The sequence below is a fragment of the Paramormyrops kingsleyae genome, chromosome 8 (assembly GCF_048594095.1).
Source record: "Paramormyrops kingsleyae isolate MSU_618 chromosome 8, PKINGS_0.4, whole genome shotgun sequence".
NCBI lineage: Eukaryota > Metazoa > Chordata > Actinopteri > Osteoglossiformes > Mormyridae > Paramormyrops > Paramormyrops kingsleyae.
In genome coordinates, this window is record NC_132804.1 from 25,149,529 (window position 1) to 25,215,088 (window position 65,560).

The following is a 65,560-nucleotide window of genomic DNA, read 5'->3' on the forward strand; positions in this document are numbered from 1 at the left end:
CGTCACCGCTGGGTTATTGTTTATTAAGAATTAAATAGAACAGTAAAAATAACATAGCATAATACGATGATTAATCCACTTGTAGTTAAAGGTAGAATTTAAATATTGCATTTCTGTTTGGAGTCAATTTGCTGGAAAAATAACTAGCCTGTATCACAACTAGCTGTAATATCTAATTAATCATCACTGGACCTCTGCCACTAAAACGTATTCGACGTGTGCAAGTAGTTTTTCATCACTAACATATGAGTATAAATCATATACAGGCAGAGTAACATTTATGGTTTTGTGTAATGGAAAGTTTGTTACACCCATATAGAATGCAGCTTTGACAGTTAAGTATTTGCATTAAACAAATGACTTATTTTGAATGAGCAGGACGGGGTGTTACATCGTGACATCTGGTAGCCATTTCCATACTGCTTCAGAGGAGTGTTGACATACAGACATCCTACAAACTCAAACTTGAACAATGAAAAACGCCAGCATCCCCGAAATTCCAATTCCACTTTGCTGGTATTCAAGATCAAATGAAACGCCATTACTGCCACCTGATGAAAGAATTTTGCATTGCGCACACACAAGATAAATCGAGTTCATATCTTAATCTCCGTCAAGTAAAACTCCTGGAAACCATCCTTAATAACACCAGTTTTATTTGATGCTTATTTCCTACGTTTTGGTACTATAAAACAGTACAAAGTATATATATTCATATATATATATATAAAGTAGAAATAAACTCTAATATCCTAACACTATACAACAACGAACCAAAGGTTTGGGGAGGGACAAAAATAAATCCAGTCAAGGGTGGATTAACTCATTGCTGTTTTCCAACAGAAACTCAACAGAACATGGAGCATATTTGTAGTTTGAGATCTAAAAAAAATAACCTTACCATTTTGCTGTACAGCATGACAACCATGTGTGAAATCATTTGCAAACAACTGCATGGGGAACATTTATAATGTGCTGTAGAATCATCTGTAATCATATCTATGAGAAGCCAGTTTCCACATGGCACACTCCTGTGTGGAACATATTTATGTCTGATGCAGTCAATATCAGATTCTGATTTAAAAAAAAAAATCAAGAAAATGAGGGGGAAAATATGTATTTCAGCCATTTTCATAATAATAGTGCTCCTGTTAAGTTGTAAATTTCAGCAAAAACTGAGGCTTAATGATGTGTAAAAAAATACAAAAATAACAATTTACCTCAAGCAATACAGCTGTAGTATTTTAACGTAATAGATACAAAAAAAACCTACAGCATTGATATTGGCATACAGTTTCTTTAAGCAAAATTTCACATTTTAAAAATTAAATACTAAGAAGATTTTGATGCTGCGTATCATCTAAAAAGTGCTCTGACACACAGAATCGGCTTTAGCAATTTGTCAGCCTGCCAACAGCGGAATAACAATCTTGCTGAAAGACACGCTATAAAAGGAGGGATTTTGAAAATAAATTAAAACAATATGCACAGAACCACTCAAATGGCTAACGAGCAGCCGTGCTAATATTGCAATTTAATGCTGTCGTCACAATAGGTACAGCAGTATAAATATGGAAGATTAGGCAGACACAGAGCAGGTGAAATGTTGTATATATAAAAAGTACCACATAAACATTGTGATAGCTAAAAACATGTTTTAAAAAAACAAAAAAAAAACCAACAAAGTGTAACCTCTTTGGTCACAGTGTCATGTCCTTGCACATTCCGACTGACTGTAGCCGCAAATTAGACAGGACTAAAATTAAAGTGTGTTGTTACTCCCCTATCAGTCCCTGTGAAGTAGGAGGGGGGGGGGGGGGGGGGGGGGAGTGGTATCAGTAGCTACCGCCGATGTTCTTTCGTCCCTAAAATGTGACGGGTAGCTGGCGAGGGAGACCCCGTGATGTGGGGGTGGGGGAGGGGCGGGTCTATAAAGTGGCAACGTGTGTCCAGCCCACAAGCTCTAGAAAGGCCCCTCTGGCGTCAGTGCAGCGCTCTGATGTAAGCTGTGGTGGAGCTCAGCTTTGCAGATGGTCGGCACGCCACAGTGAACAGAGCTACCAGCAGGGGGCTCCTCGTCACCTGAAAGAAAACACGATAGGCCCGAGTTCATGGTCACGCAAAGCCACTTGCAAAAGCCACTAGCAAATCCACTGAACAGCCATTTTACTATTCTTTCTGCAGCCTTTTGGTTCATTACGCTCCCCCCTCTCCCCATCATATATCAGTATTTATGTTAGGGATAATATTAGGGCTTGTAGGTTTGCTATGTTAAAAATGTGATCAGCTGTTTGATTGGTTGAGATGTTTGAATTAGAATGAATTTCTAATCATGGTCTTACCCAATCCAGAAGAGGAGGACATGCTTTCGGCCAGGGAGGAGGAGTCTGCCTGATCCGGACACAGGCCATCCATCAGGGGGATGGACAGCTCAGAGGAAGGCACTGATGAGTCATAGATGCCAGAGTCCCTTGGCATTTCGGGGGGGCTGGCATTGCCATCTGCCTGCAGAACTGGCCTCAAGGAGGCGCTGCTGTCCTGGGAGGCGGAGCCCTCACGTTCCCCTTGCAACAGTCTGGACAAGGTGGCAGAGGCCTGCGGGGCAGCAAGCAAAGTATTCTTCAGGGGGCGGTCTCCCTCGGGGAGCCCCTTGAGGGTGACCTCGTTGAGCGCCAGTCCAGAATCGAGCTTCTCAACAGGCGGGTGGGCACATGGCTGGGGCCCGGGACCCGGTGCCAGCTGCCTCTCGAACCAGTCGGGCTCCTGGGCGATGTGCTGGTGCATGTTGCAGATGGCGACATAGAGCGAGCGCCCCGACCGGCTGCGGAAATAGTTGCGTTCGCTGATGGCCGCCGGCTGGGCCTCGCGATCGGGGGCTCCGGCCGGGTGGCAGTGCAGGCGGGCGGACAGGCATGGCAGCTGCTCCATCAGCTTGAACCTGGGGGCCAGGTCCAGTGCAGCAGGGATGTCGCTCTCGCGCGAGTAGTCGAAGTAGACCGCCATGAAGCGGGAGAGGTCTGGCGAGCGCTGGCGAGCGCGCCGTAGCCTCTCGGCAATCATGGCCACGGCCACGACAAACAGCTCCCCCCCCGCGGCACCCCTGCTCCCGGCGCTGCCTTTGCCCCTGCGGTTCTTCTTCTCCACGAAGTACTTCATCCCCTTGGAGCAGACGGTGATGATGAACTGGGCTTCCTGGAGCCGCTGACTCAGCCACGCCATCTGCCCCTCCCTGCAGATCTCCAGGTGCTCCCACAGGTCCAGGGTCACCTGCGAGTGGCACGGAGCCCCGGCTCTTTATCTTTGGCCACCGGCCAGTCTGACCATCACGTCATCATTACCTTTGCACTCACTGACAATATTTTACCCAATTCAGCCTTGTGTTTTGAGAAAATCAGGCTCAACAGCTACCTAAATGGCACAACAGTAACACCTGCCCGCAGAAGCACAATTAATGCACAGCTAAATTAACTAAATGAGGCCTTTGTGCCCATGGTACCAATATTTATAGCCATTTAAGATACAGATGGGTTGGACAGGAGGTAAGTAATGTAAATGTTAACCAACATCTATGATAATATGCACTGTTATACCTGGGTTAGTAGAGTAGAGAAATTTTGTTCCATTAAAAAAATGGAGCGGACAAAAAAAAAAATGATTCAAAGCATGCAGTTAATTCAACTGTCCTTTAGGGGGCAGCAAATACCTAAAGTAGTATTACAGCCTCTCTGGATTCCCACTCGCTTTAGGGTCGCATTCCTGGTCACCATGCCAGCTCCGCAAAACATTTGACTGTGTACCTCGCAAGCGCAGAAGTCCTGCAAGAATGCGGCAAAGCTCTGGATGACATCCAGGTGTTTCGGTCCGTCTTTGTTGGAATAGCAGAGGAAGACCTTGGGGCGGGGCCACGGTCGCTCTGCGTGGAGGGCTGTGGTGTGGCTGGACGACTCGGAGCTCTCCTCGTCCAAGTGGGAATAGATGTTTTCTGAGCCAAGATGACAGAACAGAGGTGTCAGGCAAGGACCGATGCGACTAACGTCTGGGGAATCGCCTGGGTGCGATTTAAGTACGAGGGAGAAACGACACGTGCTGTAAAATGGGCCGACTTCAAAAGGAGCGCAGAAACCACAGCCCGGCAGAGGGAGACGGCTTGTATCCCTCTACCAGCATCGTTCAGCAACAGCGGGAGTGGAATTAAAGCCTGGTGACTGAGCGGCGGGAGTAGGCCTGTCGCGATAATTACGATATTGACTTATCGCACGATACATGGACAAACTGGCAAATTGTGCTTAGGGAAGAATGACTGCCACCAATATTTTTGCCAGTCGTGCTGCTTCTACTCTCTTGTCTGCTCTCTGTGATAGACGTCTGTGCAGGATGGAATTTTAAATCCCACTCCCGCCTGCATCTGCGAGATTCTGTCACGCACCCACCTGCACATCATGTTTTGTTCTGTACCCACTGGCATCTTTTAAGTCTTGTCCTGCTCGCCCCCGGAGAAGCTTGTCATGTAATAAATAATAATAATAATAATAATAATAATAATAATAATAATAATAAATTTCATTTGTAAAGTGCATTTGTCATGCCGCGAGTCATTTCTATTCTCCCACATTCTAAAGTGAAAATGTATTTCGCACTTTACTCTACTGCCGCGGGTCCCGCGGAAATGCAGACCTCTGCCCTGTATAACAGACAAATGTGTTACTTGAGGCTAATAGGTGCGTGTTTTAATAGGTTTTTTCCTGACTGCTGCGTAATTCCAGCTAGAAAGTTTGGAAGAATAAGTCCAAATGGAATGAGAGGGGAGCCAAATGAAAGAGGACAGGCCATTGATGTTACCGAGCCAGTGTGTCGAACGATTAAATGGCAACGAAAAGTGGCAATACAACTAGCCTAAAAACTCATCCAAAATATAACCATCCCATCCAGTTTTCCAAGCTGGGAACAAAAATTGCAGTTGGACACTTTGCCTGACAGTGCAAATATAAAACATGACAGTGTGAAATGGCCCACGCTCACAGGCGCACGCTCACAGACGCCGTAATTTGTTTTATAGCCAAAGAAGTGCAGCCATTAACCATGGTCAAAAAACAAGCATTTAAAAACATGAAATTTTAACAAATAGTATGAACTGCCAAAGAAAATGTATAATCTCCCAAACTGCCATTCCAGAATGGTAAAACAAAATGAAGGAGGACATTCTGAAGGAGATAAAAGACGTCTCCACTCTGCTGCTACAGACAGGTGGGCAAGCTCAAATATGACCCCATACATGAGCTTGGCCATACATTACATCACTGCTGACTGGACTCCGCAGCCACAGTGTTTAGAGACCAGATACATACCCCAAAAACATTGTGTAGTTTTTATTTATGTAGGTTATTTTTTGACATTTCAATTACAATGTCTGAATATTCTTCTGGATTAAAAGTTCATTGTTTATTGAAAGGGTTTACTTGCTTTATTATGCTATAATATTATCACTATATCAGAAGCATGGTGGGGTCTTACCTTGCTGCTTCTTGCGGCACATCACAGTGAAGAGGGTGGCGAAGGCAGACATGATGACCAAGGGTACAGTAATGGCCATGGCGCGGATGGGGCCTGCCCAGGGGGAATGCACTGAGCAGCCAAAAACAGCCAGACACAGACAAATCAGTCCAATGCTAAAAATGAAGACAATCAGTATCATCATCTAAAATGCTAAAACGTTCACTGCAAAAAAGTAGCATATGGCTGGACACAGGATTTTTTAAAAAAAAAGCTTCTAAATATTATTAGAATAAAAAGTTTGCAAACTTAGTAATCGTTCTAAAGTTCGATGGTGCTTTCTGAAGGTATCAAAGCTCTTCTTTCCAAGACGATGACAAATTGGTCACCAGCCTTGACAAAACCAGGTCTCTTAGATCAGAGGTGGTTTGTATTACCTTGGCTCACGTGGTACTGCGTCTGGCGTCTAGTGGCGTTGCTGTCATCGCGGAGCTGAACAGGAGAATAAAAAACAGGACATTGATCAATCTTGATGTCATTTCACCTCAAAACCCTTTAGCAGCTACAGTACAGCCAATAGAAAGTACTTGTTCTGTACATGACTAGGGTCAGACATTGTAACTGATTTTTCAAGAAAGTGTCATTAATGGTTCTTCCTGGGTTATATTGCAGACATGCAGACATGCCAGAAGGTCATCAACCCTAGTGCTTAAGAGTTGCCCAACTAATATGGCTTTATTGCTCAATTCTGAGGTCATCTGTAGTTTAAAAGAACTAGCCTGCAAACAGAGGATGAGATAAATAGGAGACCCAGGGACAGTCAACATAGTAGTTGAGTGAAAACGGCCAGTCAGTACACAGTCTCGAACTTGACTAGAAAGAAAAAGCAGAAAAAGTAACCTCAATCGTGTAGGTTCCTGGGGTGAGATCTTCGAGTACACATGTAGTTTTATCCGAGCTGGACTCCTGGAGACAGAAAGATGCGATTCAAATGCGGCTTCAAACATTACGCGTGAAAAACGTTCCAGCGTCAACAGAATAACTGCTTGAAATTTGCATGAAAGGTTTCAGCAATTTTGTAAAAGAGTAACGCAAGCGTGACCTAATCATAAACACTGAAATCACTTTGAGAACAGCCGCAATTGTAACACGCAGCAGAAATGTTGAACAAAATAGCATTTAAAAACCAGAGGGGAAAAAAATAAATCCTGCCTGCACTCAGTTAGCAAGCTGAAATGTCTGGTACGCAGTTGAGGAGACTTCGGGATACTGGGATGAAGCCTTGACCCAAAACATGCAATTTCCCCTGCAAGTCACTGGTCTCCTGCACACCTTATCTTCTCAAATGGCTTTTTTTAATAATTATGCTGCTTCCCAAAACTCCCCCCAAAGCACAGGGTTCCTTTTGGTGTGTTTAGCCTTTTTCTATACATCCAACTATCTTCTGACCGCTTATCCTGGGCAGGGTCTTTGGGGACCTGGAGCCTCTATCCCAAGTAGCATAAGGACACAGAGCTGCGATAAACCCTGGACAGCAAGCCGGTCCATCACAGGGCACATACACATACTCATACACACTGCCATACTCTACGGGCAACACACACACACACACACACACACACCGCAAGAATTTAAACCCTGTAGGATGTGGCAACAGCGCTACCCACTGAGCTATCATGCTACCCATTCTGGTATACAATTATTAACTATTATTATTATTATTATTATTAATAATAATAAAATAATAAAGTATACTCTTGACAGTAATGACGGAAATCTCAACGAGTACAACTTTATTTTATCACTCATACATATGACTAAGCTCAACAGATGCAGATGGGATGAATTTCTGTTTTTTTCCTCAGTTTCTGAAAGAATAGGTCCTTCTTCTAAACCCAGCACATAGAATCTCTTCCTTGAGATTAAGAGGCCTTTAAGAGTCCAGCCGGGACATTTGGAACCAAGTCACTTCTGGGAAAGTACTCAGGTCCCCACACTCGTTACTATTTAGCGATTATGAACAGGAAGTTGGGCCGAGCGTCTCCCACACAGCGGGAGAGGGAGACCTTGGAGAGGAAGACTTCACCGTATGGCGAATCGCGCCTCACTTTGCACCGCTCACTTGGATCGGAAACTATAAGGTTTCAAACTACTCATGAGAAAATGTTAACCTTCTGTCGGTCCACCGATACTGAGAAAACACGCCGAGACAGACAGCGCTAGTCAGGGCATGTCTACAAGTACCAGGTGACACGGCTGACTTTGTCTAGCGACCCAAAAGCCCAAGGTCCAAGTCAAATACCCAGAAAAGGGGAGCATAACCCAGATCCATCCAATAAAACACGTAACTGGGTGAAATAGTAAAACCAATAAACAGCTTGGTTAAGATTCAGCTGGTTTCTCCGCGGTTATAGCTGGATAATCAATTTTATGCTTGTATACAGCAAATCAGTGATTCTTTTTTTGTTCTGTGACGTGTCCTCACTCATATTCCTAGAATAAACCCGACAATCTCCATGAGGAGACAGAATGGACCCTTGTTTTCCTTTGGGCAGGTAGACCAGTGGCTTACATTTAATCGCCAATTAAAAGCAGTAGATGAAGCAGGAGGAAAAAAGAATAAATTAAGAAGAATTTTACCGTTTTGCAGCGCCTTAGCCGAAAGGAGCCTTCCTGCCTCATCTTGTAGTACAAGTAGTAGGTGTTGAAGGCAAATGTAGAAGGGGCGTGGTCAAAGACCACATGCAGGCTGGAGCCCAACTGGGAGACATTGAAACTTCGCGGCTTCCAGACTGTTTGCAGAAAGAGAAGGCGATTGGAACAGGGAGCCAGAATTCTATTTGAATACGCATGAATATTCAAATAATAGGAAGCAGGAACCCCCCCCAAGAAACAGCCACACTTACTGGTAGCAAGAATGTTAATCCACTTTCCTAAAACAGTACATGCTGTGTGTGTGTGTGTGTGTGTGTGTGTGTGTGTGTGTGTGTGGGGGGGGGGGGGGGCGGGGGGCTACAGGTATCGATGGCACAACTCACACGGCTTGCAGACCAGATTGTCTGATCCCAAAAGCACTTCGCAGCCTGTGAAAACAAAGAGGCTCAGTCAAAATCCTTCATCCTCCTTTTCCTCGACAAACGAGAAGCACCCAGGAGCGATAGCTTCTCATGTGGCATTAGCGGCCGCCGGCTTTATCCCCAGCAGCTCCAAGGGAAACTAATGTTTTCTTCACTCAAATCTTATGTTACTGAAAAGGACTGAAAAAGAACCTAAACCAAAGCAGGTGTTTGAGGAACTTGCAGCTTCACGCTTCAGGGATCTGGGAAACATGCGCGACTGCATCATTACATAAGGGGTGGTTGCTAACAGCCCGGATACAGTGTAGCACAGGTGTGTAGCCCAGTGGGCTATGATCTATACCTGTGACCAGGTTGTGGGTTTGAATCCCGCAGCCAGCAAAGTAAACTTCTCTGCAGTGCCCCTCAGTAAGACCCTTCAATCAAAAAGCTTCAGGAGATTCAGATGCTGTCTAACCCAGGCTATCCTCACTTGTACATTTGGACACAAGCTATTGCTAAATAAATGAAAATGCCTGAAGCAGGGAAAGCAAGAAAAAAAAAAATCAGAGTCACGTACTGTTTGTGCGCAGGAAAGACGGTGGGAAATAGCTGTCATTCATGAAGGTGGGGAACGGCACGATACGGACCATGTAGTCCGTCTCAAAGGCGAGGCCCGAAAAAGGCTGGGTGCTCATCCTCTGCGGAAGCCAGAAAGAGGGAGTGTGAGATCCAGAGGAAGGGGCATCCACTTTCCACAGGTTCTGACTGAGAACCCACACAGGCCCAGGGCTAACCTCCCCTTTAATAAGTCATGGAACATTTGACAGAGTGAAAAAAAATCACAAGAAACTCAATACATAAAAACAAATGTACACTACTGTCTACTATCATGCTTCTAGATTAAAAACAGTCCTTGGCAAAAATCAAAGCAGCCAATAACCGTAAATACACAGCTGCTCTTTTATATTTAACCAGCTAATGAGGCTAACGATTAATTTAATTAGACAAAAAGGACAAAGAACAGTATCTGAGACCTTAGCGACAAAGAGCTGAAAACTGAAGGTTGGACCGAGAGCGTTACTCACAAAATTCCTGAAAGAGAAATTGAGCTGGCGTGGATCCTTCAAGGCCATGTGCTGGCACTGTTTCCCCTCCGGGTTCTTGTCTTCAAGGTAGACCCGGAAGCCCTTAACATGTTCAATCCCTGTAAAAAGAACCACAGTGCTTTGTTCAGTTGTTCAGAATGTCAGTTACTAAAAACAGAGGGTGAGTATTACACAGGATCCAGCAAAGACTATTTCTGTGCCAAGAGCTGTATAACTGAGACCGAAAGCTGGTGGCTGGCTGGGTACTGAACATAACCCAAATCCTACCACAATATTCTTTACAAAAGGGGAAGGACAAACTTAATGGTTGTCTATGCTTTGGCCTAAAAACAAAATTTCATGACATCCCACAGAAAACATCTGAACAAGAAGTGTCCTTGCAACCTTGCAGTACGCCCCCCCCCCCCCAAAAAAAAAAAAAAACCCAAAATGCACAAACAAAAACGGGTGATGAAATTGAGGCCCGATTTGAAAATCAGGATGGGGGATGAGACGTGGGGCACCAACATGCATTCCTCTGACCCCCCTCCGAATCTGTCTGAATTATTTTCCTGCCTTATCTGTGGCGGCACAGGAAGACGAATTCCATCCGGCTCCTGTTACCGCAGCGTGCGTGTGGGGGATGGGGGGGGGGCACAAAGAGCCTCTTCTTAGTGCTGGGTGTAACTCCACACCTTTAGTCACTCCGGAGATACTATCAAGCCATCGCTCCACGGAGATGAAGGGTGGAAAAAAAAAAAATCGGGCTGAAAAAGTGGCACGACTGGTTTGGCTCCTCTGGTAGCTTTTTGTCTCACAGGCAGTCGTGCCACCATGTCATTTACACAGGAGCAGCTCCCCCTCCTTCTCTGTTCTTCAGGAAGCCCTCTTTTTTATGTATAGACACACACACCTGAGCGGTGTTGAGTCCTGCCCCAGTCAAAAGGATTAACCCGCAGAGCACGCTCACAATGGGCCCCATTGTCCTTTGGTCGAAGGGGGGGCTTCACATTACTGGGTTCAATCGAGGTCTGGCTCCCGGGGGTGGGGGGACAGTCAGAGGGTTTTGAGCCCTTCCTTCGCACCCACCATGCATTCTGACAAGGGCTCTAGGTGGCGCTGTGGGGCTGAAGTCCCTGTGTCTGCCTGGGACCACCGTTCGGGCGGGAAGAGTAACCTGACTGGTCACACGGCACCAGGACCTTTGATCACGATGGGCTCGACGGCCCCTTTGAAAGCGGGGGGTGTTTGTCCGCTTTGCTTCATCACCCGCCCCCCCCCCCCTCCAGACCAGTGGGCACTCGTGCATTTAAATTAAAAAAACAGCAAAATTCTAAAACTCTGTGAAAACCACCACATTGTCAAAGAATCCCTGAGAGGGCCAGCATGGGGCAGAGTAGCTCAAGAGCAAGAACCAGGAACCCAGAAGAGGCCCACTGTGGCACCTCTGACAACAGCATATATCCTGTATGAGCACAACATCTAGCTGTATAAAAAGTGATTAAGGACAGAGGTTCAAGAAAAAAACCCTTCCGTTGTAGCCTTGAACACAGTGCTTAACATGAATCGTTATAACACAGTAAATAACTACCAAGACAATCGTTTCCTAGGTGATGAAAGATGAATAAATCGAGCATACCAAGGGGACTTGGGGTCCAGTGCACCAGCACGGCAGCCTGGCTGTCACAGGAGAGGTGGCTGAAGGTGACGTTGTTCACCTCGTGGATGGCGTGCTTCCCCACCAGGCCCCAGTTTACCGTGCAGTCTGGTAGGCACAAGGAGGGAGGGTCACCGCAAGATTCCGGAACATTCTAGGCAACGAGCTAGAGGCCCTACTGCTATAGAGTGCTCGTCTCCTCCACGGGGAGGATGAGGGGTAGTCAGTCGTTACGTTTAAGACCCCAGGCTCCGGAGCGCCGCTTTGTGATGCTAAATCAAGGCCTATAAAGCAGGTTGGCTACCCCTGACAGGCACAGACAATGGGGAGCTGGCTGCTGGGAGAAACCGTGATTAGCATCCGCAAAAAATCTGACTTCTGGTAAAATCTGCAGGGGTGGCATGGGGGGGGGGGGGGGGGGGGGACACTGGAATTTAGCATGACATTGAGTGTTTTTTTTTTTTGAAGAAAAAAATAACAAAAAACAGTCCCTCCCCCCCCCCCTCACATGAGTGACACTGCTCATTCATAAAATAACTGATATGGAAGGGACATAAACAGGGCCGGTTTCCCAAAAGCTAGGGAAGGCTTACTGTCAGTTCGGAACGTGACTGCAGGCTTTCGGCTGCTGTCCTCGGAATTTGATGGAAGACCCTGGAAAGAGAGAGAGGGTGGAGAGGGAGGGAAACTTTGGATATTTTGCAAGCTGGTTACTCTAAAATAACTGCAGGAAAAACAAACTTCGGTGTTAGGATGTTAAGAAGGAATAACAGAACGACACGGGGGCAGGTCAGAGGTGATGGGACGGGCCACTCCCCAGAGAACGACTCCGCACCAGTCCCAAAACGGGGGGTGGGGGACAATGAGCCAAGCTGTGAAAAAGCTTGAAGTGTGGCTGAGCTGACTGATCCACTTGATTGTAAGCTACAAGTTAAGGTCAATAGGAAAAAAGAAAAACATCAAATAAAATATTTTACAAAAAGGTTATAATCAGCATCCTGGGTGACGTTTGAGCTACTAAAACAAATTTAAAAAGTCAAACCGGCGTCGTGTAAAAGGCGCATTTTCATAAATGTAACCGTGTCTGAACCATGTTTGCACCAACAGATGCGTCGCAATTCAAATGGCAAAGGTCGCCTGCCAAATATAACCCAAACAACAGACTTCACAATACATTTCAACAGTAGAAAACAACCAGCATCATACTCACGACTTGCCTGATTACAATGGAAAGCCATCGAATTCCCTGGCATCTTTCCCCATCCCTTCAAACAGAACGAGAGGACACCTACCTTCCAGCTCCTCTTGAACATGCACAGATAACGCCGCTTTGCCTACCCACCCCAAAACAAAAACACACTTTGTACCAGATTGAAATCAACTAAGGCCAGACTGCCATATCAGGATGAAGCTCCCATTCCAGGGTGCATCTCACACATTTAACTTAGTGGGACGGCATTCCCCATTCAGCAAATGCATTTAGAGACCAAGACACTGTTTCGCTAAATAAAGAAATTTAAAACAAACAAGTCAAAAACTCACAGAGTATGCAGTTAAACTGAAAGTTTAAGGTTTGTTGGAGGGGTTGTGAATCCCTTTAGGCTAAGCAGAACCCTTATGAAACTCTCTACTGAATGGGTAATGTTTACCAGCTCGAGGAAAACGGGGCAGCTACCTAATTTACCCACAAAATGAGGTGCTAGCCTGAGTTCCTGGAGCCTTTAAAAGCGAGATCGCAGTAGGCCTCCACCAGGCCGGACCATCTGAAGTGGGCTCCCCTCTACACCTGCAACCAATCAGCAGGACCGTGCTGCCGACTGCGACCTCACACCTCTGCGGCGCGAGCCGGAGACCCAGCCCAACGCCTCCCAACAGACACGCATCGTTGTCTGCCCACAAAGCATCCTAAATGGCCCCTTCACATCACAGCTCCTCTACATTTCTATGAAGACAGTCAATCCATTGGAGAGACGAGAGGTCTTTGGGGGAAGTCTGTGTCCTCTCTGAATTGTCGGTGGCGTCTATTACCCACAAGCCACTTCAGATCCTTGAGCTCCCAATAAAAAAAAAAAGTTGAAACTTGAAAGTCCGGAAAGTGGGTGGAGCAGGCCCATAAACCCATAAATGAGCTGGATCTCATGTCGGTTGCCTCGGAGGTAAAAACAGAAGGTCAGCTTCAGGTCACTCACAGGGATGATAAATAATCACACCATACGTATATGAAAGACTTTATGGATTCCAGTCCACCCCACCCCCCCACTGGAAGACCAAGGGTGGGAAAGTAGACACTTGGGCATCAGACTTCATGAGCTTATGGTGGACAGTCAACGTGTCTCTGTCTGCCCATCCATCAGTACAGAATACCACCTTCCACACCAATAACCCAGTCACATTTGTACCACTCAAATTATAGTCAAAGTTACGTATGATACTGCCCGTTATCAAACCATATATTCACCTCTCATTATTTAGGAAGAGTGACATCCCACCCAGGGTGCAACCCAGCCTTGAGTCTTATGCTGCTTGAGATAGGCTCCAGACCCCCCCGGCCCCGTGACCCTGACTAAGATAAGCAGCAGGAAGATGGATTGATGGATTGTTTTGGAAGCTGTCGCTATGGTCTACGACGACGAGATATCGAGTGAATGTGGGCCAAACACAAATGGTGGCTTCAAAAAAAAAAAAAGAAAAGTCGCCTGCTTCTTTCGTTCTCCAAACACAGAGAAAACGGGCCTCCATAGTGCCCCAGAGTCAAACCAAAGAGCAAAGGATGTCTAAACGGAAACAAGGGTCTGTATAATAAACACAGACGTGTCTCGACAAAGTTCGGCGGCAGGTGAGGACTGATCTGAGCGTTCCTCCTCCAGCAGGAACCGGACTAACCTTCAACCAGGTGTTCTATAGCTTCCCTGAATAATAACAATAATTATATAATCACAAAGATAGCTTGCAGACTCACAAACCCCAGGGCACCACCCAGCCTTTCAAATTCTTGGTTGAGCAACACACAACTGCTCTTCCTCACCTCTGCTAATTCTTTAGATGCAAGCAAACAATAGAATACCACCGTATACCAATCAACCCTATAAAAAACGAAGCACTTTGATACACGTTTTTTGACGTCAAAAACATTCAAAGGTATCTGGATTTAGATCTCTCACCCCCGACTCCCACACCCCCTTCTTTCTGGCATCCAAACTCACACGTGAAATTCATTTAATGAGACCACTGCCAGCAATGTTACAAGTGGAGATGGTTGTCTTTAATACCCTATTAGCTGTAACCCATATGGAGACAACTACAAACAAACCAGTTGGGGGGGGGTGGTATTTGTTTGATCTCCCAACTCCCCCAGTTCCCTCACCCCTTGAACTCCAAAAAAAAGAGGGGGAAAAAAGGCCTTCTGGAAAGTTCTCCAACAAAAGAAAATGCAACGTGCATACACTATCATTTATTTTCTAACCTTGCTTAGTGATTTGGTTGAGGGGGTGCAGAGTTACAGCTGGGTCCAGCATGGAACAGAAAGAACAGGCAAGGGGAAAGGCTGGGGGGTGGGGGTGGGGGGTATGAGACTTGAAGACTAATCTAGCTGCCTGAGGGGTAAGCTAGTTTAATTAGCCTGTAACATTTGTTGGGCTTATGTGCAATCTGCCACCCCCCCCCCCGCCCCCCCCCATTCCCAGTAAGACCTCCTTTGGGCTTCTCCAAGTACCTGTGACAATACTAAATATTTTCAAGCATAGAGCTTCCATTAATGAGCTCCATGAAACATAAAGTAACATCATGAAACACCTACCAAGACTTATGGAAGGATGTCTTGAGCATAGGGAACCTTAAGCACTTGCCGAAGGAACTCTCTCCATTTCAAAAGCTGTGCAAAATGGAAGGCTTTGTGCTTGCAGGACATACTATTCAAGAGATCCACTGCTAGCCGTGTTTAGTCAAGTCAAATCAGCTTTTTTGTGCAACACATTAAAAAACAACAGGAGTTGACCCAATGTGTATAGTAAAATACATAAATAAAAAATACCATGAAAACTAAATATCTGACAGAATGAGTTAAAGCTTTTTGAGAGTTAACTGAGGAAAGCCGGTAGTTAAGTCCCACGTCACTTCTGAGTGTCCATGATGTCTCTCCAGTTTCATGTGTAACATATTTACAAGACTAAGAAAAAGCAGAACCACAGTAACAAGTAGTTTTAAGAAGACCTGAATTTTGAGGCAGATAAGGTTAAATAAGCATAATGCCGACTATTTCAACACATCACATAACTGAAGTAAAAAGTACTTTAAAAGTTTCCCAAGACCCCAGAGTTTATTGCTTAATTGCAATTGTTTCTGTAAAAAATAAAAAAATATATAAAATAAAATGACTACTGTTTAATTAAGGCAGCTCATTCCCTGGATTATTTGGGTTTTAAATGGCAAGAAGAAAGGCTGGGATTGCACTGCATGCTATAGTTCACACCTCGGTTAGGAAACTCTGGTCCACACACATTTTAGTGAGCGTGCTCGCATTTCAGACAGCCAGGTCTATAGCCATGTTAGCAATCATTGATGGAGATCATAGAGCGGTGACAGGCAAATGGAACCACTAGTTTGATGTTCAGTATTCCACCCATAGTGGAAATACCTTTGATTTTTTTTTTTTGGTCTATTTCAGTGACTATTACAAAATATAGATATATACCACTGCTCATTGTTACGGACACCAAAAACACAACTTTGCATTCGGAGACAAGGCAAATACTTGTTTATATTCCTCAGACATCTGCAGATAATGGAGGAGCACAATATTAGTACTGTGAGGAATTATACGCTCTACGTAAACTTCCATTAGGTAGGGGGACCACTGGTATCAGGCCTGCTACTGTAGCTCTCCTCTCCAACTCCATCTTACCCCTATACCAGCCCTTCAAACACTCACCAAATTGCCTTCTTAAAGTTTCTAAACATGTTGCTTGTTTTCAAGTCCACGGGGGCTGACACCAGTATCAGCCCCATAAGCACAGCAGACTGGAAACAGAAAATGTAATGTCCAGCACCACGCTGACGCTAAACACATCTGTCACCGGCCAGGAGGCCGCGAATTGGCGCGGCGGCTCACACATCTGTCGTCCCTGGCAACACACATCGTCCAAACACTCTCCGGTCCAACTTCTAAACACAGCACCTTCAGAGTGCGAGTTGACTCACAGAATTAAACATATTATTAACGTATTTTTAACCAGATCAAACCACCCAAGCGTCACTGCGTTTGCCAAAATGATGACACCCCCCACCCCCCCTCCCTTCCCCGGACAGTTAAAAATCAGCCTACAAGTGCTTTGTCCTTTCCACAAACCGCAAAGGGACAGAGGAGCTTGTAGACATCCGAGAACCAGGGCGAGCCTGAGTTTGCGGGCCCAAGCGGCCCGTGCAAGAGGAAATGAGCACCTTTCTGAAAGCGGCTGAGCCTGCTGGACCTTGACCGAGGTCCAGAATCATCCCACATGCGTTTCTCATTACCAAACACATGTCTCCAATTTCACATCCCCAGGAGGATCCTCTGCTTCCCCCTCAGACAAATCAGCTTTGTATCTTTTATCAAGGTTCAGCGATGCTAATTAATCACCACGTCCTGCTACTCATTTATTTATTTATAATATTTATTCCTGGGGGTCAGGGGAGAGGGGCATGAACTCCAAAGCCTTTCAGAAAGCTGATTTGCAGGAGTCACGGAGTAAGCATTATGGCATTAGCATTCATTCTTTTGCGCCAAAAAATGTAGTAAGTCGAACAAGGCCACTTACCTGGAGAGCCAACAGCCTAAGATTATTTTTTCCCCCCACACTGAAAAGTAGTCAAAATTGGAGAAAATGTGTTTTATTCAGCAATATTTACGTTACTCTTGCTTGTATAACTGTTGGACACCAGGCAAGCCATGACGGTCACATGACTGTGCCAGACTAACCAACATAAATGCAATGCCCAACATTCTGATATCTAGGCATGATTTCAAACAACATATGAAAGGAACTTTGATAGCTAAACAGACAGTCAGACGGCTCCTTGTATGTGAACCGTGGTCGTCGCTCCCCAGACATATAATCAGAGACCTAACAGCTTATGATTAGACAGGCATCAACAGACCTACATAAAAATTCTCATCTAATTCTAAAAGCCCACAAAATATCCCTCAAAAGCTGCAAAAATTGATCAAAATGTCTTGTCATTTAAAAGCATCACAAAAGCATAATTAAATAAGCAAGAATTCAAAACACTCAAAACTCAACCTAACAATTCATACCTTCCTACGAAAGCAAAAACACAGAAGTAGTTAGTGGATGACAGCACAGAATGATTGAAAACGTGTTTCGCTGTCGGCCGATGAGTTTCCTTTTGGGTGTGTCTGAAGAATACCAAAGGCAGCAAGTATCACTACGAAAGCCTAGGCCAACACAGCTTGACGATTAATGCCAGTGTTGCTGCGTTTAATTCCAGTATGCATGCTTCCTGTGCCTGACAACTGGGAACAATTCAGGGTATGCTGGAAAGAAAAGAAAACAGGCACATCTTAAGTTGCAAGGGAAATGCCTGATCAGTTCAGGCAGCTGTTCATCCGAGCAGGGCAAATGGGATTGCAGTTTTGTTTTTTTTCCCCCCCCTGATATATGGCAGTTGTCATTATACTCACCCACTGTTCTCCTGAAACGGTACCATATGCAGAAAAAAATACCCAAAGTGACTCGGAGGATGCTCAACAGGACACAAATCACAAATCGCGCTTCGGAGAGTCACCGCCAAGTGTAGCAGAACACATGGACCTTCTCAGGCACTGGTTCCTCTCCCCTGGATCTCCCAGTGAGTAATGAGTTTCCCAGCACCAGACCCAGTGTCATCTCACCCACCCATCCTTAAAAAAAACACACACACACACAAAGCTCTGAAAGAAGAATTATACTCATTTGAATTTAGTTTTGTTTACGCAGCGTCCTTCCCAGGAGCCCTCAAGCACTTAAGGATTTTGTAAGGAGATGTAAAGCAATAAATTAAAAACAGCAAAAGCCTATTTGTAAGGTGAGAATGCATTTAATACAGCACTTTTAACCCAATAAACCTCATAGCCTAGCCAACCTTAAACATGCTTAGAAGACTTACATTAGCCTACAGTTGGGCAAAATTATTAACACGAATCCTATTTTATAATGAAGTGTTGAGTGTTTCATGTAATTCCCTGAATTATCATTACCCACTGTAAAGACCAAACACTACAAGACAGACCATCATAACCCAGGGAGCATCTGTCTGTCTATCCAGAAGAGTTTCAGCAGGTTGCTGAATAAGCAACATTGACTAGTTAATAACAAACTAAATTGTCTAAGACTACTCCATGATACAAAGAAGCTGGAGGAATTGACAGTGGACCCTATTCTGTCCTACTGGAAAAGGATTTATGTGCTGGTATGTATCTGGAAGCTGCATCAGTGGAGACTGACATGCAGGAACTTCAGACATTTCACAGGAAGACAGCAGACTTCCGGGCACATTCACAGAATCCGGGATCCCCGCGCGGTGAAGACGCTTTGCAGTTTACCAGCGGCCTCACTCAGGAATTCGGTCTGAGGAAGTCATCAGTATGAGAATGCAAATATTATTCCAAATATACCTTGCTGCCCTGTGGATACACATTCAGTGCAAGAGAGAATCCCAGCTAAGTCTGATCTGTTGTGATTCAGAATTAGTTAATATTTGGCAATGGCTCATGCTTGCTGCAGTATACAACTGCAGGGCACCTGCCATGTGACAAATGGGGAACTACAATGACATTGCTGCATTTGTCATCGTCACAGCTTTTGCTCACGCTACGAATTCATCAGGCTTAAGAAACATTTGTTTACGATTACGATTCATTTAGCAGACAACTGAAAGCAGGGTCAGGCCACGCCTGGGGCGAACGGGGGTGAAGGGGCTTCCTCGAGGGTCCGACAGTGGAATCACTCTGATGACCCTGGCATTTGAACTGGAGACCTTCTGATCACAGGCACTGCATCCTAACCCTCTGAGCCTCCCCCACATGCTTCTGTCCAAAGCCATGCATATTTATATTGGTATTTATATTGTAAATAGTACAATATAGACATGTGTGTCATCAAGGAGCCAATCAACAGAAAGTGCATTAAGGGAGCAGAGTGGGACCAAGCTAGCAAGGGTGGTGCTGAGACAGATGGGTCTTGGGGTGCTTCTTGAGGGCAGAGAGGGAATCTGCTGACCGCATGTGGCTTGGCAGCTTGTCCCACCGTACGTATTGCTTCTCCATTAAACGCAAACATGCGTTTACACACATGCCACATAACCGTAACCCAGGCGATCACCACTGGGGAGGAAACATATATACATTTTAAACCATTTTAAAAGCCTAAGCAGAACTGCACGCCTGCAGTGAACCTGAGGTGATCACGGTCTCGCAGAGGTACCATATCCCACTGCCCCTGGGGTGCTCCATCCAAGCGTCGCATAGGACTTTTAGACATCCTGTCTGGTCACTGCCAAGCCAGGTTTAGCGGAGGAGCGATCCGCCAGATGACATTAGGGAACAATGCGTTTCTTCATGAGCAGGGAGAAAGGTCCCTGGAATCTGAAGTATTGTATTTCATGCTGCAAGAATGTGCTACTGGCCTGGGCTTAAAGCTGCATGCAAACGAGAATCCCAACATTAACCAACCCTAACCTACACCATCTCATCCCAACCCACATTAACCAACCCTAACCTACACCATCTCATCCCAACCCACATTAACCAACCCTAACCTACACCATCTCATTTTTACACTGCAGTATATTGTATTTTGACTGTATTTTCAAAGGCAACCCTATTCCGGCATTTTTTTTTTTTAAATGTTCGCAATAAAAATTTTTGGTAGGGGGGGGGGGGGTACAATTTTTTCATGGTAGACGGCATATTGTAATACCACCCAAACCTATTTGCAGAAACTTACAGAGACTTCCCAGTGACTTCCAGTTTAACACCAATAATTATTCCTGGTACGCCCCCCCCCCCCCAAATGAAACTCAAGAGAGTCTGATCACCTTCAGTGTCTAAGAAACTATACCAGTGTGCTTAAAGGGGACCTTGTTTAGTGGGAAGTAGGCCTAACTGTTAGTTACTAAAATGCTGTTGAAGGGTATTTTCACAACATTAGCCCCCATAAAAATGACAAAACTTGTAAATACACACAGTGCAGACGGGAAAAAAGAAGAAAAAAGTTGACTGATTCCTGGCCCTTTCTCCTGGATGCAGGCCACTCTAATGACCTGGAAGCTTTCATAGCCGAACAACGACAAAACGAACACAAAGACCCCCGATCTGACAAAAGCCCCCCTCCGACTACACAAAGGCTGCCCAGCATACTTCACGCTGCCACTCCAGCTGAAGGAACAGCTGGGGGCTGGCAGTCACGGAAATCTCCCATGGTGGAGGCGGACATTGGGAGGAATAATGCAACAACCACAGCCCCCGGTCACCCCAGGGACATGTGCAGCTCAGTGGGTTAGGACTCTACGCCTGGGATCAGAAGGTCGCCAGTTCAAATCCCGTGGTCGATTTGAGTAAGGCCCCTAACCCCAAGGGAGTGGCTGACCCTGCATTCACAATCGTATGTTACATTTATTTATTTACATGATACTTATCCAAGGTAACTGTAGTTTCTCATATGTGCTGCAATGAGATATCATCAGATCTCCACTTTCGAGAAACTTCTTTAGACCCATCTCTTCCAAGAATACCTCTGCTAGCCTGATACCACTCTTCTCTTGATGCTGTGCTTTCTGCTGATTTAACTGTAACCTCAAGTGTTTGCTTTGTTGGAAGATGCTGTGTAGTTCTTGGTCTAACGATACTTACACTTGTAACTAGTCGACTTCTTCACAGAATGTATGTTCGTCTTGTATTATTTACCTCGATTGAATGTTGCTTTAGACGTCTGCTAAATGAAACTAGCAGGGAGCAGCTTACATGAGAAGGTCAAGAACTTGACATGAAGACAGGATACAAAAATAAAAGGCAATAGGGATGTCCCAAACATACCCGTGGATTTTTAATGGCTTATTATGATTGGTTCCTGATAAAGCGGGGGGTGGGTCGCTCTGTATCCGTGTTCTGTAAATAAAACCTGATTTTTCGCCAGGGGCCTCTCTGGGATGGGACTCCTTGATTAGACAAAGAGGAAGGAGCGCCTAAGTGATTGTAATGACTTCAATCTGCTGGGTATGGGAATTTCCCTCAGGGACTAAATGTGCCGGTCAGCATCTGGCCCCCATGTTATCAGCGCAACATCCCGGCGACGCAAAACGGAAACGGTCCCCTTTCAAAAGTGGTCGCCATGGCAACCAGTGCAAAAGGTAAGAACGGATCAGCCGTTCGCCAGTTTTAAAGGGAGCAACGTCAAAACTCTTTTAAAAGGATCTCAGCTATAATCAGGGTAAGTTGTTTTTGTGTACAGACCAAAATTTCTGAAGATTTACATTCCACAATTTACTTCCCAGAATTTAGTAGAACTCGCTGACCTTTAATACCACTTACGGAGATGATCGATAGGCACACAGGCCAAATCACAGAATCGCACATTTTAAAATTTACCTTTAACGCACCTTCGCTGGCTAGCAACAGGCTGCTTTTATTTCCCAGCATCAGTCAAAGGGGGGGGGAGAGTGTGTCTTAAAGACCAGGGGCGCCGTATTGAGCAGGGACACACAGCACTCCGGCCCGATTCAGCGCCAGCCAACCAGGGATTTTCCCACAGAAGTGCACAAAACGGCCTCCGAGGGCCCGAGCTGGTTGGGTGGTTTTCAATGGTCCCTCAGGACGCCACAGAAATTACTTGGCAGCCACCCGCCCACCTCCGCAGCCCCCAAATCTGAGCCCCCCCCCCCCTTCCTTTTTCCCGTATGGCAAATGCTATGAAATGGAACCCCACCAGAACAACCCCCACCCCAAAAAACATCATTCATCAGCAGCCAGATGTTATAAGGAGGGTGGGGGGGGGGGGGGGGGGGGTCAGTGCACGAGAGAGAAAATGTAGGGGTTCCTTTGAATGAATGATTCGAATCAGAGAGCAACTGACAAAGGTGCCCCCCATGCACACTCATGTCTGGGCTTGTAGTTTTTTTTTTTTTTCCTTGTAAAAAAAACCTCCCTCCCCAATAAAAGGCCTGGCTCAGCATGAGTTTGTATACATCTATAACGTCTACAAAACATTTCATACATTTCATCCCTGAGACCACGGATTATCTCAGACACTACTGCAAATACATTCAAGGCACAAAGAGTTTTTCAAAGCTTGCTTTCGACTGAAACCATTTTCAGGGAGTGTACCGTTTCTCTGAATGAAAATAAAAAAGATATTGCTTGCATACACAATCCATATTTACAATAAACAAGACAAGTTTGCGAAGACGGAATGTCTAGCCTGATAAAACAGCACTTAACTTCACTGTGACTGGTTTTGTAGTTGAACTGGCATAGAATAATAACCAGGATTTCATGCCATTTTAAATGTCAGAAGTGTATCAGGTGATGGATTTCCAAGCTCAGGTTAAACTAAAACTTTAATTGCTTCCACTAATTTTCGCCACAACTTAAAACTGGTAATGATGACTTCTTGGTAATTTGGTACTAGCTGAGAGGAAGCCTAATCAAAAAGGGTTAGTAATTCTTGATTAGTGGTCTGGCCTGTGTTTTGATTACATTTAGACCCTCAGGCACTCAGCCTGGTGGCTGGGGAGATTTTTAAGTCTATAACAACAAATGCCGCCCTTTTTCTGTAGCTACTAATGATGCAAACTTAAATTCTGCTGTTGAGCAAACAATCTGACATATAGAAAACGGCATTTCCTTTCCTCAAAAAGGACAAAAGGCAAAACAGCTTGTCATATGAATCACAGAGAATAAAGCTGCTCAAAATGAACCCCCCGAAGGGAAGGTATGAGCATGAGGGCTATGTTAGCGATTCTCGTTAGAATTGAACCTGATTCTGCAGGCCTGTCCTTTCCAGCTCACCGTGCTGAAGTTAGATCTTTAGACGAACGAGGATCTGATTTGGGGTGAACCATTTTAACAACGCAACATTTTGGCTATTTACGAATACGAAAAGTACCCTGTATACTGAGAATTTCAAAAATATATAGAAACGTGTAGGAACCCTTTAACACAAGCAGCTGGAGAATAAAATTACTACGTAAAAGCATATATTAGCCAAAGATCATGCTGATCCAGATGTTCGTGTTTTATACGAACAGCCAATACGTAGGTATGTTTTTCCGCTATTCACCGGTCCCAACTGTCCGCCTTATGGCCAAGAGGTATCACTGGAGTAGCTGTGAAAGGAGGATGCAGCACCGCAGGAGGTCGCCCCTTTAACGCGGTTGTAAAGTTCCGACAAAAGCAAACATGGGTGAATTTCCACGGCCTTCAAATTGGTCTTGGAGGCAAATATAAAACAGACCACAATGTACCAGACCTCTCATGGACAGCCAAGATGGAAAAGCAATATCCGAAAGAGGAGAAATCTACAACTGCCTTTTACCACAGTGTGGCTGCGGCGAGTCGCTGTCTAAATCACTAAATTTGAGTGTACACAATTTGCAAGGACCGGATGACTACTTCAAGTCTTAGTTACAGAAAGGACTATTAGCAAAGAACTAGGAGCTGAGCATCACACTTTATTAACCGCACATAAGACTGTCATCATTTATGTATGTTTGTCTGTTGTTGTTATTATTATTGGGTGAAATCCAAAGTCCTTCCAGTCCACCTTTTCGGCTATGCCACACTGTACCAGAATGTAAATTACAAAAAAAAAAAAAACAAAACTGGTTTTGGAGAATTAACTAGATGGACAAACTACTAATAAGTACATAATCCAGAAACAAAAAAAAATCGTCAATAGGAAAAACTAGTGTGAAGACAAATAAACAAACCAACAACAAACAAAACCAATGGAAGCAGATGGGGCTGAGAATAAAGTACCTCAGGTGGTGGGGGGGGGGGAATCCGCTGTGGTTACACACCGTACGACAGGGCTGTGTTATTTAATGCATTTGGTGGCGTTTAAAGAATGGACGTGGCACCTGTAATCTTGAAGTGTTTCTTTTAGCGACCGACTGACTGAGAGCCCAGCGCCCGGCCGCGTTTGAAGTGGCCGTGGGGTGGGGGGTGGGGAAGTGGCCTGTGGTTTCGGAGAGGAAATACCGAAGCATTTTAGTAGAGCAAACAGTCCCCTCGCTTCCTATGGGAAATCACTTCAAAGGCGGCCCTCTCCCCGGACAGACCATGTATTACGGGGCAATCACTCACTAAATAGCCCGTCATTCACATTTACAAACTAGCGGAGCACGGAAAAAACATCCCCCCGAATGTGCCACTTCCCCTACTAAATACATTAAAAGACAAATATTTCGAAAGGCACGTTTGTTCCAGATAAAGAGGGATGTTTTCTTCGAGATGAAGAGGAAAACGTCTGACACGGATAAGTAATATCTGAATAAATGTAGTCTACTTGTAGCAGGCCTAAATCTAAGATTTTCTCTGAAAGCGCCGACTATGGAGATAAAGTGCTGCTAACAATTTATATTTCAATAAACAATCACAGCTGGCCATTTGATATACTATTTTTTATTGTTATCTGACTTGCAACTAAAACTCTGGGAAATTCTGAACTCGTCATTTACTTAGACTGTGACCCTCAATGGACATGAAATGACAAAAGACCTGCGGATTCACAGCGGAACCCAACAAGACGGGTCAGGTCAAGCAAATCGTCCACACAATAGATCCCGCTGAATGACTTTTTCCATACATTAATCGGAGCCTAATCCCCAACAAAACAAAATCCCTCCTGAGTCTCCTGCCCAGAGCATGCTCTGCTGCATGCATGTAATGAAATTCCCATAAAGAGATGTAGCTCAAATGTACATTTCTTTCCCAAAGACAATACAGCCGGGACAAAAAAATCAAATGCTCGAGTTTTGTTTAGCAACAGCGTATCGTGGGCAGTAATTAACAACAGGTATATTAACCACTCGATCAGCAAGTTAAAAGACATCGACATCAGCTAAAGTAAGGCTTTAAAGCAAAATACTTTAAATACCCCGTAACAATCGTTAGGTTCCCACCTGCCCCGACTGACTTTGCCACGGTTTCAACAAGTCCTAAACCTAATTAAACACTTTGGGGGGAAAAGCATTACACCATTCCAAACAAATGTTTCACACCGCCGCAGTACGAGACGTCCAACGTGAATACGCACTTAGTTTTTCGCTGAAGCCATGCATGAAAAAGGCACCGATCATTGCTTTACCTTTAGATTGCATTTGTCCGCGTTCCATTTCTTTGAGGTACTAGCCAGCGTTGCAATATATAGGCTCAAAAGTTGAATTACAAACAAAGTTGAGAGTAAAGAGACTAGCTTCCCCGGCGGAGCCATCCCTCCTCAGTCCATGAAGACGGGCTAATCCAGTGTGAGAGCCTGCTCGCATTGACTAATACTGTTATCCAATGTGTGTTATGGCCGCAAGGTGGCGCTGTGGCTGGCCTCCTAAGACCTTCCTCTGTTCTTGAAGTATTACATCCAAGATCCATCTATATATTCTATTATTTTTTACTATTTTGGGCCTGATTTGCATGGTAGTAATTGTTTTTCTGGCGCTGTAAACTTTGATTTTGTTTTATTTATTGCAAAGAAACTCTACAGGCTGTATGAGGCGGCTGCGCATGTCTTGCTTTCAGGCTTTTTCTTTCTGGAAACGCCCAGTACTTAAAACAAAGCTTGGAAGATCTTCTGTTCCTTCAGTCAATGCCATGCGGGTCAGAGCCAGTGTAGAGTTACGGTCTGCAGCCCGCTGGGCAGCTATGTGAAAAGATGATACGGTTATAGACTAGAAGCTTAGAAACTTGGATATTAATGGGTGCTTTCATTCAGCTGGTAACGAAATAAAACAGGGAACAATTTTACTACCACTGTATAATCTGCTTGTATGTTTTTTTTATTGGCTTTTCAAATCTAGGCCAGAAAAACCGAATCGGTTTTATTACAGATGTAACACTTTCGAGGTCACCAGCAATAATAAATTGCCACACTTTATAAATGATAAAGCAGGTGTGTAACATGTACATTGATGCATTTTCAAACTTGTACATGTAAAGTACCTGGTGAATGATTAGTTTGCTTTCCCCATAACCGAAATAAATTCATATAATAACTATATTCTTTGCTCTCGTGGTTCTGTGTATTAATATGTTCTTGTGGATTTCAAAGGCTGGATTCCTGCGGGTGTTTTTTCCCCCCAGTAAACCACTGTTCTTAATTATGTCAGCTAAGTTACCTCGCCTGGTATTTCAAGTACCATTTACACTGTAATTAAAATGTATCGGGACTAGGAATTCATAATGTAAGGCTGCAACGCATTTAGCCTAAGGCAGGGGTGCCCAAACTCCAGTCCTGGGGGGCCAGAGCCCTGCACATTTTTGGGTTTCCCCTCATTTAACACACCTGATTCAACTCCTTGTGTTAATTACCACATATATCTTGAGCTGAATCATTTATGGTGGAACAGGGAAAGAACTAAGCTACACAGGGCTCCGGCCCCCCAGGACTGGAGTGGGGCACCCCCGGCCTAAGGCATCGGTGGGAATTCTGCGCTGTCAAAGGCTGTGGTGCCTTTGGGGTGCCTCAGCTCATACGTGGGGTTGTTTCACCATGTGCTCCCAGTAAAAATCAGTTGTTAAGAGGTAGGCTTAGAGACACAGTGCTCCTGTGTGGGAGAAGATCCCCAACCTGTGATTGTACAGCAACTGGCACCTGCCTCTATGATATAGTACTGCTGACCAACTCTTGTAACAATAAACTGACCTTGCAAACTATAATCTCAATGTTAAAACAGCTGTGTTCACAGGCTAAGGGATATTCTGGATTCCTCTCAAACTCCATCCTGTTTATTGATAACATTGTTTAAATGGCACATTTACTTCCCTCAGTGCTATAGATTAGCTGCTAATTAAAATTAGCCACTAATTTACATACATTTTTAAAGTGAAGGACCCAAAGTTTGACAACTGCTATGAGTTGGAGACTTGTAAAATATTGTCACTGACTTTCTTTAAACTGAATAATGTCTCCAAAGAGAAGTAGTGCAGACGATCGCTTTAGGTCTGTGTTGAGAGTGTATGGATGGGGGGACTTGAACACTATCTGAGTGTGAGAAGACGACGGAAAAAACTGAAACGGATTTAACAAAATCAGTTTACATACGGTGTATGTGCCCAAGGGCAGAATTTAGGCTAATTTACTTATTTCAATTTGCTTAATTTTGATGGGTGTCCGATCGTTGGACTCTATAATGGCTGCCTTGTCTTTCTCAGATGGGTGTTGGTTGTGGATGCATATGTTGCTATCTAGCTCATTGCTAAGACCTTCCTTTATGTTTTCCTTTTTTTTTTTTTTTTTAAAAAAACATCTTTCTTCTAACAGCATTTGGCTTCAATTCCCACCACTTAAACAAGTTGATGTAAAGATCAAAGTTAACCATACCCGAAGCCTTGGGGGAGGGGCAAGATGCATCTGAGGTTAATGTATAAATTCTACAATAACGCCCTCTGGCACGATGTCTCTTTCAGAGTTATTATGTTACTATTGAAGTTGGGATAAGAAGGACCTGTCTTTGTTAGCTTCTTGAAAGCTGACCACTGCACACCTTCTGACACACAATAGACTTGCACAGTCTGATCCATGCAGAGACAAACCACATCAGGGACTGTTTTTGCTGTCGCAGTTGCCAGATCACAACGCCGGAGTATTATTATGGAAGAATAGGCTAAATGTTTTTATTAGAGACTAATGATTTTTTCCACAAGCCAATGAATTTTTCAACAAATTAGTACATTAGTGGTCTTCTTGTTATATACTTTCCATGGGTGCTATCATTTAAAAATAGTTTTAAAATCAGAAATTCTAATAAATAAATATTGTAAAATTTGTACCAAGCAGCAACTTTCCAAAATGAAACATTAAAAAATTACCACAGAAGGATGGCATAGGGAAAATGTGGCTGTTATTTAACAATAGTTTGTGAAAATAAATACAGCACAGAAACTCTCTGAAGAACACTCGCACGAGAAGCGAAGGGCACAGTTGACACTATTTCCTGAAACAGAAAAAAATGTAATCTAAGCCAGTTTTGAGAGGTAAGACAAAATCTGGAAGTTGGTATCAAATGGTGTTTGTCTAAATAAATATGTCAAGACTGTCTCGATCAAGAACTATAACACTAAGTTTGATTTTCTCTGAGTGCTTTTTTTTTAAAGGGAGCAGTAATGGTATCTTTTTACAGGAGTTTTTGGCAAGAGGGAAGTAAAGTAGAATAAATCCAGACCTATTTGAAATAAGACAAGCAGCTAAGCAAGTTTTTCTTTTCTTTTTTACTGGTTTGCCAGGTCAAAGGAAGGACAAAGGAAAATATATCTGGTTATGGGCAAATCGTTCTTAGATCTCAACAAATAAGACTTTTTTATGACATAAAATTTACATGCTGAGTATGTTGCCTGGGATTGGCTACAGGCCCCCTGAGACCTGCACTAAATTGTGGTTGGGAGATTGATTTATGGATGGATTGATTAAGTTTATGATGTGAGCAATTCAGTATATAGAAAAGCATTCTTTATTTAACAAAATCATTTATTTCTTATTTTGTCAGTTAACTAAGCCTATAAAAGGACAGGTGTATTGATTTGTAAATGAAAACACATATCTACAAGTGACCTTCTGACCTCTGTCTGACCACTATTCCTGGTGAGGGCTGCTAGTTTGCACGGTATATGCCAGCATTATCGTCAACTGTCAGACGCACATGTACAGGTAAATCATGCAAATACAGGGCCAATGCGGGGTGCAATAAAAAAGATCAGAAAATGTAAGGTACTGATTTTTTAAAAATCATGTCACCCTCTTGTGGCTGGCAATAGAATAACAAGTCAATGCTCCTGCTTCATAGGCATTCACTGTAAAATGGATCTTCCATCCATTCCTGTCTGGGTCAGCGCTGATCCTGCCCTTCATGTCTCCTGCCTGTTTGGTCAGCAGGTGTTGATGACAAGCCTGTTCTCCTCCCTGTCTGTGTGCCTTTCCCTTTCCCTAGACTGCCTCGTGGCTCAAACGGCTGCGTGTGCCACCCTGACAATGTTGTTTGCTTACGAGTTCAAGGCCAGCCTCCTATTTGTATTTATTACACTTTTGTTCCCCAGTGCTCCCTTTCTATTAGTTTTCTTGTCCCTAATTTGTGGTTTGTGTTCTGTTTTGGTTTTTGTTTTGTGCCTTTTGTGGTTATGCATTACTTGACTTTGTTATTCATAGTGTTAGATTCTGTTTCCTAGTTTCCCTGTTAGTATTTTAGTTCCATGATTACATTTATTATATCCACCCATTACCCTGTGCCTCATAATTGATTGCTGATTGATCGTCGTTCTGTGCCCTTGTCTTGAAATTGGTTAATTGTGCTATTGTTTGCCCCTGCTTCTTCGTTATCTGGTTCAGTCTTGTGTATTTAAGTTCCTGCTTCTGTGCTGCTCCTCAGTCTGCTTTTGTGAATGTCACTATGTGTTGTCTCCTCCTCCTCCTCCTCCTCCCCTCCCCCCCCGGTTTTCTTTGGTTCTCAGTTGTGCTTCATTTCATGATTTTTGTAAATTCAGTTTTTTTTCCCTGTTTGTTTTTTGATGCTTTGTGGTCCTTTTGATTTCGTAGTTTTACCCTGTATGTTCGCTACCTCAATAAACCCCTTTTTTCCTCTTGGAGCAGCCGGTGGATCATCGCCTTTTCCCTTCCATGCCACGCTGTACAAATTCCATTCACATTCCATAACTGCTTGTCCTGTAAATCTTGCACACGCACAACGTAAAATTGTGTGACGTCTGGGAAGCCGCTAGAGATGTTGAGCCCCATAAAAACGTATCATATTAGGCCTCCAATTTTATTGGGCTCTTTGTGATGGGGGCCCTTGGAATCATCCTGACTCCACCCCCCTTTACAGTATTTCTGGGTGGAGGATATTTATAGTTTAATAAATTCATATTAGAAGTACTGGCTGGGAGATATATAAATGACTGTTTTTAAATGAGCACATTCAACATGTATAGTCTAGAACAGGGGTAGGCAGCCCTGATCCTGGAGTGCCGGTCCCGGCCAGGTTTCCTGTCCTACCTGGTCTCTGATGAATCACTCCTGATCTCAGGCAGATAGTAACTCATCAGGTAGGATAGAAAACCTGGTAGAAACTGCCACCCCAGGATCCTAACCCTGGTCTAAAAGAACTCTCAAAAATCCTGTTTGCTTTATTTCATATTGAATGAAAAAGACTTGATCTCTTTTATTATATTTTACCTACACATTTAGTTGGTTAAAACTGGTGTTAAAGTAGATAGATCATGTTTGTAGGAGGCCCAGTTGTAACACAATAGACGCAAATTGGGCGAGTTTAAACCAGCAGGACACGCTTGATGGAAGCCAACTGAACCACTGATTTTGTCTCCATTAAAACCCACAACAGTCCTCACAATGGACTAGACTCTCTCTAAATGCATGTAGCTCCTCCCAGAAAACACGGATGGGAATAGACCATCTTTATTGTCATTGTAAGCAAATTGTTTCTTGATCCAAAAAAACCCCCAATGCATTTGTATCATATATCTTCCCATATAATTAGGATTTTAACTGTATTTTATGCCATATTTATGTCTTACATTGTGAATACCATGTTTGGATTGATTGATTGGCCATTGATTCTTGATATAATCTTTGTTTGAACAGCACCTATCTTACATGAAATTAAGCTCAAATTGCTTTACATACAGCATAAAAGTCATGAAACACGGAAAAGAAGAACAGGCAAACATAATAAGCAATTAAAGACACAGCTAACATACTGCAAATAGGTAATGTATAATTATTATATAATAAAGGACAAAACAATCATACAAGATAAAAGTAATAAAAGGTGAAATAAAAAACTAAAAGGGATAAACAGTTACCATTAAATAAAAGTACAATAGAACATAAAAGGAATAAAATATATAAATGCAGCAAGAAAAACTAAAAAAAACAGGACAGCTAAAAGAAATTAAAAGAATACAATGCAGACTTAGTTCCAATCCTAAAATGGGTCTATCTGAAGGGGTCCTGGAATTTAATGACTTCATCTGAAATATTATGTTATGCAAATGCATGAAACAGTTTGTAAGAAACCATTAGCTTGGCAATTAAATGCATTATATTAACTCAGTTCCACCTACCCGTAATGTGCCAGACTGACTTGTGGGATTCACTCTTATCTTGCAGGAGCACAGAAGCCACTGAAAACATCCTGCAAATGATCTCCTCCCATTTGGCCCGGAATATAAATGCTTTCATTCTATGCAGTGCAGACATCAGCACAATGAGAAATCAGTGATGTATTACATAATCCCATTTAGCTGGGCTTTAGTTTAGAAGAAAGTTTAAGAAATATTTTTTTAACTAATCCCTTAATGCTATTAAGACAATCCTACTGGAAAGATTCTCTATACATTACTCATGAATAGATACTATTATAACTATTGCTCTTAGCCTGTAATGCCCCTTAATAGGGGTAAAGCAGGAGTGAACACGTGAGAAAACATGAATCCACTTGGAGTCCAGTCCAGCATAGATGAGAGGGTAATTCAACGCATGTCCACCCCAAGATTAAGGTACATTCTAGAAACACCCACCTATATGGCTACAAGTTCACCCCTTCTGCCACAAAGTGCTCGTCTCCTCTACAGAGAGAATGAGGGGCAGTCAACTGTTACATTTAAGACCCCCAAAGATGAAGAGCAGCTTTCGTGATGCTTAAATCATGGCTATAGAGCAGTATTTCTCAACCTGGACCTTGGGGACCTCCAGACAGCGGCAAGTAGGACTGTCTAGCAGGGAGCTGGGAGGCAGCAAAAATGTGGACCGACTGGAGGTGCCCAAAGTCGGGGTTGAACAACGCTGCTAGAGAGCAGATCAGGTCCTTCTGACAGCCACAGACAAAGGGGAGCTGACTGCTGGGAAAATCGGGATTAGCATCCACAGAAAATCTGCCTGCTATTGTGAATTCCTCAAGCCGATCACTAGAAAATATTTGTCAGGCCTCTCCGCTCCGTTCATGAAAATAGCTACATTTACTATTGGAGTATCCTCCATTACAGAAGATCCATTTACTCGTACATATCTGGGCTGTTGCTCGCTATATTTATCTGTTACAAGCATCTGCAAAGGTAAATGTGAAATTAAAATCAAGGCTGGATAAGTTAGTCTTTCTGTACACATTTCCAAGAACACAAGTTATGCCAACACAACAATAATCTTAACTTAATTTTAACTTAATCAGTGTATTTCTCTTCTTTATAGGTTTTCTGGTAGTATGGTTGACCCAGTGAAACATTACTTTTGCGGCATTTATTGGGGACTGAGAATTGCTTAAGGCTAAGCTGAAGATTTTAAAAGCTATATTGTGAGCCAGTCAATGTTTAGTATTGCAAGGAGAAAGAGGCAGCCACGTAATTTACTCGCAAATGAGGTGCTAGCCTGAGTTCCTGGGGCCTTCAGCACTGAGGTCGCAGAAGGCCTCCACCAGGCCGAAGCGGAGGAGCTTCTACAGCGGGCACCACTCACACCTGCAACCAATCAGCAGGACCCTGCTGCTGACCATGGACTCACACCTTGGTGGTGTGAGCTGGGGTCCCGGTTCAACACCTCCCAACAAGTCCGCCTTGCTCGCCGTCATGCTGTACGCAAGATTTTCCCTTCCCTGGTTCCCGCTGCATTCCGGCAAAAAAATCTCATTCTGTCACTTTAAAGTTCAGGTCCCTGGCAGGCTAGCTAAATTCTCCCAAAACTATGTTAATATTAGTCTAAATTGGGTATGGGGCACAAGAATCTGCTATGCCAGGCTTCTCACAGGAAAGTATGAGAAATAACTTACTACAACCCCAGAAAAAAAAATTCCTCCCAGGTTCCATACAATAAATTTTACGTAAAATACCCTTTAAGAAAATGAAGAAGAATTTAAGACAAAGGCTTAAGCAAAAGATAAGCCAGACTTCTTTCAAAATTGCATTATTTAATGACCGAGTATGTAGTTTTACGCAAAATGTATTGCATCGCCTACGGTTTTACTGAATTATTCATTCGTTGATATTCATATTTTTTGTATTTTTGTGAGCCACTACATGGATCGTCCATCCTTCACTATGTCCCTCCTTAACATGGCCACCTCACTTTGTGCCAGGTGTAGTGGCGGCCAGTACTAACTTAGGCTGATCTTGTGTTGGGTCTAGTTCAAGACCCAGCACTTCCTCCCACAATTGGAATGAAAATATCCAATCCCCTTTCTATGATTTGCTTCCTCTGTTAAAATGACATGAACTATACTTCCTGGATATGGCATCCTGCCAGCTGTCACAAAAATTAGTGTCTTTCTAACGAACGTTATGGACTAGAGGTTCTTCTAGGGCCCTAGGCAGAAAAACTCCATGGAGCTCGCCGACTCACCCTCCCCAGACATGATGAATTGTGTTAACACGAAGTCTAGATTAATATCAACAAAGAGAATTTAATAAATGTAAATCCTTTTTATTTTATTTTATTTTTACTTTCGTGAAAAAGAATACACAAATAAAGCAGATTTGTCATTGCAATGTCTTTGCCTATCTGTGGGGAGGGGGGTTAAGATGATTCCAATGGCCCTTGACAGGAACAAAACTGGAAATTGAATTGGTCTGAGTTGGGGACCCCCATATGATATGCTTTCTTGGGGCCCGAACTGTGTCCCTGCCTGTCCTGTAGCTATGTCTCTGCTATAGACAGTTGGGCTCGTTAAGGGTCCCAGGAAACAGGTTATTACAATATGGAACACCATGAAACTAGTCAGGTAAAGTATGTAAATCGACCCACCTCCTCCCAACTTTTGGTTCCCACAAATATGACTTTTTGTCCATTCTGAGGAGAACACTAGATGGGGCTATGGGTAACCAAATGAGCCTCCCAAAACTGAAAATAAATGGTGTGCAATGGCTCTGCTAATACATTATTTTCTAATCATGTCATAATTATGTCACTTCATGTTGTTACATCAGCTCTAAGCCTAAAATGGCTGTATATGTTCACCATGTGTAATTCCCACATGTACATTTGACATGCGAGGAAAACTCAGTTGATACCCATCTATATCTGCATTGTTTTATTAAAACGTTAGAGGGCACTGTTTCCTTTCTTATGAAAAAAGAATCTTTTAATTATACACAGTCCAATGTCATTTATCTCCCATCTTTCACTGCAGACACAGCAACTAAGGGATAGTCCATATGGTAAATCGAGATGAAATGGTAATGCTCAACTCAAGTCTTTTTAAGTGATTTTTAGACCACTAGATAAGGAAAAGCAATTGCTGCATGTTTTTTCATTGATAATGTACTCACATAGACATAATTCACATGTAATACTGATACATATTTATAATTATATATAAAATAAAGAGACTAGTTAAGCTCACTCTTAATTATCATTATTATTATCATTATTATTGCAAATTATTAATGAGATCTTTCTGATAAAAATCCACTATTAAAAAGAAACTACTGGCCATTTCTTCCAATAAAATACAGTCATCAAAGTCTGCTTTGACACTACAATACATCGTATGAAGTAGGACTTTATGGAACAGGACTACTGATTTTTTTCCTCGAGTGCTTAATATTCAGTCTTGAGGCACCTTTAAAAACAAATCATTTATTTTTATTTATTGAAGATACAATTTGTGCATTGGATTCATTTACATATAAGAAGATTATCTAAATCCTTAAATGGTTTTGAATTAGCCTTGAATACAGTTGTAAATTAAATTAAACTACTTATTTCTACCAGTGCTTTGTCTCCTGCACTAAGTTGCTGTAACTGTACCATTAAGACAAATTACTTTTGTGGGGGGGGCATTTGCATGACCTGAGTGGGACTTAACCCAGTATGACGGGCTTTCTGGAGGCGAATTAAAGCACTGACCATTAAAACCCACACTATACATGACAATAGGCTGGTCTACCTGCATGTGTATTTAGCTACAGTACATGCTGGCTGATTTCTGACCCCTCCCTCAACAAAAGAGGAACAGAAAACCACTTCAGGTAAACTAAGACCAGAGATTCTGTCAATTTACTATAAAATTGTTAGCTTATCTACAAACATGCTGAAACAATTGAAGCATACATATTATACAGAGACATTTTCAAATAAAAAGGAATACATCTGTATATACACAAGCGTTCAAACCAGGGGTCTTCAACTCCTGGAGAGTCCCAACCCTGCACATTTTTGGGTTTCCCCTCATTTAACACACCTGCTTCAATTCAAGAAATGGGTGGCAATTAGCAGAGAAGTTGAATCAGGTGGTGGAACAGTCAGAGAACGTACCTGTACAGAGTGTGTTCTCTGCAGGACGGAAGTTAGAGACCCCTGGTTTAGACTGTACAAAAATAGTGGGATTCTGGGGCCAACAGCGACTAGCTGGATATCAGAGGAGATGGTTTGTGAATGTGCATCTCTGATATTGAGTCTGTGGGGAATATTAGTGTCCTGCCTGGCCATGGAGATTGGAGAAGGCTCTCTTCACCATCAGGAACTGAGATTCCCTGTGAGATCGCTTCAGCTTCGCCCGCCGGTTCTGAAACCAGATCTGAGAAAGGAGGCAGAAACATCCTTTAAGGTTCAATGAACCACAAAGAATTTAAATATACCGTATATCCTCTTGAAATTATGAAACACAACATATTCCATTCTAGGGGTTATGCATGTGCCTTAAGTGTTATATGAATATCCAGTACAATAATGGAACTCTGACTAATGCTGCTAATCCAAAGAAGAGAGATTTAGCCATTTACCTGGATCCTGTCCTCCTCCAGTTCCAGTCTCTTGGCCAGCTCCTCTCTCAAATCTATGCCAGGGTAGGAATTGATTTGAAATATGCTTTCCAGGATCTCAATCTGGGGAGAAACACAAAGTTACCCTCACTTGCCAATAAGCCTCAGGTTGTATTTCAGTCAAAGAAGCAAAACCTACAGAACATCTGTAAGTTTTCACCTGTGCACCGGTAAATGCGGTTCGGGGCCTGCGACCGATATACCAGTTCAAGGTTCTCTTGTACGAATCTGAAGCCGGTCGGTCGCATGAATCCTGTTTGCATTTCGTCTCCTGTGTAAATTGCGATTCGGATCCGACCAAATTGCTGCATGCATCTGAAAAGCACAATATCCATATTATAAGCACCAAAGACCGTGCCATTTAAAAAAGCACTTAAGTAATTCTCTCGCTTCTTTTTCATTAATTTACTAGTACGCACTGATACACAGCAAACGTTTTAAAACCCGTTGACGTTGTAATGAAAAGAGAGGATATGAGTAAGACGTTTCTGCCTACCTATCCATGGTCTATGCGGCTTTACAGGTACAGTACTTTGCTCCTTTCCGTCTAATCCCAAGATTCGTTCAATAGTAAACACAGTCTTTCTCTCCACCGGCCGAACAGCAGTGGAAGACATGCCGTTCAATATATGGACCACAAACGCTTAACTTAACCAGGTATAAAATAAGACGAGTACTCTACAGCCGCTCCCAGCTGTAATAAAATAGGCTTTCACAGCATCTTGTTCTTAAAACCAACAGGATTTTCTACGTCATTAATTAGAATATCGTAGTTGCGAAGTTTTAGCATGTGAATGGAGACCCCCCAGTATGGACCTCGGCGAGTAATTGTTGTAGGTAATTTACTCGTCCAGAATGGATGCCATAAACAAGTAAGTGTTATCTTTTCAGGACAGGGAAGCAATAAACCTCGTATTAGAGCAAACAAAAGTCTAGCGGCATCTTTTTCTTTCAGAAGAGCCTTAATACTCCCATTTGCCCGTTTGCTGCAGAATGGCATTCTTTCATCGTTTATTCTATAGGTATAATAGAAAACCAGTCGAGTATCACATAATCCCGTAAATTTTGGAACCAGAGAATTTCAAAATAATAACAATATTAATCCCTTAATGCTATTAAGAAAATCTCACTGAAAGGAAATTTCTTCCAAGATAATTTTCTATTTTTCATAAGTCAGGCATTGACAGCTAGTAGTGGCATTAACCGGTTTAAAAAGTATTTCAGAATTTATTTGGCTACTTACTGGTTAGACTAGTAGGCTATGTGTTTGAAACTTGCATGAGGTGTGTGATTTTTTCTCTCTCAATCCACTACTGTGAAACTGTCAATTTGTTTAGCGAACTGATTCTCATTAACACGTACACATCAGTTATGTGTAATAAAGTACGTAGTTTCGTAAGCACTGAACCTTATCGTATACGTGCAGTGAAGTAATTAACTGATATTTCAATCTTGGAAAAATTCATTCTTAGCTTAACTAAAGCCATGAAGCCAAAACGGAATTTGGTAAGTTAAATAAAGTTTATGAAGTTACTTTAAAAACACATCATTAACCGAAATCCTTTAATCCCTATTCAGTTAAATAGTCAGATGATTATCTTCAATTGTGCTAATAGTTTAAGATAATTATAGGCTGTTGGTAAGCGAACTAATTGTTACTGATGGTTAATGTTAATGTTTAACAGGTTGGGTTCTTTATAGGGTGAGTATTGTGAAAATGGAACACCTGGCAAAATGGGACAGTTAAACTTTGCAGTTAAAATATGTGTTTAGTGATATTTTATTTTCTCTTCTATACAGTGTTCTCCGGGAAAAGAGCCGTGGCGGGATATGCTTCCTCATCAACAACGCATAGCGTAACCTTACGTCACCTCCGCTGCTACCCACACATATACTTCTGCCACTGTCTCTATTTATTCCTGGGATTCTGGCCTTATTTATCTATTTGTTTACTTATTTATATTCACTTCATTACATTCACTTGTCGTCTTGTTGTCTAGCCGTCTTGTTGTCTATGTTCACTTTCTGCAGGAGCACGTGCAAGTAAGCATTTCATTGTACATGGTACTCATACTTGTAAATATGACAATAAAAAAAGAAAAGAAGAATTCAGTTGTTGAAGGGGCATTAATGTATTTAGAATGGTATCAAGTTGGGAATGAAGACATTAAGATGATTTTTCCAGAAAGCAAATTTTCAGAAAGTGTCCCATTTTAACAAAACTCATCCTATGTTATTATTATGGTTTAAGTCGTGGTACTGTGATTTTCTGTTATTAAACTACGGTCTGAGTAAAACCCAGACTATGAGTTGAACAGCCTTTTTATGTAATTGTTTAAGTGAACCTCATGACATCGGATAGAACATTTTGTATGAATGTTTTTTACATTTTAAGTCATAGCTAGCATAAGACATCAACAGATGACCTTATTTATTTGGTGGGTCATGATGATATTGAACTATTTCGTCTATGCTGTGAATGTTCTATAGCCAGCTAGCTTTGGGTGGTCTTTCAGGCCTTCAAACGGACAGCGAGCTCTAGTCTTGAACATGAAGTGAGTTAAAATATTTTATGAAATGTAGAGCATGGAGTAAGTAATGCTTTTCTGATGCATACAACAACTAGACATAGCGATTTTATTCTCTAGAATTTAATTTAATGCTCCATAGGACAAAGTCAAATAGGAGCAACGCTGGGAAGATGCAAGATTGAAAACCTGAATTCCTGGACCAGATAATTATTGGTAGGCCTATTTTATTTTCAAAATGGCAAGTTAAAAAGAGGGTGGCTGACATTTGAAAGACAGCAGATAAGTAAACAAATCCACATGGTGACTGTATGGGTGTAAATTATGGGGGAGATGGGGGGTTCTAACCCCCCTGATAATCAAAACCAGCAAATATAACCCCCTGGACCCCCTTAAAAGGGTGGAGATCCCCCCAAATGCTCAACCCAAAGTTATGCCCTTGGGTGACTGTTAATTGCAATTTTCAGAACAGATTATTGCTGAATGGGCTTTCACTCATAAGGACAGAATGATTGCAATCAAATGGCCATTCCCCCCCCCCCCCCCCCCCCCCCCAGCATAAAATCAGAAGAGTTGGATCTCTTCAGGTTGGGCAGCTGTGTCACCATAGTGCCACACATCTGGGGAGAAGATGTGAATGAGAACATAAGGACAGTGAAATGAAACCTTTCCTTTTTTGGTTTCCTGTTGCAATTCAGATTTACCTGTTTCAATGGCTGCTTGTGAAATTTTCATTGAAAGGCATTGGAATTGTGAATTTCAGAAAATAGAATATTACATAAAAATGCAAAATATAAACTGAATAAATCTTTGCTTTTAAAAACTACTCAAACAAGACTAGATCTGAAGCTTAGAAAATTTAGTGTATAGATCTAAAGTAGATGCAATCTACAGTCAACCCTTCCACATTGTGAGAGTTAGGGCTGTAGAGGAGCGTGCACTGATTACAGTGCAGTGCCGCAGCCAGAGTGTGAATTACCTCTCCATAATTGGGGGGTACTGCCCTCAAAACACTGCTATGACCATTATGGTCCACTACCGCGTCAATACGAATAGCCACCAGAATCAATGTTAAGGGGTGTTTACTAACATGTATGCAACACACGGTCATGGTCTGGACATGCGACACAATGAGAATCAATACAGAAGATCTCATTATCCTTATCCCTATCCAAAAGAACTTGGCTTTGATAACTGCCAGGAATTATCCTAGATGAAGTATACTAGTAAAAGTAATAAGCCTATACATTTACAAACAGCCTGGTCTGGTCCAGCAGTCTGGTGTTATTTCTGCCCTCTCAGTCCCCCCAGCTCCAACAGGCTTCAGAAATACATATTTACCTGTTAGGCTAATATCTGTCTTGATGATACAGTAGATCTTCAAGTACAGCCTAATTTCTAACTCACCTCTTGGTCCTGCACTCTGTCCTCATCCTGTCATCTTCCTGCTGCCTGCTCACTGTCCTCATCCTGCCATCTTCCTGCTGCCTGCACACTGTCCTCATCCTGCCATCTTCCTGCTGCCTGCACACTGTCCTGATCCTGCCATCTTCCTGCTGCCTGCACACTGTCCTCATCCTGCCATCTTCCTGCTGCCTGCACACTGTCCTGATCCTGCCATCTCCCTGCTGCCTGCACACTGTCCTAATCCTGCCATCTTCCTGCTGCCTGCACACTGTCCTGATCCTGCCATCTCCCTGCTGCCTGCACACTGTCCTCATCCTGCCATCTTCCTGCTGCCTGCACACTGTCCTGATCCTGCCATCTCCCTGCTGCCTGCTCACTGTCCTCATCCTGCCATCTCCCTGCTGCCTGCACACTGTCCTCATCCTGCCATCTTCCTGCTGCCTGCACACTGTCCTGATCCTGCCATCTTCCTGCTGCCTGCACACTGTCCTGATCCTGCCATCTTCCTGCTGCCTGCACCGTCCTGATCCTGCCATCTCCCTGCTGCCTGCACACTGTCCTCATCCTGCCATCTCCCTGCTGCCTGCACACTGTCCTCATCCTGCCATCTTCCTGCTGCCTGCACACTGTCCTCATCCTGCCATCTTCCTGCTGCCTGCACACTGTCCTCATCCTGCCATCTTCCTGCTGCCTGCACACTGTCCTCATCCTGCCATCTCCCTGCTGCCTGCACACTGTCCTGATCCTGCCATCTTCCTGCTGCCTGCACACTGTCCTCATCCTGCCATCTCCCTGCTGCCTGCTCACTGTCCTCATCCTGCCATCTCCCTGCTGCCTGCACACTGTCCTCATCCTGCCATCTCCCTGCTGCCTGCTCACTGTCCTCATCCTGCCATCTCCCTGCTGCCTGCTCACTGTCCTCATCCTGCCATCTTCCTGCTGCCTGCACACTGTCCTCATCCTGCCATCTTCCTGCTGCCTGCACACTGTCCTCATCCTGCCATCTTCCTGCTGCCTGCACACTGTCCTGATCCTGCCATCTTCCTGCTGCCTGCACACTGTCCTGATCCTGCCATCTTCCTGCTGCCTGCACCGTCCTGATCCTGCCATCTCCCTGCTGCCTGCACACTGTCCTCATCCTGCCATCTTCCTGCTGCCTGCACACTGTCCTCATCCTGCCATCTCCCTGCTGCCTGCACACTGTCCTCATCCTGCCATCTCCCTGCTGCCTGCTCACTATCCCCTGGATGGATGCGCCCTTAGCATTTGCCTATATTGCCTATGCCACGGGCCGGCCCTGCAAACATGTTAAGAAACCTAGTAATGTAATTATTTTTTGTCACGCTAAATGTGGAGACTGTCCACAGGGGAGAATGTAGCGGGACTAAAACAACGGCCTATTTCAAATATTTCTGCTTGGCTCCCACAGTACGTATCATCGAGTTGTTGTGTCTCATAACATTCCTCAGTGACTCTCTGAAAATAAAGAATTTGGAAGGTGGTCGGTTTAAAAACCTCAGACTGGATGTAGTTAAAGTGCAGTTAAATTTAGACCTTTAATACTGAACAGAAATATAACCGGTCAAATCCAGGTTATATAATTACAGAAATACACAATCAGCTGTAAATTCTGCAGTGGGGGCTCCAGATTATTTTTTAGGAAGGGGCAACATAATACTAATTAATACTAATCGCACAACATAAAAACACAATAATTACAATAATTATGGGGATGACTTAAGTAGGCCTACTATTAAAATCACAGTTGCATGACATACTGGCTTTTGGGAAACCTGTTCCATGTTCTATGATTGACATCACTCAGAGCCAATGAAAATAGGGGGAAACCGTTTTGAAATGGGAATGTTTGTAATTTAAATGGGGTAGCTATGTTTATGAATAAAAGTTCAATGAACCTTAGCAAAAAAAAACCTGCTAAATTGTGGCATGAAATGCAATTCACAAGAATAGACAAGCATCAAAACCCTCATAAACGGAGGGAAAGCGTGGGTTACTTGGGGAATACCTGTTTGGTGGCTCTAGAGCCACATTTGAGTTGAACATAGCAGATAATTGCTAAAACAGCATTTTCTGAGCCACGATGAAGTTGTATCAGGGCAGATCCGCGCTCGATGCTCATAGCGCTGCCAAAAATATCATCTCAGGCCTGGTGGCCGCCAGTTCTCACAGGTCTGGAAGCTTCCCTGGAGGCCAAAAACATCTCCAGAGCTTCGGAAGTGCAGTTCAAACAACTGGTTACTGGCGGGTGGAGTAAGTTGCTTAAATATTTGTGCACAGCCCATGTTTTCCAAAAAGCCAGCAGACTGTTGAACAGATGGACCCGTGCACCAGGGTACTGAGTTAGGCAAACTCTACTGAAGGGTTAATGCAGGCTGCAAACACTGTTATGGAGTTTTTATTGCTTATATAGAAAATGGTAATACACATTCATCTCTGTCTTATATATAAACTATAGGCCTAAATAGAAATAGGAAGTATTAGAAATAGGTTAACCTGCTTTACTGGCAAAACATGTGCTTTACTGTAGAATATCTTGCTTTTTGTATGAACTTTCATACATTTATTTGGAAATATTTTAAGTTTACATTTTTGCAGCTCTAACACAATAAACACAGCATACACTAACAGTTTTCTTTCAGGATTCTGGATTTATGACTTTGAAAACCATAAATTTACAAGAATTCCTGCATGACACAATATTGATGGCGAATTCAATTCTTTGCTCTACCAGACCCTGCACATGGTCCCCATCTGTTAGAATACTGAAGGGAATATTTGCACAAACGAACCGGCCTCCTTTGACAAGGGCTATTTTTAAACTTGAAATGTGTTCCTTTATAAGCTGCTGTCCACTGTTGTAATCCTAATCTCTTGGTGTGTTGTGGATTCAAACATTGTGCTTATTTACAGTGTCATTTTTTTAAATACATCTGTATAATTTTCTCTCATCTCATTGTAGCCTATAAAATAATGCTTAACCAGTTTATTTGCCAACACTTTCAAAACTTGTAAATAAGTAAGTAAATAAATAGAATTGTTTTTGATCGTCACAGATAAGAGTAACAATTATTTATGAAGATTTTGTTGGGAAAGACGCTAAATTAAAATTAATAGAAAGAGCGCAAAGAAAATATTTGGATGGTGACTGGGAGGAAGTGGTAATATGAATTTGTGTTTTGTGGCATTTATATACATTTCTGATCGCGCTCCACTTGATAGTTGTACATTACTTCAGTCTGCCGGTGACATCAGAACCGGGACTTATAAATGAGCCTGTTCCCGAATAGACCTCAGACGAAGGAGCGAAGCGCCGCCACGGACGAAGGCTGTTATCCATCCGGCGGGTTAAGAAACCCTGGAAATGACGCGCTTCACTTGCTTCCTGCTCATTTGCACAATTGCACAGGTGAATTCCCGTTATTTTCCTCCCTCCAGCATGTGGTGAAGTTACTAGCAGTGCGACTGTTTTCCCACTAACTAAATGTTTTCTTATTTCCATGTTTGGATTTAAACCAAGCGACTGCGTATAACACGATTTAAAAACTATTTTAGGACCTGAATGCAATGTAAATGCCCGAATGACAACAAATGATCATTGCTTTGGTTATTTCTTAGTGCTTAGGAAATAAAAAATTGGCATTTTTAAAAATAAAACTCGCGGGACTCGTTTATTAAAAAAAGTAATCTGTTTAAGTAGACTGAACACATATTCAATTAAGTATAAAAAACACAAAATAATAATAATCTATTTTTTTTTTCTAAAAGAAAAGATCATTGCCCTGGATTTAGCATAAAACACTGAATTTCAACCTGTTGTGTGCTCCACAAAAAGTATTTCAAGTAATAGATGGATAAAATATAGTTATATGACTCCACCACAAATGACCGTGTTACTTTAAGTACCATAAAATAATATTGAGTGCGTATTTGAGTGTTTTAAGTGTGTCTCTTTTTGCCAGGCTTGCTCCCAGCTTTGTGGGGGCCCTTGTCATTGTCCCAAACCGCCTCCACGTTGTCCCCCTGGGGTGCCTCTGGTCCTGGATGGATGCCACTGCTGCCAGATGTGTGCCAGGCAGCTGGGCGAGACCTGCGACAAGAAGCATGCCTGCGACAGTCAGCAGGGGCTGGCGTGCGACTACAGCGCCAGCTACCCGGGGGGAACGGGAGAGTGCGTTGGTGCGTAGGCTCGCCTTTTAAAGCTGGTAGTGGGGCGATTTATCACTTGAATAATAATGGCCACTGGATGAAATCCCAGAAGGACATTGGCTGTTATACTTTTGGCAAATCTGAACGTCAAATAACAGCCAGGAGCAAACTTGCGGTGATGTCAAGGAAATCCTACAGATGGAATAGTAATGTGAAGGTTATGTTTAAATACTGCAGTGATAGCTCATAGGTTTTATTAAGTAGAGCAGGGAAATTTAATGATTTTGGAACATGCTGACACTTTTATTTTAATAGCTAATGGTTTTTGACACAAGGAGGTGAAAAATGCCGGTGTTGTGTTGTCGCATTGCGTTCCTCATGCTGTGCCACATGAAAATGTGTAGCTCTCTGCTTCTTCATTGCATTTTTCACTAACCCTTGCTCAGAGTAGGAACGTGAGGTACTGACAAGTCAGGTGGGAAATAACTAAAAGCCAAGGCTCATCTCCACCCATTGTGTCTCCAGAATGACAATGCTTTTACTTCAGCTGAGTGTTTCTCCACTCGGTCCTGGAGGACCCCCAGATAGCACAGCTCCCAGCCAATCAAGACCACCGAATACCTGGTACAGGTGTGCTGGGAGCTGGGATGGAGTGTGAACTGTCTTGGGGTTCTGGAGGATTGGGTTAAGAATCACTGCTCTTGGTTGACCAGGTCAAGAGGAGCTCGGCTGTGAGTTCAATGGTGTGAGCTACCAGGAGGGGCAGCGCTTCCAGCCATCCTGCGCTGTGCAGTGCCACTGTCTGGGAGGAGGGGTGACGTGCCTGCGCCTGTGCAGTGAGGAGCTGCGGCCACCAGGCCCTGACTGTCCCCACCCCCAGCTCATCCAGCTGCCAGGACGCTGTTGCAAGGAGTGGCTGTGTGAGAGCATGGAGAACACAGTCTTCCAGGATGCTCTGGCAGGTACATGTTCCACGAGCTGCCATTCACAAATTCATCACTGTCACCTTCAACGACTATTCGGTTGCTTAGGTGACACGTGTTTATAATGCAGCACGTTTTATACAAAAAATACCGGATCAGCACTTTTCCTGAATGACTTAAGTCAACCTGGCAGCTGTGGAGTTCTGAGAAACATCTGGGTTTCTACACAATGGCTAGCAAGTAAAGTACACAGGAAGGGATCATTATTTTTTAGGACTCTTTCATTTCAGCCAAAGATGTCTGTTATACTACAATGGCTGGAGAACATATGATTGGTTTGGTTAACTGTTTGGCATCCTGAATTCATTCATATGCCAGACGAGGAATTCCATCAGGTTCTTACGCATTCAGTTCGCCCCGCTCGGCAGAAAACGACTGCAGTATTGCTCCTAACCATAAAATGATGGTGGGAACAATATGATGTTGTGAGAGAACACTCTGGAAAAATAAATCAATCTCTCTTTGGCAGTCTAGGAGGACCAGACCATTTTGAAAAATGCCGCAGGAGCATTCTGGGAAACTGGGAAGCATTACGCAATGCCAGTGTTTTCAGAACATCCCTTGCTAGCTGACTTGGTGTGCAATACTAATGGGAGGGGCTTTGATTTTGGGGATATTTGTCTTACTGGAATAGCCCAGTTCTTTAGGTACACTCTGATTGGTAGATGGCGAGGTCATGTCTGGAGCTCTCTCAGGCAAGGTGACCAAGTGACATGTTAACAGGCATGCAGTAAATGTACAGGAAAACATGTGCACCAGTTTCCCAAAACAGTATCATAGCAACCTTTTGTGTTCGTAATTTGACAATTACTGTGTTGTTTCAACTATGGGGATTCTATCTATTCAGTTATTGTGTTTTCTGAGCAGTCCTGCTTCTTACTATTCTAATTGTTGTAGCTTAAGTTATTTTTTAATTAAAAATGATTCCCTTTTCAATAACAGTCATTAGAATAATATATGTTTCTACTCATAGTTGTATACCGTGGCAGTGTAGTGACTTATTAAAGGTTGGGGGGGGTTTCACCCTTGCTAAGATTCTGCACTCAGAAGCCCAGAAACCCTCCCCCAAACACACACACGCACACACACACACACACACACACACACACACACACATCAAATAGGTTCTGATGTATAGCCTGTTTTGGCACTGTGTTCTAGCCTACAGCCCTGACATAGCTCAGCTGGACCTCTCTACCTTGAACAAGAACATGGGCTCTAACTGCGTCGAGCAAAGTACCGAGTGGAGCGCCTGTTCCAGAACTTGTGGCCCCGGCGTTTCAACACGGGTGTCCAACATGAACCGGGCCTGCCACTTGGAGACGCAGTCCAGATTCTGCATGGTCCGGCCCTGTCAGAACCCCCCATACAGGACAACAGCAGTGAGTAACCACCATCAACTTTCACTCAAAATTTATCTAATTTGGGCCCTGTAGGGTTAAGTAGTTTTACTGAGCTAATTATTAATTAATTTAATGTAGTTGATTAGGTGACAAAGATCTGCTTTGACCATTAAATCTTGTGGAATATGTATTTTCGTTATCATACAGCTTTGGTTTGAGTTTTTATACTTGATAAAAAGTGCCACCATGTGGTCATTTATAAGAATTAAAAATACTTTTTAACAATTTGTGTACGATGTGTACTAAAAGTCCGGCTGTTTTATCAAGGGCATTTTGATAAACATAGTTTGGAGATAATTTTATAAGATAAAGGATGCTTTTGTTCTCAGGGGACGTGGTGGTGCAAACCCAGTTATGTAGCTCCTCTGCCAGCGCGCCTGGAGCAGCAGGGCTGCCTCAGTGTGGGGGCATTCCGGCTGACCTACTGCAGCCTGTGCCCCGACGGCCGCTGCTGTACCCCCCACCGCACTCGCACTGTCCCTGCGGCCTTTCGCTGCCCCGCGGGCCGCCTGCTCCACCTCCCTGTCATGATGATAGAGTCCTGCGTCTGCCACTACCAGTGTCCCCACTCCCAGAGGGCCCACGCTACAGCACCAGAACACCTCACTCCCTGAAGAAACCCCAAGACGCCCGGGGGCCAGGGCTCGGCAGAACTCGGCTTACGGGGCATGCAGCCCCCCCAAACTGAGACACTTCCACCAGAGATTTGCAACACTGATAATCCGGAGACTATAGAACCCACATATTTAGCACTCAGTGCTGGGATGATCTGACCTGTGAAGACACAGCACCCGCATACAGAGACACACCCAGTGCCAAGGTCTGGCCACCCAGTGCTGGGATGATCTGTCTCCTGAGGATACAAAACCACATAGAGACACACCCAGTGCCAAGGTCTGGCCACCCAGTGCTGGGATGATCTGACCTGTGAAGACACAGCACCCGCATACAGAGACACACCCAGTGCCAAGGTCTGGCCACCCAGTGCTGGGATGATCTGACCTGTGAAGACACAGCACCCGCATACAGAGACACACCCAGTGCCAAGGTCTGGCCACCCAGTGCTGGTATGAGCCCTTTCAGTGCCTCACACCTGGGAATAGGGTCACATCACATCTGGGTATAGAGAGGGTCACATCACATCTGGGTATAGAGACGGTCACATCACGTCTGGGAATAGGGTCACATCTTTTATATATGCAGAATTAATCTCATCTCTTGCTTTCCTGTAAAAAACCAACAGTGAGATGAGATTATTGGATAAGTTATTTGATGATTTAATGGATCGCCTATTGGTTGACGAGTCTCTTAAGACAGATTCCTGCACATCTGCTAAAATTCAGTATTTGTTATTCAGTATTTGTTACACATTTTTACCTTTTTTTTCAAATCCTCATGTACATATAATTTACTGTATTGCTATATCTTTTATGCCACCCATTATTATTACTGTAAATAATTCTACATTAAAATATCTATGAACATTTTAGGATCACCATAATTGTATGAGCAGGTACATGCGACAAGTTCATGTTTTCCAGATTAAACTTTTGAAATGGCTTGATTTAGAAAACACCTGGTTTTAGCTGAATACTGAAAAAAAGGATCATTGGTCACATTTTCACATTGTGATCATGAAGGTTGTTTTCATTCATCATTATGTCAACAGACCTTGTAGGGTTAAGCATTCTTAGTAATGCAAATAAGTCCCAAAATCTAACATTAAATCTAATATTCTTCAGTGTTTAGTATATCACATTGAAATTTTAACAACATTATCAATAAAACAGAATCAGTAAAAAGCAGTATGTTGGTAAAAACATTGCCTTTGGGACCAAATACACGGCCAGTGGTTTGAGCTGCAGAGCTAAAATGAAAGAAACCCAGAAATGAACATCTATTTTAATGAAAAGGTGCCACTCCTTTTTAAATGCCTGTAATAGCCGAAGGGAAAACGCGAGTCAGGTACCATTATGTACTTTGGTTAAATGAGCTCCCTGCAACATTACGCCATACAATTACGCAGCTACACAGCTGACTCTAGCGAACAAAAGCAAGTTTGTTAAAACGGCACAATAATAGATGAGCCGGCTGCACAAATACACCAAATACCATTTTTTTCACCCCAAATGCAGTAGAGCCCCTTAACCCACAAATAGATCAACCACCTTACAACTATGTTTCAACAGCTGTAATTCCATGAACTTTCCTCATCAGCTAATCCAGCATCTCCCCCCTTTCCTCGACTCCTCTCAGGTAATCCCTCACAACCTCTCCCTCCTGCACCATTTTTGTCAGTCCTTATGAATAAAAACCTTTTTGTCATCCTCCCTTTCAGAGCTGCTTGTGATCAGGGGGAAAACATCAATCAACTGGTAGTTTCCAACCAAAAGACAGATAATAAAATCTAATGCCAAAGACTGTGAAACAACCAAGTGTTACTAGTGTATGAACCACCACTGAGTTCACTGATCTGTAAGTTTTAATTTGTTCAGGCTTGAAATAGATTTTTTTTAGTTTGATGCTTCTTAAACTCTGCTGGCATCTATGGACTTTTCTGTGCAGTGAAATTTTAATAATCTTCTAATACAAAAGATGCCTTACCAGTTTGTGAAATTCTAAGACGTCTAAGATATGGTTTGACTGTTTCTTATCGGTTAATAAATTTACAAACAAATTAAACAACCTTATAATTGTGTATTTGCAGTTATTGCAATCATAAATTGTAACTGAATAGATGAAAGTGGTTACTGTACTTTTCTTTATTAGCATTGTTTATAATTTTTTTGTCCGTATTGTACTAATAAACAATTAGTACAAACTAATAGAATGTGATGATCTTATAGAATCATCACATTCTATCACACATATTCTGCAGTGTAACAGGGTCATAATGGTGAAGTTTCAAATCGATCAACAATAAACAAATAAATGCATAAATAGAAACAAAAAAACATTAAACAAATGTAAAGACATAAGCAGTACAAATAATGTGTGACAGACCCAAGAATCTGAGACTTCAAGTAAATTGATTTAGAAAATGGAAAGATTGCTATTTCTCATTATCACCATTCCAATTCAGACTTGAAAATCAAATCCAAAGCCATGTATTCTGACCATTATAGAGCAATCTGCTGCATTAGCTACAATATTTCTAGAAATCTTATTTTTTTAATAAAAAAAATTGGAAAAAAACATTTTTTCTTTTGTCACAAAGTGCAATGCTTTATTTATGATTACTTATTGTGGGAAGCGAAACAAATGTTACACAAGCAACTAGAAGAGGGACCAACCAATTAGATGTCTCGGTCCTGCCTCCTCTTCAATCTGATTGGTTATTTCTCAGAATCAATACTTTTTCATTCTGCCCTCAGAACATTTTTGCGTAAGTAAAATTCCCACAAGCAAGGGGCACACCTTTTCTCATGTCCCGCCTTCTCCTCCCTCATTCTCCAGGGGATTCTGTTTTATTCCAATTCACAAGTGTTGCCAGGAGAATCAGTGCTACACCACAATCCACACTGAACCAAATTCTCACAAAACACAATTTAATGTAACCACACCTAACAGATTCATTAAACATACAAGGAATAATTCCAGAGCATATAGATGCACCTCCAGTTTATGGGTTTCTGCAGGTGCCAGTGGAAAATCAGTAGGTATCTGATTCCAGGAGGAGGTGCGTGTTTGTGTTGGACAGTACAAATCAGAAATCCCCACAGCATACCTCAGATGATGCAATAACCTGCTATGTGGAATATGCAAATATGAAAAATTCATTCCAGATGTGATCTGCAGAAATTTTATCATCACAAAAATGGGATGTGACTATGCAGGTGAAGAATTACTGGGAAATTTGTGGACACTACCCTGTGCAATTTTCAAATCTTGTTTTATATAGCATGCAAGTAAGGGGTACAACCATCTGCTACATAGATCATTTACAGGAGAGCATCGGGCTGGTGCAGTACCTGGGTAGATAACGCTGTCACCTCACATCCCAAACATTCAGGTTTTAGCCCCCCAGCTCTAAGTGTGTGGGGTTTTTCCTGACACTTGCAAGTCGCCCAGAACTGCCTTAATTATGAGACTAGGGTAAATACGTGTGTGTGTGTGTGTGTGTGTGTGTGTGTGTGTGGCTGTGTGAGCATGGCGTAATGTGCTGACCTGAATTGCGCTCCATGTTTCTCAGGATAGGCACCACATTAACGAATTAACTTCACTGGGGGCCCTTGGCTGACCTGGCAAGGGGGGCCCATCGAATGAGGCAGAATAGTCTAGAATACCCTATAAATTAGTAGCCCCGAGCATGTTGCCACGGCAACTGGGATTGGATAAACAGTTACTAAAAAATTAATAAAAATCATGGAAGGGCAAATATCAGGGAGAGAACTTATCCTTTGTGAGTCACAAAAGATGAAACTAATACCATGAGCTTAAGTACAGTAAGTTTATACATTAATTTAATGGGGGGGGGGAGTCAGGTGACAGTGGTTATCCAGGTTAATTCAGTAAACTTGTCTTCTGTTACCATCCATACAACCGAACCTTCTGTTTGTTTCTGCCTTTGGTAACCCAGGCAACGGCTTTGATGCCAGCTCCGATTTCTGTCATTTCTCTGTTTCCTTTATCTTTCTTTATCCTCCTGTTGAACTGGCTACTTAATTTTTGCCAGCTTTTGTGTCATGCTGATCCCATCCGCTTCAGCCGTACAAAAGAAAGCCCATCCACGACCGAATCCCCGTGCCAAGTGGTTCCGTAACTGGTCCAGATCAAGGAAAGTCTCGTGATGAAATGCGTACAAAATTTTCTTAAAGAGACAGTGACTACTGACAAAAAAAATATCACATTACAAAAAAGGCTAGGAGTGACATCTTACTGCTGTGACCAGGAAAAACCACAGAAATAGGTTAGTGCATCTATAGGAATGGGCGATATCACTGAATTTCTTCTTGAACTGATTCAATGCCTGTGGTATATTGTGATACTTACTTTAGCCAATAGATGATGCTATACCATGTAGAGACCAGAGATATGGAAGTGAGGGGCGGGTGGTTAAGGAGAAGTGAAGTGTGAGACGTTAGACTGCTGCGTTCTGCTAGATTCCTTCAGAATATATAACAATACCAAGGCTGGTATCGACGATTATGATTCCGATATTCGGGCCCAACCCTGACAGTAAAATTTACCAAGTGGCGGGAGGGATGACCATTAAATTTGTGGCTCCTAATAATATAAACATATTTGTTCCAGCCATGATTACCAACCAGATTGTGGTCATTTCACCAAAATGGCCCTGACTCTCCGCAGGGCGTGAAGATCGAGGGATGTACACAGGTGTGTGGTAATAATCCAGCTTGCTTAGTGGCTGTTTTGCCTTCCTCCTGAAGATGATAACTCCTTCAGGAGCTGAGGACTCACCGGCTGAGAGGAGTAGGCAAACGGACGCCACACACGCAACATTTACTCCAAATTCCCGTCATTTTTTTTCCAGAATAAATGGATTTATCCTACATTAACATTTATTTAGCATTTATTGTTGTGCTCTGTTTAGAGGATGTTATAGGCCTTTGTAGCGATTATGTCTAAAAGGACAGTGCTTAATAAAGTCTTCTAAAACATTCATATGCCTATACAAAACAAACAATGGTGAAAAATATAGCAATTACTACAAGTGAAAGAGCGGATATCAGAATATTGTATTGTTTGTTAGGGTGTAGGGGATGAATGTGTTCAACATATTGACTATATTATGCTTTAAAACGATGAATGGTGGTAAGGTTTTCAAAATGTGTTGACCCAAACGTCATTAGTGATTGATTCACTGGATTATTAGTTTTGTAAATGATATATATTTTAATACTGTAACTTCTCAGTAAAACACTTTACTTGCAAAACATCCCTCATGAACTTTGGTGAACTTACGTAGAATGCTTAAATTCAAATAATATTTCATGCATGTTTCCAGAACCCTTGAATCACTTCTGCTTGGTGTTCAGCATCATTCTGGCCACTGTGTGGCAGCCATACCTCACACTGCATCGTAAAAGTCAAATCTATTTTCAGAAAGCCTTGCAAGACGTGTGGGCACGCTGTGTTTGCGTGCACGCATGACACATTTCACACGTTTATGTAAAGATTTGCTGTCGCCAAAGGCTATAAAACTTACACGTTCCGGTATATAGGCGCGACAGTTTGGACGTACTGTTCCCGGTGATTTACACGTTTTTTACAACTTCGCATCGAAAGCTGTTTTAACAGCGAAAGCTCTGCCAAAGATGATAGGGTGAGAAAACATTGAATATCAGAGCGATTATAGTTTCAGATCATTTGAATATTTTCAGTCAACTTGTAACTAATAACTCTAATAACTTAGAAGCTTATTTCGGGATGCAGAGCAACATAAATGTAACTTTGTGGTCCTGCTAAACTCCTAAACTGTTTATTTCACATTTTTGAAGGGCTGGCAGCCCATATTATATGAACAAATAAAACACGGCGGGATTCTGGGATATTTTACTCCACAGAAGCACAGGGTACCAGTGACCAAACATGCGGGACATTTTTACATTTTCCCTCTAGCTGTATACCATGTTCTCCTTACTTCAGGTACATCTTCCCAAAAAGGGCAGGTTATCGGCGGTTGATAATTCGGCGCCCCCCCCCCCCCCCCCCCCAGAAGGTGGCGCCCTAAGCGGGTTGACCAAAAGTGATAAAGAAGTTATCAGAGGCATTGGAAAAGCAATAGTCCGCTTCTTTTTTCGGTGCTTAATCGCAGTCCTCATCACATTAAACACTGAGTATTATTTATTGAAACATTTAAAGAAAAATATCAATAATAAAGGTAATTGCGTTAATAGTTATTATTAGATTTCAGGTATCTTGGTGGTATAGGAAAGGGCAAGAGACTGCCATTTTGGTTTACATTGTTCCCCCATGAAGGATTTTCTGCTGGCCCTGCTCTCTTCCCTAAATAAAAAGCGAGCGATGGCCTCAGTGTGTGCAGCCCTGGTAGATGCCAGACTACCGAGTTTGTGCAGTGGACACTGTAGGTCACAATGTTATCTCAGTAACGCAAAGTGTTCTGTGATCCCACAGAAACTGCCATAGCTCACTGAACCTGCCCTGGAACTTTCACTAATTACCCTCATGTTTTCATCTGCATAACTACCATTGGGGCGTGATGATGTTTAGGTTCCATATCATTACAGCAACTTCTACATCCAAATATATTGGTTTACTGAATCATTTGAAGAAAAGCACATCTTCTAACTGGGTCCAGATTACTATTTGCTCATAGTAAAAATGATTAGTCACTATTACATTTGTTTAGACACACTAGGAATAAACAATCAAGACTGCAGATAATGCAGACATTTTTGAAATGGTCTGAAACTTTTGGTGTTTGGTTTGTATGTCACAAAGAGCACATCATATTTTGACCAGATTTGGGTCAGATTCTTGTTGTTCAGCAGAAGAATGTGTTTTCCCTGGCCGTAATCCATAAAAAAGAGGGTTATCACCAGCAAATTTAAATGAATTTGACTAGAAAGTCTTTGTTTATATCTCCATATCTGAGCCTATAGGAATAATTGCAGTAATGGATATGGTAGATCTTATTTAACATAAGTAATGGTTTGCTATAGTTATCCTGCTTTAAAATGTAAATAAAGGTTAGAACGCTGTGTTTAAATTTAAACAAAAATAAAAAGAACACAACATTCTGTAAGTATACCTTATGCCATTTTTTTTTCTTTTTACCTCCAAATATTTTGGAGTTGTGTTTCATTACTGGTGTAGTGATGAAATGCTAAACCAGAGTGACCTGCCTTCGTAAGCGCGGCTTGTAATCATGTGATTCTGAGCGGTTCTTGGAAACGACAAGGTACGAAAAGCGAAAGACGATAACAGGCAGAATTATCTCAGACAGCATTGATCTCGAATGATGAAACGGCGGTGGGTGAAGGAATGAAGGAATGGGAAGCGTCCAGCGGCGGGTCTGTGAAAACAGCGGCGAAGGAGGTGTGCTGTTAGGGGTGATCAGGCAGGGCTGAAGCAGGAGCCATTTGTACCTGGGGGAGGGCAGGGTCTGGACTGTCAGCTGACACATTAGTAACAGGTTACAGAAGGAGATAATGGATACAGGGGTGATGCACAGTTTAATTTGGGTGGGGAAATAACAGGGGGTTTGACTGATGATCTCTGTGCTTCTCCGCCTTAAACACATCCCTCATCCTTGAGTGACATCTACATTAGTCTAAAAAAGTGAAATAAGAAGTATGAGTTCACCTTTTAAACTTGCTTCAATGTGTACAAGGTAACCTTGATTAATACAATTGACCAGTAATGAATGCTTCGTTTAATGACAAATGCTTAATTTAATATTTGTAGCTAAACATATTTCCTGCGAGAAGTACTTCATCAAACCTTGTTTCAGAGATGATATTTTCCTTTAGCTTGGCAAACCTATCCAATATGTCTTTGATTAAAATACATAACTTACTCAACATCAAACAGAGGCTGTTTGTTGTTTTTGTCACTGTTAATTTACGTCTTAGCCAATACATCTGCTGAAGTGACTGATTGACTTATATATAGCTGAGGCAGGACTAAAGAGTTTGTGTAAGACAAACTGCTAGCGTGTGATGCAACAAATAGAAATGTCCTTGCTGTGAATTTGCAAGTAAGGCAGTGGTTAACAAAGGGGTGTCCTTCCAACCATTTATCCTGCTGTGGATCACCAGGAGGTCCTACAGTGTGTCCAAGGCAAGGGTAGACCCAGGAAGGGATGCCAGTCCATCACAGAGCACACACACACACACACACACACACACACTACGGGCAAGTCAGAGGTACCGGTTAGCCAAAATGTATATCCTTGGACCGTGGAAGAGAGTCTGCAACACAGGGACAGAAAATTCAAACTTCACACATACAGAGAGATTTCAATTCCCATCCCTGGAGGTGTGAGACAACTGTGTTGCCTATTGAGCCGCCGCTTCGCCCCAGTTAAGGGCATGACCTGATGAAACTGAAGTCCCAGGGGAGGCTGCTGTTGAACCCTTGAGCCTGGTGCTAAATCAGCTCAGTGTGTATGGGGTAACTGGGTAAAAACTTGCGTCAGCTAAGTTAGTAAAAGTGAATAATAGTTACTGGTCTGCTGAAAAAGCTCGTATTTACACAGCTGAGGCAACATCCAATTCTGTCAAGCTAATTGTATTTTTGCCCACGAAATTAGCTGAATGGACACTCCATTACAGCTGCATCCATTTGGGATTTCTGAAAAGGCATAGTATGACGTACGTCTGGCTTCTGCCAAGTAGTTTGAGAGCTGCTGTATTTATCCATGTATTTACTTATTTGTCCCAGTGGTTAATGACTGTATTTTCATGCCATAATGTTTATTCTCTTTAAGAATGCGTATTTTGTCGCACTAGGAATGATGCTCTTCCCAAAATCATTTCTTGAGATTTTTCGAGTCTTAATGTTCAACTTTTCATCGCTGTGTAACCAGTTTATCTTTCGTGCTTCTACTGTCCTTTTGATTATTATTATGATTAGGCGAAAACTTTAGCAACCCATGCTAATGGGGTTTACGGCTCTCATTTCTAAACTTTGGGAGGAATTAGGTATTTGTACAACTAATATCTTTATAACATCCATATAACTGCTGTTTCAAATTGTAGCCATTTGTGTCCAGGGAAAAATGACCCTCATCAATCCTGGAAAACCCCCCCAAATGGAACTAAATAAACTAACAGGTACATAATCATGACCATTTGAGAAATAATTACATTGTCAAAGCATGATATAAGTTAATTCAGTTCTGTACTATGAGGTAAACAGAACAGGGCATAATACGTATAATTATTCAGTTTTTAAGGGGCTTGGTTATTAAATGCTCATGTGTCTTTAAATGCTTACAAAATGGCTGTTGCAAACCACAATTTCCCCAAAATAAGTACATAACAGATACATTGTTTTAGACATGGAGCTCTTGTTTTCTTATCTCAATAAGAAATGCAATGCATGAACATATACGTAAGCTTCATCAATTATGAAGGGGGAATATATTTTATTAGTCAGAAATAAGTACACGATGGAATTTTAATGCAAAAATGCTTGCCTGTGAGCTTCAGTCATTTCTGTTTTTCTTCAGAACACGACTGTTCCACATATAAAGACACAAACATTTGTGTATCCATTGCTGTCAGAAAAATCCTTCTGACCATGCACCGGACAAGGTGTTGGACAAGGATAGATGAATACTTTATTCAAACTCATATAACTGTCAAAAAGAACACATCTAACTAATCGAACACATCTAACTAATCGAACACATCTAACTAATCGAACACATCTAACTAAACACATCTAACTAACACATCCAACTAATTTAACTCTCTTAAGCTTTGCCAGACTTTCTTTCCTCTTTAGATGCACAGATAAGGATCTTTATCATGCAATCAGAGATCTCGTTAGCTAAAAAGAAAGCAGAAATTACTCTTGGCTTCTCTGCCAATATGGTCGACTTGTACTCATCCCTTAGTCCTATTGAAAGAACATATCCCTAATGACCATAATCCCCTGCTCTTAACTACTCTGTGATTCCTCTAAACCTATGCCCAACCTATGATAACCGCCCATTTGTGATACTGTGCTGTCATATAAGCCAGATTGGGTAATATATCATGGTTGTACCTGAATTTTCCCACTTTTTGGGCTTTGAAATCATTCCTCATTTATCATATTCATCCTGCTCACCTCTGGCATCCTGTCCAGATTGGCGAGCTGGATGCAAATCTATGTTGATTTTATATCAAAATTAGGACAGCATGTTCTAATGTTACAACAGGACGTCTGGCGAACAGGGCCACCAAAGTGCAATCCACAAATGAATAAGATAGGGAACACTCTGTTCCTACAACTGTAGGTTAGGATACTTCACACCTCTCATGTGGTGAAGACGCAATGCGCTCCAGGCTTTTCTTCAAGGGCCCCTGAGCCATGATTGTGAAGAACCTCTGCACGATGTCGCCTTGCATATCCCAGAGGTCATGATTTTAATATTAGGAGAGACACATACCAGTGACGCCACAAAATTACCTTTTGCCTCAGAAAGTCAGGTTTTAGCAAACGGTAGCACAGTATTGCTGGAAGGGATTATGGGTAATTCTTTTGCATAATAGAAGGAACCAGCAGATTATATGGAGTCTTCTAAACCAGATTTTCTCTGGTACGTCATTATATCTTATTCAATGCTGAAGTGTTTATTTGTTTAATAATGGTCTCACCGTAACTGACATCTTCACTGCTGGTTCTGCTACCTCAGGACACGTGGAACACTCGCCGTGACGATGAGACCTCTCCTCTGATTTATGCAAATTGGATGCTGTCCCTGCCACTTTCATCACATCAGTGTGGCTCTCCTTGCTTCGCTCAGCTCAAACCAAAGGCAGGGGAGATTTTACATGGCTAAAGGACAAGCAGGGAAAGCAGTTACCAAAGAACACTGAAGTCAGACACTCAGAAACAAGGCTATTGTTTAGTCTAGGCAGCAAAATCGTTACCGTGTAAGAAGGTAACTAAGTTTATTCAACATGCATTGTCTGATATTAATTCAGGAGATTCATGAGTTTATTGCAAGTAACTTCTGCATGTCCTTCTGGTCACCAGATCACAAATACAAATTAAGTCCCTTACAGTAGGACGAAAAATACCATTCCAGTTATGACGAAAAAAGTAAACACTGTGCAATGTAATCAGAGTGCAATGTAAACATTATGCGAATACCATGAGTATTAGTATCAGTTCATGTGAGATAACCATTTAGACTTGAAAACATATAAGCAGTGTAAATTATGACTGAGTATCTTCATTCACAGGACTAGCCTTATATATTAAATGCAAACTTATGTGAGATATGAACATTGCATGACAATTAGTAGAAAAAACATCTCTTATCATCTCAATTCCACTGAAACCTTACATGGACGGTGCTCTCAGTGTGCCTGCTGGTCGCCATTTCAACCTGTGGACAGCCTTACACTGAGAATGAAAGGCCTCCTGATTGTGTTCTGTTCCCTGTGCCAAGGTCACAGAAGACATTCTTGAATTTCCCAAGTGTCCGTGGAAGGGACGGCTTTCCCTGCGCTGCGCTCCTCTTCTCCGAATGCTGACTGTAGTGACTTCCTGTCCCCAGTCTGGATGCCCTTTGACCCCCAGCTTTCTCAGTGGAGGTCTGCCCGCAGTTGTTCGCATACATCCAGCCCACCCCCACATAACGTCACAGTCTCTCCATGAGGGAATCGTGGTCGTTGGGCCATGGGGTGGGGTCTACATTTTAATTAGCCCACGCAGCCTGTTCTGGGTTGCTTTTCATTACATCAAGAATTAATTTGAACAATTCGCATCTGTTACTATTCCAGAGCAGTACCCCTAATACATGATGTCTGATTGATGCTGAAAGTGGAATGTGCTGATGTTACCCAGGAAAGAGACTATAGCCCAGGGAGATGACGGGATTGGGTGACAAGGCGATGTGTGTTTGCAGCCTTTGGGAAACGGGAATAATGACTCTAAATTCCGAAGGTGGGGATTGCCAATTCCAGATGACATGCTGTCTCATTGCACATGGAAAGGAGAGTGCAGTGCAATGAGAAAGTACAGTGGGAATTCTACCATCTGACCCTTGGGAGGGCTCAGTGTGGACAAAGGTCAAATTTGAACAAAATGAGCGAGAATAAAACAGCTAAATGGATTTAGAAAAATAATTTTTCAGGGGGGCCAAGGAAAAAATAAGGTGGTTCGCCCCCCCTAAATAAGCTGTACAATCGACAAATTGCGATGTCCCCATTTACAATAGCATGGATGTCATATAAATGCAGTCTAAAAGCCACTTTGAGCAACACTGCCATTTCAAGAACCTACCGACTCCCTTTCTGGTACCACTTGGTTTCTGGTACCACTTGGTTGTAGTGCAACCCATACACTTCACCTATAATCAAACTACTGTATGACTGCCTGAAACAGACAGTGCATTACCAGTCATCTCATGTTGAGGAAACTAAAACTATTCTGTCTTCTGCATTTGTGTCTGCGTGTTTTGATTATTCTGGATGATTGTTGTAACATGATCCCTATTTGAAAGATCCTGTCAGGAGAAGAACGATACGACCTGATCAGCATCATCCTATGGCCCTTTCGCCCGTAACTGTATATCTTGGGAGAGACTTTAATTTAGCTTCGAAAACAGCAACTCTGGCTGGCCAAAGTTTTACTTTCAAAGTAAATGCAGCACACTCCAAGTGAAACAAAGGCAGTGGTAAATCTGTTTGTAAGTGCAGGCCGATGTTATAGAAATAGTCTCTAATCGCGTAAGGAAAACACAGATAAGATAGGGGTTTATACAAGGCAGGACACTGGAGCCAGGAGCCATGTGACAGCATTCCTCGGCCATTTGGAAAGCCATGGTAATTTTCCTTAAGAGGAGCCATGGGTCTTAATAATAACACTCTGATTGCTGGTGTAAGATTTTAGTGGTGATTTGTAATCAAGTACCTGCATGTAGATAAAGTAGCTTAACTAAACAGCTAGAGATCCAAACGGCGAATTAACAGAAGCCTGTGGCGAATACGCACTCGAAGTCCGTCCGCTATCATTGGGGACCCAGTACTCGGACAACCTTACGCAATCCCTGCAACAAAAAATGGCAAACAGTAGATCTGTTGACTCAGAAAAGTCGGCGCTTCTGGGTTATGCCAGCTGGTTCCTGCTGTGGCGTTCCTCAGCCTCAACCATGTCGCGACCATAAAGACCATAAAGACCATAAAGACCACAGCCCCTACCCATAGCTATGTCTGCGTAGCGGTACTTGGCCCTGTAGCGAGGGCTTGTTAATTATTTCACGCCCCACCCTTGACTCTCGGCACCGGTTCTGTTTACTTAGCACTTGAATGATGCGTTAACTGCTTTCTGTGCTATGTTAGACTTTTGGGAAGAATTCTCATGATTTTGTGCAATTTAGGAATTACATGCCCGCCCTTTTGCAATACTGAATAGCTTCCAAAATCCTAGGATCGGGCGCGATAGCATAAATTCTGACACAAGAACAAAATGTGTTTCTAAAGTTTTTTTTATGAACACATCAAGATCATTTCATATAAATCTTGACTATATATGACACAGAACCATGAGACATGAGTATGGAATAATGGTAGAGACAGGAGACAAGTTAAACAAAATGAGCAGAGAGAACGAAATGTGTTTGGGTGTCAGGCTCTCAGGAGCATTACCTGGGTAGAGGTGGGGGGGGGGGGGGGCTGATTACAGCAGCACACACCACACGACAAACCACCTCAGGGGTGAGAACCTGAGTGCAGCCATGTGGCAGGTGATACCTCAGCACCACACTAGTCCGAATGAACCAGTATGAGTTTCTTCTGGTAGTTGGAGTGTCAATCCTGCCACCAACCCCCAAATTTCTCTGTAAGTTGGAGGACCTCCTCACAGGGCTGGATATAGATTAACATCATGCCCAAGATGAAGCAATTGCAGGTTAAGGGTCTTGCTCAAGGGTCCAGGATTCGAACCAGCAATCGTTAACTGGGGCTGAGAAAAAAAACTCAGATGGGGAAAAAGGAACAGGTGAAACTCAGTGAGTCATTACTTGACTTTGTTTTGTCTCAATTCACACTATTCTGGAAGGAACCTCCCAAATCTTGTGTTTCCAACGTAACCCATTTAACATACCATGTCCTATATGTGTGAAGACTGCAAGTTCCCCTTTCATTTATGCAGGGTTCTGGTTTATTCCCATAGTCCAAAGACATGCAGTATACTGGTATCTCCGAAATGACATTGACCAAATGAGGATGGAAATCACACCCACCACCCTGAAGGTGTGAGGCCGTCATACTGGCTCGTGGGAATTTCAGTTACGCAAAAATGTTCTGAGAGTAAAAAGAAAAATTATTTGTTTAGAGCAGGGGTGCCCAACTCCAGTCCTGGGGGGCCAGAGCCCTGCACATTTTTGGGTTTCCCCTCATTTAACACACCTGATTCAACTCCATGTGCTACTGTAATTACCACACAGCTCTTGAGCTGAATCATTTATGGTGGAAGAGGGAAAGAACTAAAGCTACACAGGGCTCCGGCCCCCCAAGACTGGAATTTGACACCCCTGAACTAGAGGATGCAGGATCAAGACATCTGATTGGTTGGTCCCGCCTCCTCTAGTTGCTTGGACCCACCTACTCTACAGTCTGATTGGTTGTCTCTCTGGATTTTTAGTTCTGTCCTTCTTTTTGTGTAAGCAAAACTCCCATGAGCGTCATACTGCCCCCCGGTTTATAATATCTGGCAATACAAAAATTTATATAATAATACAGTGATCCCCGCCTATTGCGGAAGATGCGTTCCAGACTCATCAGCGATAGGTGAAAATCTGCGATATAGAAAGACCATATAAATAAAAAAAAATTTAAGCCTTAAAATACCCTCCCATACGCTTTAAACACATGTAAACTTATTAAAACAACACATATGACAGGTGGATGTCGGGCTAAGGATATGAGTAACATAATAATAATAATAATAATAATAATAATAATAATAATATGTAATGCATTTGTATGTGATTCCATTTTAATGATGGCTTTATTCCGAGAACATGCCACCCTCTTTCCTGTTTGACTAAAGGAAAGTGATGTGGTGGCTTTTATATTCTTTTCATCCTTCTTGATGTAGCGTACCATCGATTCATTCAAGCCATAATGGCGAGCGACGTCCGCGTAACGCTTTTCTTCCCGAAGCATATCCAGGAGTTTTACCTTTTCCTGAATGGTCAAGGTCCTCCTCTGGCGCTTAGGCTCACTACTACCAGAAGGCTTAGAAGATGCAGGACGCTTGGGAGCCGTCGTAGGGCTTAAAGCAAAACGAAAACAAAAACGGACCACAAGCAAGGTACGCGATACGCAGAGAACTGTGACACGTCAGGGAATAATCCGCGATATAGTGGGGGCGCGACAGCTGAACCGCGATATAGCGGGGGATCACGTAGATAGAACTATAATATAGTACAGGGGTAGGCAACCCTGATCCTGGACTGCTGGTTTCCAGCTGGTTTTCTATCCTACCTGAAGAGTTATTGCCTGCCTGAGATTAGGTGTGGTCTATCAGACACCAAGTAGGATGGAAAACCTGTTGGATACGGCACTCCAGGGTCAGGAACCTACCTCTGATATAGTATAACCCTGTATCATCCACCAGCTGGGAGCTTTCATAAGCGTTTGTTGCAGAGAAATCCCTGTTTATTGCATGGGGCAAGTACCTTTGGCCCCATTTATGGTGTGGTACACATAAAAGCAGCATGTTTAACTCCACGTCTCGACTCATTTGCGCTTCATCTTGAGAACATATGAACTCCACATGCACTGAGCTGGGCTGGGGTTTTAACCCTATATTCTGGAACTGTGAAGTAATAGTGAAAGCAGCGGTCATCCTGACCCCATTCATAAGCTAAGAAAGGGGCTGAAAGACACCTAATCGATTGACTTCGTGTCGACAGTACGGGGAAAAAAAGGTGTAAGCAATTCATTTACCTCCCAATAGGAAAATTAAATGCAGCAGATGCTCTGTAATAGCATTTAATCAGGCACGTACCTCGTAGAGGGTTTGCTTCTTGCTCCTGAATTTGTAGTGAAATTTCCACCCAAGATACAGCGCTGTGCTAGACGTAATGCTAGACGGACTATTTGATACCATGTAGTACCACAGACCCCAGGGTGCAAGTATGAGGGCTAAGGGACTCATTAGACAAAACCACTTTAAGAAATGGGATGGACTGACGTCTGACGGATGGGGGTGTTGACATATATCTGCCACGAAAGGGATTCCCTCAAGTAGAGTTAGGAAGCTGAGCTGGTGACCGCAGGAAAAAGTGGATTCTGGCCATTGGCCCACAGTTCTCCTTCACTCTCACTATTTCCTCTATACATATTTATGTTAACTATGCATATCTCAGGGCTGAGGTCCCAAGCCCCCCCCCGGCAAAGCCACTATCTGTAAATGGGCCTGGAGAACTGACTTCGAACAAAGAGTGTGTAGCAAAAGTCATGTTAGAGATAAGCCTACTCTGTGATAAACCTCGGCATTTAAATAGCGCATATTCGGATTTGAAAACGGCATCTACAACTTTTTACTTACAGGGCTGTTTAAGGGGGGGGGGGGGGGGGGGGTTAGGACTGTGTGCCTGCAATCTGAAGGTGACCAGCTCATATGTGAACTGGCAGAGTGCTTTCACTATTGGGCCCCAGCTGCCCCAGGGATTGGCTGACCCTGCTTCCTCAATTGTATGTCACTTTGGATAAAAGTGTCTGCTAAATCAATTAAATGTAAAATTATGTCAGTATATAATAGATACACATGGATAAACACAAAAAATAGAGGATAACAAAAATATGTATAAAATCATCCATGCTCTAATATGTGTCTAAATACATTGTCTGAAACTAACTGATGGCGCTGTACCAACTTTGACGCATAATAAGATCATACTGATGATAATTATAGAATCCTTTCACATAAAACATTTCCTTAAAGCAATATAACATTTTTTATAACTACTGTTTTTACATATCAATAGTATGGTGATGGGATCTGCAATTCTGAAATATCGGTATGAAGGATAATTGAATTTAGGGAAACCTTGAATGAGATTAGCACTCAAAGACTAATCTGTTTGCTTCATCATTAAAGATAAAGTGTTCATTTTATCACAGGGCGGCTAATCTCCATGTACTGACCGACAAAGCCTCTTTTCACTGAACACGGATGACCCGCTTGCTTTATCACAGGGAAGGTGGTCATGCACTGCTCTTTTATCTCTCGTAACCCTTGTCTTGGTGTTCACTTTTAGATGTTCCAAATTGATGTTCACCTGGTTCCACTTAACATGATATTTCATTGCTATTCCATCAAATCCTCCATTAACACTACAGTCTGCGCCCATCAGGCCCAGTGAATTAAAAAAAATGAAAACATTTGACCCTTTAACATCAACCACAGGTTGCATTTTGTCCATTGACGATAGCGGTTCATTTTTCTGTAGACTCTACTGCCCATTTCTGTTTTGTTTATGTGAGTCATCAGTGATTATGATTTATATATTCTACCAGAACTGTTACATAAAAAATAATGTAGCCCAAACCCCCATGGGGAAAATTATGGCAAGCAAAAATTTCTTTTAATATAACCATGTATTCATTAGCCGTAATTTAACAAGATACTGAACTAAAAACTTAAAACAGAACCCCCTCCTTTAAATCTTTGGTGTATAAAAATCCTTTGTACAAACTGGAAAGACTACTTGTGATGCAAAAAAACATTTCGACACCCAGGGAGCAGAATTAAACAGAAACAGATTTTCTGTCAGGAATAGGATAGCCTGCTATTTCCCTGGAGATTAGGGTCTCAGGGTTCCTATTGGCTTCCAGTCTGGGAAGTAGAACACTATTGTGAAAAGATAGCGGAATAGTAAATTGAGCAACACCATCAAAACACAATCACTCTAATTAACTACAACCCTTTAATTATAGACATCTGTGTATATACTAAGATTTACGATTTATTAAATTGCAGTTTATTAGTATGTCTCTCTCACTGGGGATTGTAAGGAGCTGAAGTTATGAGAGAAGTTCTTGTGTAGAATAAATCGATTTTCCAATGCTTCTTACCTCCTGTCCTAAAACAACGTACAGAATCACTTTGTATAACTTGTTAC

At 42.7% G+C, this 65,560-nt stretch overlaps 3 protein-coding genes and 1 long non-coding RNA gene across 4 annotated transcripts; 2 read left to right on the top strand and 2 right to left on the bottom strand.

Moving 5' to 3' along the window:
- Window positions 1–638: 638 nt before the first annotated feature.
- il17rd (interleukin 17 receptor D) lies at window positions 639–25,831 on the bottom strand. The gene is made up of 13 exons (XM_023811335.2): window positions 25,628–25,831; window positions 11,885–11,945; window positions 11,274–11,399; window positions 9,635–9,753; window positions 9,127–9,247; window positions 8,529–8,573; window positions 8,131–8,282; window positions 6,391–6,456; window positions 5,928–5,982; window positions 5,512–5,622; window positions 3,798–3,982; window positions 2,343–3,267; window positions 639–2,082 (listed from the first exon to the last, which is right to left on the bottom strand). Exons 1-13 carry the CDS (start codon window positions 25,751–25,753, stop codon window positions 1,964–1,966), a joined length of 2,211 nt encoding a protein of 736 aa, XP_023667103.1. The 5' UTR covers window positions 25,754–25,831; the 3' UTR covers window positions 639–1,963.
- Window positions 25,832–35,201: 9,370 nt separating this feature from the next.
- hesx1 (HESX homeobox 1) lies at window positions 35,202–37,001 on the bottom strand. The gene is made up of 4 exons (XM_023811353.2): window positions 36,788–37,001; window positions 36,452–36,606; window positions 36,253–36,354; window positions 35,202–36,047 (listed from the first exon to the last, which is right to left on the bottom strand). The coding sequence occupies exons 1-4, from the start codon at window positions 36,906–36,908 to the stop codon at window positions 35,940–35,942; spliced, it is 486 nt and encodes a 161-aa protein (XP_023667121.2). The 5' UTR covers window positions 36,909–37,001; the 3' UTR covers window positions 35,202–35,939.
- A 1,268-nt stretch (window positions 37,002–38,269) lies between these two features.
- LOC111843625 (uncharacterized) lies at window positions 38,270–43,549 on the top strand. Its single transcript, XR_002838215.1, has 3 exons — window positions 38,270–38,334; window positions 38,962–39,035; window positions 43,535–43,549. It is a non-coding gene; the product is annotated as an uncharacterized lncRNA (long non-coding RNA).
- A 5-nt stretch (window positions 43,550–43,554) lies between these two features.
- LOC111843626 (CCN family member 5-like) lies at window positions 43,555–49,373 on the top strand. Its single transcript, XM_072714916.1, has 5 exons — window positions 43,555–43,653; window positions 44,207–44,423; window positions 45,107–45,355; window positions 46,538–46,758; window positions 47,109–49,373. Exons 1-5 carry the CDS (start codon window positions 43,609–43,611, stop codon window positions 47,391–47,393), a joined length of 1,017 nt encoding a protein of 338 aa, XP_072571017.1. The 5' UTR covers window positions 43,555–43,608; the 3' UTR covers window positions 47,394–49,373.
- The last annotated feature ends 16,187 nt before the right edge of the window (window positions 49,374–65,560 follow it).

What these genes read in the sequence shown, in the direction of transcription:
- il17rd (XM_023811335.2), bottom strand. Translation starts at nt 25,753, where the DNA reads ATGGCTCCGCCGGGGAAGCTAGTCTCTTTACTCTCAACTTTGTTTGTA. An exon ending in GTCTTTCCTGCGCACAAACA is followed by an intron (nt 8,574 to 9,126) that starts GTACGTGACTCT and finishes TTGTTTTCACAG; the next exon opens with GCTGCGAAGTGCTTTTGGGA. An exon ending in GTCCTCCTCTTCTGGATTGG is followed by an intron (nt 2,083 to 2,342) that starts GTAAGACCATGA and finishes GTTTTCTTTCAG; the next exon opens with GTGACGAGGAGCCCCCTGCT.
- hesx1 (XM_023811353.2), bottom strand. Translation starts at nt 36,908, where the DNA reads ATGTCTTCCACTGCTGTTCGGCCGGTGGAGAGAAAGACTGTGTTTACT. An exon ending in GCCGCATAGACCATGGATAG is followed by an intron (nt 36,607 to 36,787) that starts GTAGGCAGAAAC and finishes TGTGCTTTTCAG; the next exon opens with ATGCATGCAGCAATTTGGTC. An exon ending in TGGAGGAGGACAGGATCCAG is followed by an intron (nt 36,048 to 36,252) that starts GTAAATGGCTAA and finishes CTCCTTTCTCAG; the next exon opens with ATCTGGTTTCAGAACCGGCG.
- LOC111843626 (XM_072714916.1), top strand. Translation starts at nt 43,609, where the DNA reads ATGACGCGCTTCACTTGCTTCCTGCTCATTTGCACAATTGCACAG. An exon ending in GGGAACGGGAGAGTGCGTTG is followed by an intron (nt 44,424 to 45,106) that starts GTGCGTAGGCTC and finishes TTGGTTGACCAG; the next exon opens with GTCAAGAGGAGCTCGGCTGT. An exon ending in CTTCCAGGATGCTCTGGCAG is followed by an intron (nt 45,356 to 46,537) that starts GTACATGTTCCA and finishes ACTGTGTTCTAG; the next exon opens with CCTACAGCCCTGACATAGCT.